This window comes from Elaeis guineensis, chromosome 13 (genome assembly GCF_000442705.2).
Source record: "Elaeis guineensis isolate ETL-2024a chromosome 13, EG11, whole genome shotgun sequence".
Classification (NCBI taxonomy): Eukaryota; Viridiplantae; Streptophyta; class Magnoliopsida; order Arecales; family Arecaceae; genus Elaeis; species Elaeis guineensis.
In genome coordinates, this window is record NC_026005.2 from 15,746,210 (window position 1) to 15,813,363 (window position 67,154).

At 35.8% G+C, this 67,154-nt stretch overlaps 2 protein-coding genes and 1 pseudogene across 2 annotated transcripts; 2 read left to right on the forward strand and 1 right to left on the reverse strand.

Annotated features, from left to right (window-relative positions):
* The first annotated feature begins 21,958 nt into the window (after positions 1-21,958).
* Positions 21,959-25,770, forward strand: LOC105056408 (CASP-like protein 4D1). Its single transcript, XM_010938597.4, has 3 exons — positions 21,959-22,199; positions 22,391-22,508; positions 25,364-25,770. Exons 1-3 carry the CDS (start codon positions 22,036-22,038, stop codon positions 25,595-25,597), a joined length of 516 nt encoding a protein of 171 aa, XP_010936899.1. The 5' UTR covers positions 21,959-22,035; the 3' UTR covers positions 25,598-25,770.
* Positions 25,771-37,101: 11,331 nt separating this feature from the next.
* On the reverse strand, positions 37,102-40,170 carry LOC105056371 (protein indeterminate-domain 14). Its single transcript, XM_010938540.4, has 3 exons — positions 39,697-40,170; positions 39,145-39,544; positions 37,102-38,084 (listed from the first exon to the last, which is right to left on the reverse strand). Exons 1-3 carry the CDS (start codon positions 39,815-39,817, stop codon positions 37,331-37,333), a joined length of 1,275 nt encoding a protein of 424 aa, XP_010936842.1. The 5' UTR covers positions 39,818-40,170; the 3' UTR covers positions 37,102-37,330.
* Positions 40,171-56,289: 16,119 nt separating this feature from the next.
* Positions 56,290-57,209, forward strand: LOC140853270 (uncharacterized; annotated as a pseudogene).
* The last annotated feature ends 9,945 nt before the right edge of the window (positions 57,210-67,154 follow it).

Here is a 67,154-nt window from a genome sequence, read left to right on the forward strand (position 1 = left end):
TCCTTTCAGTCTTCAGCAACGTCGGGCTCCCCCCTCCTATCTCCTGCAAGTGCTCTTCTTTCCACTAGTTCTCCTCCATGGCTCCATCGTGCCTGTTCTCCCCCAAACCGTTGCTTCTTTGGGCCTCGACTAGTCGACTATCGCTCCTGAGCCCCCAGCTCCCTCCGATCGTTGCTCCCAAACCCCCATCTCCCTCCGATCGTCATTCTCTCAGGCTTAGACCGTCGCTTCCAAGCCCCTATCTCCCCCCAACCACCGTCGCTCCCATGCTCCACTACCCAGTCTCCCTCGAGTTTCTCGACCTCTCTCAAAGAGTCCGACAACCTCTTCGACAGTGTCGGCGAGGCCTGCGGTTGGTCTCGTCATCCACACCAGTCTCGATCGCAGCCTCTACCATCTGGCTCTTCACCATCCACGCTGGCATGCCCATGCCCTTGACCGACGTCATTTTCACTGCAATCGATGGTGCCACCCAGGCCAAGCTCGAGTTCCAAAAGCCAGGAGGTTGTCGTCGTCCATCGTCGGAGGCCTAGCAGGCATCGTCGATGGGTTAGGAATGATTTTTTTTTAAAGAGGGAATAAGGAGTGATATTGGCAGTGGGCTGGCCCAATCTATTCGGGCCGGGCTCGGGCCTGGGTCTTTTAAAAATTTTTGGGCCTAAGCCCGGCCCGAAGCCCGATAAAAAATTTTGGACTAGGCTTGGGCTAGGATTTGGCTCGATCCGACCTGACCCACTTAGCCCTATAGGTGAGTCACCTGTCCAGTGATGATGTACTCTTACATCTCACCTATATGCCGTACCAGTGTTACCACATTCCTTGGTTAAGAGGACAACCAACCTATATGACACAACGACCTCTATTTGATAGACATCATCATCCTATAATGATGTATCATTTGATCGCGAACATGTTTAAGAACTGTACGATAAATTCTCTCTTTAGCGATTACTAACATAGTTCTAAAGACTTCATCACAATACAAGAGTTCTACAAGTAAGATGCAACTTTATGATGAATAATGTTAAAATATTTTTTATTTATCAATGAATAATTCATATGTAAAAAAAAATTCAATCATCACATGATTGATTTTAGGATACAATTTTCAATAACTCTCACTTGGACTAAAGTTAATCGGGACAGTATCTTATACCCATCTTCCATTTAAATGCTGAATAAATTATAACAAAAGTTAATTAGATTAATCAAATTAATCTAACATACATATGATCTAATCATCAAATCAACCTACTATAGGATCTACGACATGATATATTGTATGTAAAATCTAAAAAATATTGAAGATAAAATCAGCATGCATGTCTGTGAGCAGTAGATCATATCTACTTCTAATTTAAGTTTAGAACTTGATATCTGAGCATGAATCGACGATCATCACTGCTGAGAGATATAGTAGAGATGATCCTTACTGGTTGCTTACAGCCATGTAGGCATCCGACCTCTACGAAAAAATCACTTGAAGCCCCAATCTGATCGATTTTCTCGGGAGTGCTAGCTCGCGTGAAGATCTTCTTCTTGACTGATCTGGATTTTTTCTTCAAATTTCTGAAATCTTTATAGAGATTGAAGATAGACTTCTAGAAGAGATTAAGAGGTGAAAAAAAATAGAGAAAAAAATAATTTTTTCTCTTATTTTTCTCTGTTCCCAAACCCAAAGGTATAAAACCTTAGAAAATAGATTTTGCGCACACCCCACGAAGAAGAACTCTCCTCTTCTTTTTCACGCCATAAACCCATACCCAACTTTTTTCAACATGAAGGACTCTCTCTCAGGTCTCTTAAATGCATAAGAATGAAATAAAACTCCTTTTATTTCAATGTGTAAGGAGGTGGGGTCAAGAGTCTTAGAGATCATGGACTCTTGATGTGTTATCACCCCTACTAAAAAATTTATATCAAAACATGCCAAAAATATATGGGACACCCCTTCTCATATTTTTTCACAGTAAAACAGTTCTCTAACTAATCTTTCATGAAAAACATCCTCAAAATATCGCACATATAACGAGAAAAAAATAAGTTGGCATGGAGAGATTGATTTGGATAAGAACAGACTCTCTTGATAAGAAATATTTTAAAATATAATTTTAAAATCTTTCTTTTATTAAAACTAAATTAGATTTAAATATAAGATAGAAAGGGAGAAGAACTCTTTGGCGTAAAAAAATTTCACGCAAAAACTATTTGTGCGTGGAGATAGATGGCATGCAAAGTGGGTTGGCGCAAGGAAAAAGAGTCTAATCTTATATGGACTCTTTATTTTCTTATTTGAATCTAAATCAAATCACATCTGGTTTAATCCAAATAAAATAGATGAAATCTAATCTAATTAGATTCATAAATTTTTAATTAAATTTTAATTAAATTAAAAATTGATTGAATCAAGATCCTGATCAAATCAGAGATAATTCTCTCTTAGCGATTAGGTCATCTCATAACCTAATCAGATCAAACATAATTGAATTCAATTCAATTAGATTTTATTTATTCCTCTTCACTCGATCAAATTGAGCCAATCAGCAATCTAATTGCTAATTAATCCTCCATTACTTCACTAACACTTAGTGAATAAATTTATTATAACTTTTGCATAAGATTAATCATTAATTGAATTGATGATTAAACCCTTGAATGATTCTCAATTATTGATCAACCACATGATCAGTCAGAAATTTTTTTTGAGTGTGACCCTATAGGTTCGAACCTAAGTCGGTAGCACAGGAATAACTTTATGAACCAATCGATGTAACCATCTAGTAATGGTGACCCGATGTCCAGATAGGTCGAATGAAGATGAAGCAACATTCAAGAACCTATTGGCATATGATTATCGTATAATTTATTTTTTTAACCCTAATGCTCAAGGACGACTAAGGGTTTAACTATCAATTCTAGATAAGTCATCTACATTATATTCCAACCTTTCAAATCCATCTCATGGATTATTCGAGCTCAAGTTTTACTAAATTAAAATACATTGATATATTAACTCCTACTAATTTGGAGTGGTCAATCCTATCTTGACTCACACACCGACTTGATAAGTACTTGACTTGTTGCCCAGCTATGCAACCCAAGAGGGGGGATGAATTAGATTTTTGAAAAATTTAAACTTAACTTACAACTATGAAGAATATTTAACAATGAGCAAGATAAGTATGGAGAGTGTAATTTATGCAAGGTGTAGAAGTTGGATGCAAGAATGCAAGAGGATAAAGAAATTTAAAAGGAGAGCAAGTAAGCACAACATAAACAAGAAGATTTATAGTGGTTTGGTGCCAACCTTGCACCTACATCCACTCTCCAAGCTCCTACTTGAGAATTCAAATCCACTAAACTGTATTCAACCCGAATACAACGTCGGAACCTCCGACTCTAACTATTCCATGCTAGAACACTTATTTTTTAGGTACAAGCCAATCCAATACAATCTGATTCAAGATTCGGATTAATCTTTCCATATTTTGAAACCCTTCCAAAATAAACTATCAACTCAAAATAGAGTATAGCAGTTAATTACACAAAAAAATAGATGTAGCTTCTTTAATGAGCAAATAAAGCTTTAAATACACTTTACACAAAGAGAAGCAAGCTTTTCTAATTTCTCTCAAGGTGGTTGAAGACTTGAATGAGCTCTTTAGGGGTTGGTGAACTTGAAATAAAAGCTTCTTTAACTTCAAGAGGGCTCTTGCTTAGGGTTGAAGTGAATACTTGAAGAACCTTTTCAAAATCTTTTTCTTATCTTGATTCTCTCATTTAAGTGCCTTTTATAACTTCAAATAATGGTGGAGAGTAATCTGGACTGAAATAGAGCCGCTAGAGCATATTAAATGGGTATTAAATACAGCCAAAATGAGTTAAAAACTAGCCGTTGCGGAACTTTTTCGTTGCAGGGGTCGACTCATAGGGTCGACTCATGCTCATGAGTCGACTCATGGGGTCACAGGGGTCGACTCATGGGGTCAGCTCATATGGCATAGAACAGAAATTGACAGTTCTGTATTTTTGGCTTGCACAGCAACAGAGGTCGACTCATAGGATCGACTCATCTACAGGAGTCGACTCATGGGATCGACTCAATTGGGTGTGCCAGCTAAAAATAATGTGCCGTTCAGCCCCTTTTGCCATGAGTCGACTCATGGGGTTGACTCAAATTTATAAATATGATTTTCTTTCAAAATACACATCCAAAAATATTAAAATTATCTCCAATAGATTATAAATCTTGTGTTCTTGCTCTTGAGGCTTTTGACTTAAAACTTGGTTAAATTATGATTTTGCCCCTGAAATACAATGAATCTTTTTTCAAGTCAAAATTATTAGTAACCCCCTCAAATGCTTTGTAATCATCAAAATCAATTCAAGGAGCAACATGACTGCACCTAGAAACCGTCCATCACCGAATTATAAACTCAAATAGTCTGACACCAAAGTATAGTGAGTTGTTTGCAAGTCACCATGGTGATCTCAGATCGGAGGGACACTTATACCCATACCCTTCGTGAGCTACCTTTAATAGCAAAGTGCTCTATAGTTGGTCACGTTCAGTGATGATGTACTCCTACATCTCACCTGCGTGCCATACCAGTGTCTCCACACCATTTGATTATGAGGACAACCAATGCATATGGCACAACGACCTACACTTGATATCGCTATCGTCCAAGTAATAGCGTATCATTTGGTCGCAAACTAATTTAAAGATTACGCGATAAATCATCAAAATAATCCTAAGGACTTCATCATAGCATAGGAGTTCATTAGAAGATGTAATCTTGTAATGAATAAGGCTAAATAATTTTTATTATTTATCAATTCATATACAATTATATTTAGTACAATCGTCAAATGATTAGCTTTAGGACATATTTTTCAACAACTCTCACTTGGACTAAAGTCAATCAGTATAAAATCATATATCCATCTTTGATTTATCATCTCAAAATTTTCAGATACCGAGGCTTTAGTAAATGGATTGGTCACGTTCTTCTTTCAATCGATCTTCTAAAGTTCGACGTCATCTTAACAGATTTTTCAAATAAGATGATAGCGATGCAAAATGCTTAGTAAGCTGATGGGACTTCGGCTCCAAAGCATGAGCTATGGCTCGATACTGTACCATACAGCAAAATCATCATTGAAGGGTGCCACTCCTAGCTTGTCAGTGAATCTATACAATCACATAGCTTCTTTGCAAGCATCGAATGTTGCAATACATTCTGCCTCATAATTTGAATTTGGCTATATTGCTCTGCTTGAAATCTTTCCAGCAGATTGCTCTATTATTTAAGATAAGGATGTATACCGATACGTTCTTGCTATTACTACATCCAACTAAAAACTGAAGTCATACTCTACAAGTTTTAAGTCAGATTCTCCGTAACCGAACCACCGATCCTTAGTATTTCTCAAATACTTAAGGATGACCTTCCAGTGATTCTCATCCAGATCTTGTAGATATCCACTCACTATCCTAGTAAATATATCATATCCGATCTCATATATAGTGTATATGATAGAATAAATTTTACTCATAAACACTCTATGTACGTTGGACTAGGATAACCTAAGCAGTCTCTTAGATCTATCTCTACAGATCTTCATCTCTAGGGTAAGAAGTGCCTTTTTCAAGTCCCTTATAGAGAATAATGATAACAGCGAAACTTTTATTCCTGTAACGTAAAGAAGGTCATTCTCGATTAAAAAAATTTTATTCATATGCAAAATAAGAAATACACTCATAGAAATATTAACCCATTTGTATTTGCAGGATTCTTCTTCGTTCTCTACGAAGCCATACGTTTTGATCATTTATCAAAATGCACATTCTAATTCCAAAATACTTAGCATTCCTTTAGAAGAAAATATCTCATTATGATCAACACTATAATGTTAACGATATCCTTAGACAACCAGATGAACTTTGTAGGTCTCCACCTTCTCATCTGCACTCTCTGATCTTATTGAAGATCCACTTATATCCTATGGATTTTATCCCTTCGAGTGGATCAACGAGTGTCCATACACCATTGACTTCATGAACTTAATTTCGAACTTTATGGCTCCAAGCTACTAATCAGAGTTAGACCTCTACATGACATCCATGTAGATGATCAGATCCTTATTGTTCTCATCGAGTTAAACAGAATCACGTTCTGAACCTAGATACTGAAGTATTTATCCGACGAATGCAGTACTCTACCGGATCTCCTTAATGGTGCCTCTACAACAGATTTTAGATTTGATCTAATTAAATCTGATTCTATGGGTTCACCAGATTGTGTCAGTTCTTCTATTTGTCGAACTTCATAAGTTCTTCTATTTGTCGAACTTCATAAGTTCTACATTAAAAGTATCAGTACCTTCATCAAGGTACTCTTTTTCTAAAAAAAATATCGAATAACTCTTATTTTTTAGTATGGTAGAAGTTATATCTCCTAGATTCTTTAGAATATCCTATAAAATAATATATATAGGATCATGATCCAAGCTAATCAATTTGCAAATACTCGACATAAACTGAACACTCCCAAATCCTAAAGTAAGAAAGTATCGACTTACGCCTAGCCCATATCTCATATGGAGTCATTGCAACTGATTAATTCAGAATCTAGCTCAGAACATAACAAGAGTCTTAAAAGTATAATCCTAAAAAGAGACTGACAGACTTGCAAATCTCATTATGAATCGAACTAAGTCTAACAAAGTTGATTTTAATAAGAGAAAATTCTATTATCTTCTAGATATGTCAAAAACTCATCAGAAAAATATTCTCTTCCTTGATCTGATCCAAGAGTTTTAGTGCTCTTCTTAGTTTGTTTCTCTATCTGATTATGAAATTATTTGAATATTTTAAATAATTTAAATTTTTGATAAATATGTTCGATCCAATACATCAGTATGTATCAGACTCAGAATATCATTGGTTCATTTATCTTTTCCAACAAAAGATGACTTGATCATCTTACTAAGGAGATAAGATTGAGGTTAACAATGATTCATAATCATTAAATTTGAGAATTATCCTATTGATCCTATTCTTGCTTAATGACCGAGCCTAAACTGTCAAAGATAGACTTTTAGGACATAATCTACTTTAAGAGTTTGATTATTATGTACTATACACTAACAGACTGTGATTATTCGTAAATACCATTTCTCAGTTGTCCACATGATTTTGACATCATTCATAATGATATCACAAAAATCATTAGACAATAGTGATAATCACTAAAATGATATTGATAGAATTGAAAATAAGCTCAACAATTCTTAAAATTAAGATTGGAACATGACTTCTATCTCTAATATTCAGGAACCTCTTGCTATTTTCAATCTTTTTACTAATCTGAAGTCGTTGCAATAATTTGCATGGACTTTCGATATTCAATATCAAGATAGTAGTGTCATAGATAGAGAAATCACAAGGTGTTATCATATAATTACCTTGTCCAGTAATCTTTTGCTGATTTCTCTTCCTTAGTCTGTTCGGATCAAAGAACTCTGCTAGACTAGGTTAACTTTGGACTCTTTTGTCAGTTCAGGCTCCTTAGCCCAAGCACGACTATTTTGCATCTTTTTTTTTCTTTTATTTTTTTAAAAAAAGATTGTTGCCCCATTCAAGACACATCTTCAGAGGTACAAAATAACTTCAACATTTGAAAGATTTTTTCCCACTTAGTATCATCGAATTTACAACTAAATTCATATTCTTTACTACTCTCAAAAAATATGACATGGTGATATGATCATTTGGCCACTTCTGATAAGTGTCTTTGATCGCATCATATCTGTTGAATGTGAAAACTTCAAGTATTGGATCCATAATGATATATAGGATCCATTCGTACTCTAAAATTATTTACAACTTTCGATACCATCTATCGAAGTTGGGTCCTATAAATAAGTCATTATCAAACAGTGAATGGAGCAACAGACATCTAGCCATAATTGAAAAAAAAATATATGATCTTTATATTTATGAATTAAGAAGCCTAAAGATTTGGACTTTAGTCTAAAAGTTTTCTCACTATTTTAGTCGAATTGACAGTCTCTGCCTCTAATTCGAAGAATTATCCTAATTCTTAAGTGGATACTAGAATCCACACAGACTGCATACAAGCTATAGAATGGCTCGATCAACCCATATGCATCTATGGGTAGATTTTTAATCAATTATTTTTTTAAATAATTTTTAGTAATTAATTTTATCCTAAATTTTATTTTAGTAGGTGATGGGCCTCCATTAAAAGTTTTAGTTAGGTCAAACTATTAATATGAACCTATTTAGTATTTCTAACTAATGAATGATCAGGTCCGAGGATGGATCGATCAATCTAACTATCATCAGATAGTACAACAGAGTCATCATATGATAAATGATAACTCCATCATTCAGAGAGAATACCAAACGGATGGCACTTGTAATGTCAATCAGAAATAATGAACCCATTATCATTCACCTTAATGGGAGGCTATGATCTAGTTATCTCCATAACTAGCTCATTTTAGGGATCTAATAATTTAGAAGATTTAATTTATGAGTCAAGAGAAGAGAAGAGATCAACCAGTAAATCATAATCCTCCCACTAACTTTATCAAGTCATTGAATTGGATTAAGGTCATACTAGTTGAACTGGCACTTAGATCAATCACACTAATCAACCTTAATGACATAGGCAACTCGAATCACTTAACGGTCTAATCAAGACAAAATCTACCAAATTGGCCAGGTAAGTGAAATCGATAGGAGGGTCTGCTAAGCTTGCCTTAGACACCATCGAAATGGTCAGATAAGTCACTTCCAAGTAAAAATCATTGATTAAAATGTCAAACTTATCTTAGACACCATTGGTTAATTAGTTTTGATTTGACCAACCTAATGATTTGGGTTTAACGACTGAGCCACAATCAAGATCTATTTGATCTAATCAAAGATATGAACTTGACCATCTACAACTATTGTATTAGAGAAACTTTGGTTAATCTAATTTAACATTTGATTAGACTTAATCAATTTCTCTACATGGTCAATTAATTCTTTGATTCTAACTTTAGGTCAAACCCAATTAAAAAGACTTGATTTAAGCTAATCCATGCCCCCATGTTTTATGCAATATCATTAGATCTTAAATTATAATTTTAGATCTAATCGATTCTACACTTAATTCTCAATTAAGTTTCAGCATTAACATGGATTTAGATTTAGGTTTGAAATAATTTCAACCTTTTTATTTTGTAAATAATTTATAATAAATTTTATGCAAAGATTTTCTGTTCTGAGCTGGGTCGACTCAATCAACATTGAGCCAGCTATACAAAGAAACTGAGTCAACTCAGTTCAAAACTGTGTCAGCTCAGTAATTGTGTGAGCATGATTTAAGAAGTTTCAGATCTGAAAATTCTTAAAAATTCTTGCATACCACTAAAATAAAATCAATTATAATACTTTTAGATCATATCTAAAATTTTTATGATTGAAAATTTTATTTTTTTATGATTAAAATAATTTTAATCATATAGATTAGATGCTTTATTTTTTATACAACTTTGTATCACATACAATAAATCTAGAATTTCAAGATTTAAGATTTTACAGAAAAATAAGTTCTTCCTTTCACGTTCTTCTTCATGGGATTTAATCACATGGCACCCCTACACGCCATAAGAGCACCCCATTGAATGAAAAGAGAGAATCTTTAAACCTTTCTTACTCCTATGACCAAACAGTCTGGTGATCAATCCAATCTAAGTACTTGCTAATCGGATCATCTAATCTAATCACATATCATATATGCATGAATTTAGATCTAATCTAAATTACATCAGATCTGATTATAATTTTAAATCATATCTAAATCAAATTATAAATATCACATATATGATATAAAATCAGATTTTATCAGGGATCAGTATAAATTAGGACAACCTTTTCACTGTAAGGGATAAACCTTACAGTAGGACAACCTTATATCAGTTGTATGATCCATCATTAATTAAATTTAAATTTAAGATATCATATATCAGATCTAAATTAAATTAAATTTTAGATTTAATATGCACATAAATTATGTCATAATGAATCTATGCTCTGATATCACTGTTGGAAAACATAGGCAAATTTATGCATGTATTTTGAAATTTTTTTGAATAAATTATAATGAAAGTCAATTAGATTAATCAAATTAATCTAATGTGCATATGATTTAATCATCAAATCAACCTACTATAGGATCTATGACATGATATGTTGCATATAAAATCTAAAAAATACTGAAGATAAAATCAGCATGCATGCATGTGAGATCTACTTCTAATCTGAGTTCAGAACTCGATAACTAAGTACGGATCGATGATCACCACTACTGAGAGATATGGTAGAGAGGATTTTTACTGGTTGCTTGTAGCCGTACATGCATCCGACCTATGAAAAATCCACTCGAAGCTCCAATTTGATCGATCTTCTCGGGAGTGCTAGCTTGTGTGAAGACCTTCTTCTTAACTGATCTGGATCTCTTCTTCAAATCTCTGAAACCTTTTCAGAGGTTAAAGATGGACTTCTGGAGGAGATTAAGAGGTAAAAGAAAGATAGAGAGAAAAATAATTTTTTCTCTTATTTTTCTTTCTTCCCAAACCCAAAGGTATAAAATCCTAGAAAATAGATTTTGCGCACACCCCAAGAAGAAAGACTCTCCTCTTCTTTTTCATGCCATCAACCCATGCCTGACTCCTTTCAATGTGAAGGTCTCTCTCTCATATCTCTTACATGCATAAGAATGAATAAATCTCTTTTTATTTCAACATGTAAGGAGGTGGGGTGAAGAGTTCTAAAGATCATGGACTCTTGATGTGTTGTCATCCTTACTCAAAAATTTACATCAAAATATTTTTAAAAAATATGGGATGCCTCTTCCCATATTTTTTTATAGTAAATCAGTTCTCCAACTAATCTTTCAAAAAAAATCTTCTTAAAATGTCAAACATATAAGGAGAAATAAATAAGTTGGCATGGAGAGGTTGATTTGGATAAGAGCAGACTCTCTTGATAAGAAATATTTTAAAATTTAATTTTAAAATCTTTTTTTTATCAAAATTAAATTAGATTTGAATTTAAAATAGAGAGGGAGAAGAACTCTTTAGTGTGAAAAAATCTCATGTAAAAATTATTTGTGGGTGGAGATAGATGGCATGCAAAGTGGGTTGGCGCAAGGGAGAAGAGTCCAATTCTATATGGATTCTTTATTTCCTTATTTGAATCCAAACCAAATCACATCTGATTTAGCCCAAATAAAATAGAAAAAATTTAATCTAATTATATTCATAAATTTTAAATCAAATTTTAATTAAATTAAAAATTGATTGAACTAAAATTCTGATCAAATCAGAGATAATTCTCTCTTAGCGATTATGTCATCTCATAACCTAATCAGATCAAACCTAATTGAATCCAATTCAATTAGATTTTATTTAATCCTCTTCACTCAATCAAATTGAACTAATTAATAATCTAATTGTTAATTAATTTTTTATTAATTCATTAATACTTAGTGAATAAATTTATTACAACTTTTGTATAAGATTAATCATCGATCGAATTGATGATTAAGCCCTTGAACGATTCTCAATTGTTGATCAACTACATGATCAGTCAGAAACTTCTTTTGAGTGTGATCCCATAGGTTCTAACCTAAGTCGATAGTACAAAAATAATTTTCTGAACCAATCGATGTAACCATCTAGCAATGGTGACCCAACGTCCGGATAGGTCGAATGAAGGTGAAGCAACATTCAAGAACCTTTTGACGTATGGTTACCGTATAATTCATTCTTTTGACCCTAATGCTCAAGGATGATCAAAGATTTAACTGTCAATCCTAGATAAGTCATCCACATTATATTCTAACCTTTCAAATCCATCTCATGGATTATTCGAGCTTAGGTTTTGCTAAATTGAAATACATTGATACATTAACTCCTACTAATTCAGAGAGGTCAATCCCATCTTGACTCACACACTGACTTGACAAGTATTTGACTGCATCTAGAAATATTTTATTACTGAATTATAAATTTAGATAGTCTGACATCAAAGTACAGTGAGTTGCTTGCAAGTCACCGTGGTGATCTCAGATCGGAGGACACTTATATCCATACCCTTCGTGAGCTATCCTTGACAGCAGAGTACTCCGCAGTTGGTCACATTCAGTGATGATATACTCCTACATCTCACCTGTATGCCATACCAGTATCTTCACACTATTTGATTACGAAGACAATCAATGCATATGGCACACAATGACCTATACTTGATATCGCTATCGTCCTAATAATAGCATAACGTTTGGTCACGAACCAATTTAAGGATTATGTGATAAATCCTCCTTTATCGATCAAAGTAATCTTAAGGACTTCATCATAGCATAGAAGTTCATTAAAAGATGTAACCTTATGATGAATAAGGTCAAATAACTTTTATTATTTATCAATTTATATACAATTATATTTAGCGCAATCGTCAAACGATTGATTTTAGGACATATTTCTCAATATTAAAGTAATTGAACTCTTTGATCTCAAGAGTTTTAATGAAGAGGTCGACTAAGTTCTCCTTTCTGTAGATCTTCTGAAGCTCAACATCACCTAGGTCCACGTTCTCTCGTATCAGGTAATAGTGGTGCAGAATATACTTGGTGCGCTGATGTGACTTTGGTTCTTTCACTTGAGCTATGGCACTAGAGCTATTACAATACAGTAGAACAGGGCTATCAATAGAAGGTGTAACTTTCAGCTCGGTGATTAATTTTTTCAACCACACCACCTCCTTTGCAGCATCGGATGCAGCAATATATTCCACTTCGCAAACTGAATCGGTCACAATGTGTTGCTTGAAACTCTTCCAGCAAATAGCTCCTCCATTCAAGGTAAATACATAGCCCGACATACTTCTACTATCATCACAATTTGACTAAAAATTGAAATCAATATATCTCATAAATTTCAGGTCAGTGTCTCCATAGATTAGCCACTAGTTTTTAGTATTTTTCAAATACTTAAGGATTATCTTCACAACCTATCAATGATTTTTCTCTAAATCAGACTGGTACCTACTTATTACCCTTAGTGAATAAGTTATATCCGACTTCGTACATGTCATGACGTACATGATAGATCCCACTATCGAAATATATGATATTCTACTCATATGCTCTCTCTCCTGAGGGGTTATCGGACAATCCTTCTTGGAGAAAGTAATTCTATGACCTATCAAAAGATAGCCTTTCTTAAAATTCTCTATATTGAACCACTTCAATATGGTATCAATGTACGTAGATTGGATCAGTCCAAGCAACCTTCTAAATCTATCCCTATAGATCTTCTCTAGGATATAGGATGCTTCTCTCAAGTCCTTCATGAAGAACTGTGATGATAACTATAGCTTCACACTCTGCAAAGTCAAGATGTCATTTTCAATTAACAGTATATCATGTACATACAGTACAAGAAAGATGACTACAGAATCGGTAGCCCACTTATAGACATAAGGCTCTTCTTCATTTCTAATGAAATCATACGTTTTGATCACCTTATCAAAATGCATGTTCCAACTCCTAGACGCCTACTTAAGTCTATAAATGGATTTATTTAGCTTGCACACCTTAGACTCGTCTGTGTATATGAACCCTTCAGACTGCATCATATACACCTCTTCTTCTAACTTTCTATTAAGAAAAATAGTTTTGATATCCATTTATCAGATCTCATAATCTAAGTGTGCAGCGATAGCAAGCATAATCCAGATGAACTTGAGCATTGCCACAGGAGAGAACATCTCATTATAGTTAATACCATAATGCTGACGGTAATCTTTGGCAACTAGACGAGCTTTATAGGTCTTTATCTTCCTGTTTGCTCCTCTTTTTCTCTTGAAAATCTACTTACACCCTATTGATCCATCCTTTCGGATGGATCAACTAGTGTCCATACACTATTGATCTCCATGGACTCTATTTCAGATTTCATAGCATCAAGCTATTTCTGAGAGTTGGACCTTTGCATGGCTTCTATAGAGATGATCGAATCCTCATCAAGTTCGATGGGGTCATCATCCTCCACTAAGAAATCGTAGTATCTATCTAACTGATGCGGTACTCTATGAGATCTCTTCAGTGGTTTGGCTCTGAATTTGATCTCCAATCAAATCCAATTCTGTGTGTATCGATCCTTTCACCTTTTGAACTTCATCAAGTTCAATTTTACAGGAATTAGCTTCTTCCCTAAGAAACTTCTTTTTCAAAAAGACTGTCCTACTGCTGACAAATACCTTTTGCTCTACAGTGAGGTAGAAGTAGTATCCTTTAGTTTTCTTTGGATATCCTATGAATAAGCATTTATTGAACTTAAGTTCAAGCTTATCTATTTTAAATGCTTGACATAAGCTGGACACCCCCAGACCCTAAGGTATGAGAGTACCAACATACGCTCAGTCCATATCTCATACAGAGTTTCATCGACAGACTCACTCAGCACCTTATTTAATATATAGCAGGCAGTTTCTAGAGCATATCTCCAGAAAAAGATTGGCAGTCTTGCAAAGTCCATCATGGATCAGATCATATCTAACAAGGTTCGATTCCTTCTTTCAGACATCCCATTTTGTTGTGGCATTCCAGGAGGGGCTCATTGTGAGAGAATCCTATTCTCTTCTAAGTATATCAGAAAGTCACTAGTGAGGTATTCATCTTCTCGGTCTGACTGAAGGGTCTTAATACTCTTCCCAGTCTATTTCTCTACTTCAGTATAGAATCGTTTGAATATTTCAAATGATTCTGATTTATACTTCATAAGATAGACATATCCATACCTCGATAGATCATCTGCAAATGTAATGTAGTAGTGTACTCTTTTGGCACTTATATTCATAGGTCTGCATACATCAGTATGTATTAGACCTAAGATACCGTTGGCTCTTTCATCTTTTTCCTTAAAAAGTGACTTAGTTATCTTACTAAGCAGACAAAATTCGTAGGTTGGTAATGATTCATAATCATCTATATCAAGGATACGTTTCTTGATTAACTTGTCGATCTTATTCTTGCTCACATGATCAAACCTACAATGCTAAAGGTAGGATTCACTGATATTATCTATTTTCGGATATTTACTGGATGTGCACATTACACCAACAGACTATGATATTATGTATATATCATGTCTTAATTGTCCATGCATAATTGCAGTATCATTCATAATGATATCACAAAAATTATCTTTTATTATAAACTTGAAATCAAATTTGGCCAAAAGACCTACAGAGATGACATTCATCATAAAAGAGAGATAGTAATGACAATCATCAAACATGACATTACTGGACTCAAAGACAAGCTGCAAAGTTCTCAAGGTCAGAACTGGAACAAAACTTCCATCTCCAACATTCAAGAATCGCTCGTCCTCTCAAAACTTCCTACTTACCTACAATCTCTGTAATGAATTACATATGTTATTTGAACTTTCTATATCTAATATCCAGGTAGTAGTATCACAAATAGAAAAATTATAAGGAGTTATCATATAAGTACCTTATGAAGCGATCGTTTGCTTCTTTCTCTTATTCTTAGGTCTGTTTGAATCAAGGATGGCTATGTAAGCAGGATAATTTCTTTTTTAATGATCTAACTTTTTATAAAAGAAGCCTGGCTCTTGTCGACTTTCGATGTTTTGCTCTGCTTAGAATCGACGGCATGAAATTTTTGCACCTTCTTCTTCTTTCCTCTCCTAAAGGATCGATGACCTGTAGATGTACCTCCCACAATATGCATCGGCTCCTTTTGGAGCTAGTGATCCTTCTCAAAAGTCTACAGTAATCTTAGCAAACTATGATAGTTCACTGTAGGCTTCATTATTCTATTATGACTAAGAAAGGATAGGTAGAATTTTGGTAGCGAGTTGAGGATAGTATCCTTGCTTAACTATTCATGCAAAGAAAAGTTAAATTTGCCCAAACGTTCAATCTACTCAATCATGTACAGTACATGATCGGTGACTGAAGCCCTCTCTCGCATACAAATATTGAACACTATGCAAGAGGTTTTGTGTCTCTTCATATCCTTAGGGGTGCCGAAGGACTCGTTCAATATTTGAATGATCTGTTCAGACAGCGCATCCTCGAACTTATGGCTAAGTTCATCATTCATAGCTGTTCTCATCACACAACGCATAGTCGTGCGGTCATTGAGCCACTTTATGTAAGTGTCTCTCACAGCATGAGGAGCATTGACAGTAGGTTCTTCAGGTGCCTCATCCGTAAAGACGTACAAAATTCTTTCGTGCTCTAAGACGATCTTCAATTTTCGATACCAGCTATCAAAGTTAGATCCGATGAGCTTATCGCTGCCAACAGCATATGGAGGGATAATGTGTTGGCCATAATTGAAAGAAAAAATAAAAGTCTATTATTATATGAATTATTTTTTAATTCTAAAGATATGGACTTTAGTCTAAAGATTCTTTCACTATTTTATACGAATTGATAGCCTCTACCTCTAACTCGAAGAATTACATTAATTCCTTAGCAGGTACTAAAATTCACAGACTGCATTCAGATCTGAGTATGGCTTGGCCAACTTTAGTGCATCCATGGATAGGCTCATAACCAATTATTTCTCCAAACAACTTTTAGCAATTTAGTTTTGCCTTAGGCATTCCTTCAGCGGACGTGTGATCCCTCCACTGAAAATCTTGGTTAGGTCCAACCATTAACATGACAATACTAAATATATCCAACAAACGAATGTTTAGATCTGAGTGTGGCTCGATCAATCTGAGCATTGATCTGAAGGTACAATAAGATGATCATATGATGAATGATAATTTCAATATCTAATAAACATCAGGTGTGTGGTGCCTCCAATGTCTATTTGGAATATTAGATTTATTATCATGTATCTTAATGGGAGGCTATGCACAAATTATCGCCATAACTATATCATTTTATGGACCTAATAATTTAGAAGATTTGATTTCATTGACCTTAGAATAAGAGAAGAAGTTAACCTGTAAGTTGTAAATCCTCCCACTAGCTTTACCAAGTCATGTGGAAGATTAGATACAAGCTGATTAAAAGACACCTAAATCAGTCACACTGATTAACTTTGATGGTATGGGTCAGCACGAATCACCTAGTGATCTAATAAAAATATAATCTACCATGTTGGTCAGGTAAGTGAGATCAGTGGGAGGGATATGCCATTAACTTATCGTAGGCATATCTAGGTGAGTAGCTCCTAATTAAAAATCACTTGATCGAATATGCCAAACTTACCTTAGATACTAATTGATTAATTAATTTTGATTTGATCCATCAAAAGATTTGGATTTAACCACAGAGCTATGATCATGGTCCATTTATTAGGGTTAAAAAATATGGACTTGATCAAACTTTAACTATTGAGGTTGATCTAGAAAAAATTTGACCTAATCTAATTCAACACTTAATTAGATTTAACCAATTTCTCTACTTGATCCATATGTATTTCTAACCCTAGGTCTAACTAATTAAAAGGATCTGATTCATGCTAATCCATAGCCCATCGATTTGTGTGGTGTCTTAATGATCTTCAATTCTCAAATCTAAATCATTCAAACTTAATTCAAAATTAAGTATGTGAAACCTATATTTCAATCTGTAGAACTATTCTAACAAAATTTTAAGTGAAGCATACCATATGTTTTAACTCATGAAAATAAATTTTTATAATGTGTTTAATAATAAACATGCATAGGTTTGATCTAAACTTTATACATACATCACATGCATCATGACAACCTTTAAATCAATACCGATTATATCTAATGTAATATGCTATTCAGATTCTAAAATAATTTTATACCTGAATTTATCTTATTGTAATGAATCATAAATTATTTTAGATCTAATCTAAATATATTTATGATTAAAATAATTTATAAGAATCTATTCATTTTTTTTCTTCATAAAACTGGATCACAATGATACCCCTATACGTCATAAGAGAACCCATCGAATGGGTAAGAGAGGAAGATTAATCCCTTCGATCTCTTATAATCAGATGGTCTGATGATCTCATTAATTCGAGTACTAGACTACTAAGATCTGAAATCTAATTTCATTTGTAATCACATCAATATATAATTTTAATAAAATAATTTATGTCATGAACATATCCTTGATCTTATCAATCATATTCTTCATCTAATTTAATTAGATTTGATACATCATATACATCATATCAGATCTAAAATACATCTTATGCTGATTATAAAATATTAATTTTAGATCTAATATTATATAGAAAATTAATTACATGCAAACATGAACGTATAAGGATTAAATTTCTAATTAAATTTGTTTTGGTGTAGTACTGAATTTCATTAGAATTTAGATCTAAAAATCTATCAAAATAGATTCAATTCAGATCTGAAATAAATTTTACTTCATAATCAAAATAATAATATTAAACTTTTATAAAAATAAATTTAAAATATATTTTAAATCAGATTATTATTTCAACAAAAATTCAGTAGCTATAAAATTTTGTTATAACAAACTTATAACAATCTTAATCAACTATTGATTAGGTTCATCTAATCCAATCAAAATCAGATCAAAAATTTTATTTAAATAGATTTAAATTAGATTTAATATCTAGCATAAAATTTTAATTATATATCCTATGTAAATAATATAAAAAAATTCAGTTATACATCCATGTATCAAAGCCTGACTCTAACACCATTTGAAGGGAAAGAAACTTGTTTCTCGTGGATAACCAAAGTTGCATCTAAAAATTTTCTATCAATCTATCTAAATAAAGATCAAATTTTTATCTAGATTATAACAGAATTGAAGATTAAATCTTCAGAATCTGGATTCAAGCCTTCGCGTAGGTCTGAATCTGTAGGCACTCTACTTCGCACGCACGTCAGGCAACATAGGAAAGCAGGATGAATCTTTAGATTGATGCAACTTCACAAGGCTACCAAAAGAGGAAAGAGAGGTGCTGGTGTGACCCTTCACACCAGCAAAAGGGATGCCCAAGGAGGGCCGACACTAAGAGGAAGAGGGGACAGCAAGGAGGAGAGCACGCCAAGGGTAGATGGCCACAAGCTCTTCAAGCCTCTCTCTCTCTCTCTTTCTCTCAATCTAATTTCTATGTTACGCATCCATAGGTAGAGACCTTCTCTATTTATAGATGATTCTCATGATCTAATAAATATAAAACTCCTAATTCAAATAAGCTTTGAATTAGTCTATAACTTATCAAAGAAAGACTCCTATATGAGAAAGGATTGGCACCACATATGGCTCCCACTTTGCACCCATGCCCACACCCATGTGGGGCAGCCCACAACTAGCACTATACCAAGTGCTGGTCGACCAAGGAGTGAGAGAGTCCCATTGAAAATAGGACTCCAAAGATCTCATCCAAAAAGGGATCAATTCGAATCTAATTCGAAGCTGATTCGAAATAATTTCGAAAAGCTGTTAATCATAAACTATTTAGGACTTTAGAATCAAGTCTAACTTAAAATTTTGAATTCAATTAAGTCTAATTAATTCAGATCTAATCTAAAATCAATTAGCACTTAAATCTAATCTCTCATTGGCTCCTTAGATCATAGATCAAAAACTGTTCATCCCCAAAATTGAACCTAAACCTCATGTGTAGTGCTAGCTAAACATAGTCAACTCTTCAATCCCATTTGACTCATAACTTAATTCTCAAATAAGTTAGTTTTTATATTCAATCAAGTTAAGCACTTTTAAATTGGATATATAAATATTGGTCAATACTTTCCTGCGTCATCTGACTTGTGTGCGTGACTCCATAGATTCGAACACTAAGCCGGTAGCATAGAAACTAATTTCTGTACTAATTGAAGATACCATCTAGCAATGATTTTCAACATTCAGATAGATCGAATAATCATAAAAAAATATTTCAGAACTTATGTATATAATTACCATATAATTCATCCCTTTGACCCTGAATACTCTAGGATGAGCTAGGTTTAACTATCAACCCAGAGTGTTTCATCCACATTGCATTTCAACCTTTCAAATTCATCTCATAGATTATCCTAGTTAAAACTTTACTAAATTGAAATACAGCGATTCATCATCTTCTATAATCCGAAGGGGTCAATCCCATGTTGATCCACACACAAACTTTGCAAGTACTTGATTGTATCTAGTAGCCTTCCGTCACTGTATTAGAAATTCAGATAGTCTGGCACCAAAGCGCAGTGAGTTGCTTGCAAGTCACTATTGTAATCTCAGGTCTAAGAAATACTTATGTCCATATGTTTCGGGAGCAGCTCTTAACAGCAGAACGCTCAGTATGTGAGTCATCTATTCAGTGATAATATGCTCCTACATCTTACCTATATACCATACCAGTGTCACCACACTTCTTGGTTAAGAGGACAACCAACCCATATAGCACACAATGATCTGCACTTGATAAACGTCATCGTCCTGTAATGACGTATCATTTGATCGCAAATATATTTAAGAACTATATGATAAATCATCTCTTTATCGATTACTAACATAGTTCTAAAGACTTTATCACAACACAAGAGCTTTATAAGGAAGATACAACTTTGTGATAAATAATGTTAAAATAACTTTTATTTATCAATGAATAATTCATATACAAAGAGAAATTCAATCGTCACATGATTGGTTTTAGGATGCAATTCCAAACATCACCTTCATCCCAAAGAAAGTTCTGACAAATGCTATCAATTTTCTTAATAATAGTAGTAGGCATTTGGGCCACCGACATCTAGTAAGTTGGGATCACCCTTAGAACCAAATTGATAAGGGTTAGGCCTCTGGCCGTAGATAGAATCTTTTTTTTTCCAATCAAAAAGCTTTCTAATAAAAAATTTTATTGATTTTTAGATAACATCTTGAAATGGAGTGGTATTCCTAAATATTGAATTGAATTGGAAACTCAGACTTTTGACAACCCAAGATTGCTACACAACCCAGTGATTCCTTCGGATTTAAATCCAAACCTACTAGTTATGATTTGAAGAATCTGATCTTCAGACCCGAGATTAATTCGAATGCATATAGGATGAATTTTGTAGCGTTCGGTTGAGATTTTGCTGCATGGCAAAAAATCAAAGTGTCAGCTCTATACTTGATAGAGTACAAGCTGCTCGGAAGATGTTTGGGCCCAATAAAATCCAAGAGATTCTCAGTATTTGCCTAATCCAACATACGATGAGGATATCAGTGATTAAAATGAACAAGAAAAGAGAGAATGGATTTTCTTGTTTAAGTCCTTTCTTGCTTAATAACTATCTTCTTGGGCTTCTGTTAAGGGGAGAGTGAACCTTTTTTTCCGGTTCTCGCTCCAATATAATCCAAATCTGTTCATTTTCAACTACTACTTTTTTTTGTTATTATTATTATTTAAATTTTTAGTGTCACTGTTATTATATTATGAGAGAGAGAAATAATTTTGAAAAATATGGATCCTCTGCAGTGCACCATAACCATACAATGCAGCGCGTTGGGCATGCATCATATAATAGACAGCCAGCAAACAATGCACGCACTGGCATGGTTCATGGGTATATATGTATTGTTTGCCGGCGTCCACCGTGCCATGGACCACAGAGGAGCCGATTTCAACTTTTTAACTCTTTGAAATTATCGCTGATAACAAGTCCTCTGACGAATTAAGGTGACGTTTGACCTCGTAGCTTTGGTGCAAAGAATAAAGCCAAAGCAGGCCTGAAAACCAACCAATCGCCCAAACCAGAGCAAACCATCCACAAAGAAATTATCAAAGAACGTTAAGATCCATGATCGTATAGCTTTAAGAAATCCTATATATATGCCTCGGCAAACTACATATACTTAACCAGACCGTCATTAGTTTTCTAAGCAGTCCACCTACATGGGCGTAGTATAAAAGCAACAGCGAGATAGAGATCATTCCCAAGTTATCTAAAATGGCGTCTTCGGTGGCGATTACAGTTCTAATCAACAGGCTCTTTGTGTTCATTTTTCTCTTTGTTTCCCTCATGGTCCTTGCCACTAACAAGGTGACTACGTCCTACTTAACCGTTGATGACAACCCCTCTAAAGTTACCTTCAAAAATTCTTATGCTTATAGGTAATGTGCCTGATTGCCATTCTTTCTCTATTATTTTGAAAAGCAAATAAATTCATGGATGATGGGTGAGAGAATGTTTTTAGGTGATCCGTTTGCATTGCGTTCCATGGATGAACACCTTCTCAGCCACAATAACATTCTTCGTCTTGTGTTTTCTCTTCTTTTTATAATTTTTCTCAATCCTGATTCAGATTTCTTCTTTCGGTGGCGGTCATTGGATGTGCATACACGCTCCTGCAAATTCCGTTTGCAGCTCTGAGCATAAGCAATCGCACTGAGATTTCGCAGTTTGTTATCTTCCCTGATCTGGTATAACCTACCTTCATATAGTCTTTACATGTTTTCATAGATTTTCTTCCAGACTTGGATTAATAATTAATAGTTCTATTATAATTAGTACAAGTTTTTATCCATGTTCTCTATGAGAAAATTTAATATAAGTTTGTTATGGTATCGAGAAGGCTTCTTTAGTCCCACATCGGTTATGAGTCAGAGAGAATATGGCTTATATTGATTGGAACATTCTCTCCCAACATGAGTCACCTTTTAAAGGACAAAACCATGAGGCTCTAAATGATCAAGGCCCATTGAAGTCAAAAACCCATTGAAGCCTAAGGCCCACTGAACCCTGAAAATGATCATGAGTCAAAGGGGACAATACCTCACGTATGCGGAGGCGGAGGCATAAACCAACCATCTGAACCATTCGACCCCTTGATCTATGACCACAATATTGGCTTCCCTTATGAGTCAAGAGGGAATATGGTTTATATGGATTGGAAGAGAATATAGAGAAGGCTTCTTTAGTCCCACATCGATTATGAGTCAAGAGGGAATATGGCTTATATAGATTGAAACATTCTCTCCCAATGTGAAGCACTTTTTAAAGAGCTAAATCGTTAGGCTCTAAATGATCATAAGGCTCTAAATGATCAAGGCCCATTGAAGTCAAAGGCCCACTGAAGCCTAAAAATGGTCATGAGTCAAAGTGGACAATACCTCACGTATGCGAAGACGGAGGAATAAGCCAACCATATAAGCTATTCGATCCCTTGACCTATGACCATAACAAAGTTTTTATTCCATGCTGTCTATGAGGAAACTTAAGATCTTTGACATTGGATTTTAACTACGAGAATCTACCATTAAAAGATTGAACATAAAATTTTTTGGTCACTAAGCAAAAAGTTAAGATCATCGAAAAGCTAGACAGAAGGTGAAATCTACCAAATGCATAATAGATGTACGATTAAACATACACCTACATGGACCTATTCTGCAGTGTTTCACAATCTACATCCATCATAGGTCAGATCCACTTTGAAACAATTTGTAACAACTTGGGATTGCAGCCAAATTGCTAGCTGGAAAGTATCATTTCGATTCATTGTTCTTGTTTAATTACTAGAGAACTATCCAATATGGTACTAAATACATACCTTTATAGATCTTTGTAGTTTACAAAGACATAAAGGTTGACGCATCATAAAGCTAGGCCATGCATGAAGAGACATCAGACCTATACTGCTTTCATTGGAAACAACCTAGCCTACCATATAATGGCACTCTTATCATCCATAACATGCAATGAGTAATTCTTTGCACACCGCATGCGGTATAGAAAAAATATACCGTCCTACTTAATTGGGCCACGTAATCACTGCTTTCCAACACGTATTTAATACCTGCAATTTTATCTTTTCATTTATAATTTTGAATGATGAAAATACTCTTCTTCTTCCAAAAAAATTATGATATCTTATGGCCATATTATGATAACCTACGGTCAAATTATGACTTCCTGTTCATAATTTGACCACAGGATGTCATAAGGAATGGAAGAGTATTTTTATCATTTAAAAATTTTATAAATTTTTAATGATAAAAATATCCTTCTCTCTCTATGATTTTTTTAAAAAATTATGACTTCCTGTACAAAGAAAGTCATAAGTTAACCATAGGATATCATAATATAGCCATAAGATGCCATAATTTTAAATGAAAAAGTAGAACTATAGACATTACATATGCATTGAAAAGTGATGACTACGTACTCTAAAACGATTGAGTGGTGCACTTCACATCGCTTTTATTGACCACACATGATGCACAAAAACTTTCTCAACATGCAATTCATGCAGCAGTATTTGAACAAGCCCAAACAAGGAAAGATGGGCCGCTCTGGCCCACTCTGTGCTCTCCTGTGTCAGGCCAGGCTTAAATTAGGCCTTCCATTTTGATGTCTGAGTTAAGCTTTAAAGCCACCAAATTGGTTTTGTGAATTTCTTCGTGCACCACGGACAGTGTAGAAAATCTAACATGGAATGTACCACATTATTCGATTGATCCACATAGCCATCATTTTTCAATACGTATTTAATGTCTGTAGTTTCTTTTTTCGTTTAAAAATTTTGAATGACAAAAATACTTCTGTTCTTTGAAAAAAATTATGATATTCTGTGATCTATTATGACATCTTATGTAATATTATGCTATCATGTGGAAAAAAATTATGACATCCTGTGACATATAATGACTTTCTGCATATAGAAAGTCATAATTTAGTCCAAGATATCATAATATGAAAAGGATATTTTTATCCAATCATTTTTCAATGTGTATTTAATGCTTGCAGCTTTATTTTTTCATTTAAAAATTTTAAATAATGAAAATATCTTTATACTTTAGAAAAAATTATAATATCCCATGCATATTATAACATCCTCTGTCGTATTATGATATCCCATAGAAAAAAATTATGACTTCCCATATGTAGGATGTCATAATATGGATATAAGATATCAAAATTTTTTTCAAAGAGCAGGATCATTTTCGTCATTCAAAATTTCAAATGAAAAAGTAAAACTACAAACATTAAATGCGTATTAAAAAATGATCGTTATGTGGACCAATCGACGAAGACAATGCACTCCACGTCAGATTTTCCACAGTGCCTGCAGTGCACCAAGAATTTCTCATTGGTTTTTGAATCCATCTTCACGTGGAAGCCTAGATTTAAATGCATCTTAGAATCAGGATTTCGGATGAAACAATACCACAAAAAAAAAAAAGCCTATATAACCATTATTTCTCCCCATACTACCGCAACGTGGATGGTTTTATTAAAACTTGGTGACTAATTAAATCTATGCATGGATGAGCAGGTTTTTACACCATTATTTGCGATGGCAGTCGGGGCCGGATTTGGGCTCACAGTCGATGTTAAGCACTTTCTAGATAAATTATTCGCAAGCGCGGATCTGCAAGATGATCCAGAACTAAAAGACGTTGATAAGTTCTTTGATCATGTATATGTCTCTGCGGGCTTCCTTCTCCTGGCTACCGTATTCATGGTAGTTATGACTATCCTTTCAGTACATGCTGTCTCAAGGAAATGATGTTCGAATGAGAGTGGTCATTTTCCTATCTAATCCGTAATAAACCTCATCAGTGACTTGTTATCCTGATGGATTCCTCCATCTATAGTGATGTAGCCTTTTAATTTTCTTGCAATACAATTACTTCAGTCATGAGATATTCTTCTTGCTTAATTGCCATTGTATTATGCTTATGGACCTTATTCTTGGGGAGCCGGCCTTGATAATCAATTATTGAGGTAAAGGCTTCACCTGGAAATTTTGAAAGTTGAAGATGGGTATCAATTGGTTCAGTTGGTAAATTGCTGATATTGTTATAGTAAATTGGGTTCAAGTCGCCCGCAGACAATATTTGGATTCGGGTTTTATCTTTCATGCGATAGAATGATAGATCTTCTTTCACAATATCAAGATCTCCACTTGCACAGCTTTCGAAGCACTCCAACCAGTTCCTTCCAATTGCTTGCATAAACCTCGTAGTGGTCATTATGTGATCCAATGATTGATGTTATGAAAGAAGATAGGTCATTCTTTACGCAAAAGATACAATCCGAATCATACCATTTTTACATGTATCATCTTAGTAAACTTGGTGGGGGCAAAAAAAAAAACTCTCATCCACTCTTTTTAATTCAAGACAAAGGACTGAAGCAATTGTAGTAAGGCAATCCATGGCTTGAATACCATTAGGGGATAGATGCCTCGAATGTGTCTAACCAAGACTCGATCCGACCCAAGAATGAGTCAAACCACCCAAGCCCAAGATTGCATATCCGAAAGACAATTTCTGTTGGGGCTTGGTTGATTCCATTTGTATCCCTATTTGTTTGTCCTAGAAACTTGTAATGGAAGTTGTGCTTTTTACCGAGAATGTGGGTTGTTTGTGGGTCCATGGTCAGTTCAGCATCGTTCATGAAGGTTCAAGGTTTGGTCTGGCAGTTTCATAATCAACCGAACCAGGTGTGGCCACAAATTCCCGGAGCTGCATTGGTCTGATCTCTTGTCATGTGGCAAGAAAATTATTCATATGCACAAAAGTTAACAATACTTATAAACATCAATAATTTTACTCAAAAAAAAATATCATTAATTTTAGATACTTTTAAAAAATACCGTAATTTTTCTCTAAACTTTGTCGATGCTTTTTGGTAGCGTTGGTGGGTGAAGATCTCTGAACACCATTTTTCCTATAGTGGAAGCATTTGCTCTGGGGCTAGAGATGCTGGTAATATATATTCGGGAAGAACATAGGCAGGATTTTGACCAGGTTTACCTCAATAACCAACCTGAAACAGTATAAATGAGGCCTAGCTGGTCTGCCCGTTGAAATTTGTTTGGTCATTTTTGGCCGAATAAATTTATGGCCTGAATCTGCGTTGGGAGGAACAAATAGCAATTTTTTTAGGTAATGTTTGAATATCCTTTTTTAATTCTGCAATAAGAATATGAATTTTCAGAGAATAGCTATTCATCCTTTTTATTCCAGATTTCTATTTCGTTGGAAATCTGCAATTCCATCGGGAATAAAATGTAATTAATACTCTGTTATTCCATATACCTAAAATAAGGTACAATTAATGTTCATTAAAGATTTAGAATAAGCTATTCCATCGTCCACCATAGAATAGCTAAATCAGAGTAGATGGGAATAAGGGAGGATTGACCGAAATTATTAAACCAGGATGGCCTATCATGCCTTTTTTATTTGTTTGAGAGAATAAGGCAGAATAAGCCCTTATTCCATCCAGAAGTGAGGCATCCAAACACTACTTTAAGAAAGAATAGGCAGCAGCCTCATCACTTTTATCAAGTAATTAATGAAAGTACAAAAGCTTTTTTGAAATTTCATCTTTGTTATTGTTTAGCTGAATAAACAATAAATGGGTTTTATTCAGTGTCAAAAAGAAAAAAAAATCATATATTGCTGAATAAATGGGTTTTATTCTTTTTTTTTTTGATAAAGTGGTTCATTCAAACAAGTATTGTATGAATACAATCCACAAAATCAAAAAACAAAACATCCCAAAGTCGCTTAGGGATAACCTCCAACTCAATCCAGATAGTTTCTCCAATGTGCTTAGCTATATAAGCTGCCACCCAGTCAATCGCAATATTCACCTCATAGAAGATGTACCTAATCATTGAGTAGTGCACCCTTGAGACATCATACAAAAGGGGGTGAGTGGCTTTCCTGTGAGTGCACCTTTGGAGCCAAGTCACCACCATGGCTAAGTCTCCCTCTATAAAAATCTGAGTCGCCCCCAAGATCCACCTGGCAAAAATAATCCCCGCTTAGGCTGCACAAAGCTCAGCCTCAGGGACCGAAGGCTCCATCAAGTAATTCCCCTCAGCAGCCACAAATCTGGAGTTTGATCCGCGAATCACAAAACCAGTCCCACCAAGCCTGCCTCTAATTAACACTCCCATCGAAGTTGACCTTCAAATAGAATGGAGGGAGCTCCTAGGAGATAAACACCCGACAGATCGCTACACGAGCAAGGTGGGAGCTCCAGGTCTCCGACAGTCTAGACGTCACATCAATGAGCCCTGCCGTCATAATGGAGGCTCTTTCAAAGATAAGCTTCACCAAATATCATCTGGAGTCAAACACTAAGCTGTTCTTGGCCCGCCAAAATATGGAGAGCAACACGAACCCCAGCATCTTAGCCATATCACCTCCAGTACTACGTTGTAAGAGCTCCAGAAGGGCCTAAGTGGGGTCTTCCGCTCAAGCGATGCCCTGGTAGAACCTCGTCAGGGACCAAATAGCTACCGCCCTCGAGCACTGGAAGAGAATGTGCTCAACGATCTCCTCCTGGAAGTCACAGCAAGGGCGCACTACTTAAAGATCCATGCCCCAAGCTCGCAAGAGGGATCTCGTTAGAAGCCGGCCTCACGCCACCTTACAGAGGAAAAGGCTCACCCTCGGATGCACTCCCAACCTCCAGATCCATCTAAGATCTTTGTGTCTGATGGGCTCCCTCTGATAAATCTTGTAGAGGTCCCCCGTCACAACTCTTGAGATGCAGAAGTGTCTCCAAACTCTGATGTCTGGACTTCTGAATATGGGGGTCGCAAGGGACATCACCTACTCCCCCAGCTGCTCATCAAACAACAAGAAATGACTGCTAGGTCCCACCCTCCACCATCAGCACGAAGGAGATCCATAACTCTCATTGATTCAGTAAGCCACTATAAAAAAATAGATTATTAGCCATCGCTAATAGTCATTTTGCCATTGCTAATGATAATAGTGATGGTACACCATCGTTAAAAATTCGATAGAAATATTCCCAACACTAATTACCATTATTAGCGATAGTAAAATCGCAGTCGCTAATAACAATAATTAGCGACGATATTAGTGACAGAAGACCATCACTAATAATTTTATTTTTTTAATTAAAGTGTTAAAAAATTATTAACGATGCCATAGTTGTCGCTACGGTCATCACTAATAAATTTTAATTTTTTTAAAAAATTTATGATTAAATATTTTAAAATTTATTTTAATTACATTAACAAGCAATAATATTTTTTAAAATTTATTATAAATAAAATAATAATTATTTAATATAATCATAAATATAAAATTAATTATATTATATTAAAAATATAAATTTTATAATTTTATAAATTTATATTGCTTTATAACTATCAAAATTATATACATATAAAAAAAATCATATAAGACCCTCCTCATCCTCTTTCTGCTCCTGTACATCCTCTCCGACGGTTGGTGGATAAGAGTCAGATGTCCCAACATCCTATCATGAAGAAAAATAAAATATTATTAATAAATTTTGATATGAAAATATATATATATCGATACGAAGATGTATATTTTGATATACTATTTCGATTCTCAAATAGATTATTCTTACATATTTCATTCGATGGTATATAGCTATAGACACCCTCGGTCCATCGTTTGGATGGTTAGATTAAATTTTTACCTCGTATATCTTCTTTCCGAACTCAAATCTAAACATATGAAGCTTCTAAATATAAAAATTTAAAATAAATAAAAAAAATTATTAATAGACTTACCTGCTGTGATGGCTGTAACAATGAGCTCAGCTGATCATGCAAATGCGGATCCTAAAAAATCTTAACGATCATATTACGGACGGCATCTCGGAAGCTCTGAGATCGCTGGCTCCAAAGCCTCTGCACGACCTCCTCCACATGTGCGTCAGCCCATGTCTAGGTCATCGAGCCCTGAGAAGAGTATCAAGCTGCTGGAGGATCGAAGCTGTGATCGAATCTTATGACCCGACTCCTACTCATCCCTCTTGTGGCTCTGTAAATGTGCTACAATATATCCTAAACAAGAAAGTATTATCTGCAGTAAAAATAAGTAATACCAACATAACATATAGAGCCAATGAGGTCATAGCAAAAAAGAGACTAGAGCAATCTATGAAGCCATTCTCTTCAATATCCATTAAGTTTATATCATTATCAGAAAAAATAAGTAGACAATGATAAATATATAGCAACAAAAATCCATCGACACCCATCAATTTTAACACATCATATAGGAATAAGAAAAATAGGCTATAGCAATCTGTGGAGCTATTTTCTTCAATATTTATTAAGTCTGGATTATCATCAAAAAAAATAAGAAGGCAACTATAAGAATATAACAAGAAAAATCTATCGACATCCATCAGCTTGAACATATCATATGAGAAAATAAAAAAAAGAGGTCATAGCATACCTCGTGCCAAATGTATCACTTGTTTAACATATCTCATGCCAGATGTATCATAATCATGGACAATCTTTGTCTTTATTAGATAGCTCACCCGACAGACCACACCAAAGAGAATTAGCAGCATCTATAATTGTGACAATTAAATTATTAGGTACTTATATCCACTGTGCCAAAAAAAAACTTATCAATAAGTAAAAAATATAAGGGGCTATTCTATTATTTCCAGTATTACTTAACACAAAATACTCCAAAGACACTTAACTTTAATTATGATATTGCCTCCTAGACCAAGTTTCAAAATACCATATAACAGGAATAATAAAAATTAAGTTATTATATACCTACAGTACCAACTCTTATACTTTTTCAATGTAAAATGGGAACTATCCATAAAATGAGCAAAAGATTCATAAAATATGTGACACTAGAAAAATTAAACACCTAACAAAATCAACATAAAGCTTATAGTAGGTACCAAATAAATTAACATTGCCTTTATGATATTAATATATTTAAGTGCATAAATAATAAGTACCATTTCAAGTAGAATAGTTCGTTGTTAAAGGAACTTTGCCTCAGTTTCAAAGATGTTTAATTTTTTCAAAGCAATTAAAAATTGCTTGAAGGTCCTTAGCATTATCCTAGGTCTTTGCACAATATAATCTAACTAAAAAGAAGAATCTGTACAAACATTAATGACTCAAAAGGATGATACTTCTATATAAAACAATAGTGACTCATCGGGCCAACCTAGCCTGATAGCATACCACCAATAAAAAAAAATTTTATCATCCATCTCCTCTACACCAGCTTCACATCTTTGAATGCAAATTCTCTCAAAGTAATACACAACCTCATAGAAGGTTAAGGAAGCACAGTTCACCTTTACATGGAGATAGAATTTCTGATCTTAGCCCAACTTCTACATGGCTATCAAACAAACAAATCATATCAAGCTATCAAGCTAAGAAAATTATATCAGATATCTTGATTTAAATTGAAATCATAGAAAGAACAAAATAATCAAGAAAATGGTGAATTTTCTTGGTAAAGTCAAGTGCCTATACCTTTACAAATATGTTCCATAGTAACAGCTTTCAAATAAGTAGGCACAGAAGGATATAAACCCCAACCCCGATGCAGAAACAAAAACAAAAATGAAAAGAAGAAGAGGATTTTCGAGGGGGAGGCTGTTGCGGGTGAGTGGGCCAAGGGGAGAAGGGGCGGCATGGTGAGGCAGGTAGGCGGCACCGAGGAGGGGGAAGGGGAGGTGGTGGTGGTGCTGTGCTTAAGGCCGTGAGAGGGGGGAGGGGATGGGGGAATGCGGTCGTCGAGGAGGGGATGAGGGGCGGCACGGTGCAGCAGGTAGGGCGGTGTAGTGGGTAGGGCCGAGGGAGGGGGGAGGGGGTGCCGGTAAGGGGAGGGGCCGGGGGATAATAGCGAGGCAGCGAGGGGTTCGATCCGACAAAGAGAGCTACGGGGGGAGAAGAGGGAGGTGGTGGGGGATCTGATCCAGCAAGGAGAGGGTGGGGAATGAGAAGAGAGGCCAAGCGGCAGGATGTCAGCTCCGAGAGGTAGACGGAAAGAAGGGGGAGCTCGGGGAAGCGGGGGAACGCCGGATGCGAGGTGGCTCCGATAGCATGGGGGTTAGGGGAGAGTTTGGGGGCTCCGATGGTCGGGTAGGACTGGGGGGAGGTGGGTCGAAGGCTCGAAAAGGCGGTCGGGGCTTGGAGAGGTGGGAGGCAGTCGAGGGGCTCAAGATCCGATGGATGGGGGCTCGAAGATGCGGCGGGAGGGTTGGGGAAGTGGGATCCGATGGCCAAGGGCTCGAAGAGGCAATCAGTGGCTCAGGGCAGCAGGATCCGACGGTAGGAAAAAAAGGGGGACCGAAGGTGGGGGAAAGAGGGGAGGCGGTGGGATGAGCGAAAATGTAAAGTGAAGAACTGACAGAGTGTTTTTAAGATTAGTATCAGCGATGGTAAAATACCGTCGCTCATAAGAACTTTCTATCGCTAATAATCCTATAATCAAATTAAAAAAATAAAATTATTTTCTATTAACGACGCAACTTGCTGTCACTAAAAGTCAAAAATATCATCATTACTTTTTTTTTTGCGATGGCAAATATGTTGGTTGCCATTTTCTGTTGGTAAAAAATATTATTGGTGATGACAAATTTGCCATCGCTAATAGCTGTCGGTAAAAATTATTTTTCTTGTAGTGATCTCCACACTGATAAATATTGGCCACCGACTGAATGGTAGATTTCTAATCCAAACATCATGAAGGATATCTGTGGAGTGTTCATCTCCCACTGGCCATCTAGTCTAAGGGACAACATCAAAAGCATGAGCACAAATCTTATGCCATATAAAGAAAATAGTACGTCTAGGATGGACCTCACCCCTAGCAGGCCACGTGCCATACCTAGCCATCATGATCGATCTCCATAGAGAGTCTGGACTGAGTAGAAGCCGTGCAGTATGCCTCACGATCAGGGCCTCCCTCCTAGTGGCTAACGACTGAATGCCCAGACTGCCATCCCTTAAAGGCCGGCACACCATCTCCCAAGCAAGCAAATAGACACCCCCTCCCAGTCAAGATCCACACAGAAAGCTTTGAAAGAACTGCTCCAGTTTCACTATCTGGCCTCTAGGGAGAACTGTGTGTGAAAGTAGGTATATAAGAACGGAGCTGAGAACAAACCTCACCAAGGTAACCCACCCCATCATGGATAAAGCACAGCCTTGCCAACCCTCAAGCCACTCCCAGATCATTCGCTTAATATCCACACACTCCATCCTTCTCAACCTGCACCCAGTGATAGGGATGTCTAAGTACTGCAAGGTCTCGTTGTACTACCTAATCCCAAGAATATCCTTTATCGACTACTGGGCCGGCATCCTCGAACTAAACACAGCCACTGATTTAAGGAGGTTGACCTTCTGGTCCGAAACTGCATAGTAATCCTCCAAAATCCGATCAACAAACAATCATTTACGAAGAGGAGGTGTGAGATTGGCTGGGCATCAAGTGCCGGCATGTAAGGGTCTAAGGCTGACCCATAGACCGCAACACGAATAGATTGCGAGAGGATGTCAGCACAAATAATGAAAAGATACGGGGACAAGAGACAACCTTGGCGTAGCCCAACCATGGAGTAAAAGTTTGAAGGTGTCTTGTTGATCAAGATGGCAAAGGAAGGACTCTGAATATAGGCCAAGGTCCAATTGATCCATATGGGATGGAAGCCCAAGTCTATCAAAGCCCTCTCGAGGAAGTCCCAACTCATACGATCATAAGTTCACTCCATATCAAGCTTGATTACCATCAGACCATGATGGAAGGTGGCATGCCAAAAATCATGCATGAACTCCTAGTCGATAAAAACATTATCAAAAATGCTACGCCCACCGACGAACGCCCCCTGCTCCAAACATATCAATGGAGGAAGAATAGGGTTCAACCTGCACACCATTAGTTTAGCACATATTTTATATATGGTAGTATATAAACTGATCGATCTGAAGTGACTGGATTCTGAAGCATCCTGTCTCTTCAAAACCAGGACGATGAAAGTCTGCTTCCACCTCTCCGACATCTAGCCAGTCACAAAGACCTCCTGCATCGCCGCAACCACGTCAAGCTGGAGAAGTAGCCAATATCTCCTGAAGAAGAGTGGAGGAAAACCATCGAAGCTCGGGGTTTTGTCCTCAGCCATGATCCAAAGAGCCCTTCGAATCTTCTCCCCAGTAACATCAACCACCAGATACCTATTCTCCTCCACCGTAACTGCCACCCCCATAGAGGGAAAGGTACTTTGTCTAGCTCCCTCCTAGTGGCACCATCCAGTGGGCTCTGAAGAATTAAACAACCTCCTATCTGATCTCCTCCTTTGAGGTCCTCTATTGTCCCACTATGCCCTGATCATCCTAATCCGGTTCTTGTGTCGCAGGATAATGGTGGACTAGTGACAAAATCTCATGTTTCGATCACCCTCCCTAATCCACTGCACCCTCGACTTCTGCCTCCAAAAGATCTCCTGTTGCCAAAGCAGGGTGTGTTGGGTGGATAGTAAGCCCTTCAGGTCAGTCAGCTCAGCCCCCCCTCACGATCCTCCCGCTCCTAAAGCTCTGAGATAGAGGTCTCCACCGTCTCAAATCTCTTGAATATATCACCCACCTCAATCCTGTTTCATCTCAGCAGACGCCTCCTTGTCAGCTCCAACCTCCTGGTCACATGGTACATAGCATCATCACGGACCGGCAGTCTCCAGACTTCTCTGACAATCTCCCATGATCTAGGGTAAGAAAATCAAAACTTCTCGATCTAAAAGGGACTCCCATGGGAAGTAGAGGTGTCAATGACCAACAACAGTGGACAATGGTCAAAAGCAATCTTCGGCAAGTGATTAACAAGATGGACAGGATAGTGGTGGATCCAGTTGGCCATAGTAAACACCCTATCCATCCTCTCCCATATTCGAGCAGCACTAAGCTGGTTGTTACACTAGGTGAACCTTTACCTCACAAAGCCCAGATCCATAAGACCAATAGACTGAATGAACTCTCTGGACTCCCTAAAGCCCATATCATCTACAAAAGGCCTGCCCCCTCTTTATCCTCGGGACCAGTAGTATAATTAAAATCACTAGCCACAACCGTAGGAATCCCTTGGTCCATGAGGGTAGCCACCTCTTGCCAAATGATCATTCTTTCTCTATACTCAATACTAGCATACACACTGGACAAGAGCCAAGTAGATCCATTTATTTCAGTGATAACAATACTAACTTACTGATTACAGCAGTGAAATATATCCACAGTAGTAACCTCAGTACGCCACACAACAATAATCCCTCCAGATAAACCCTAGGAGCCTACAGCATAGAACCCCCAGTTAGCTGAGAAGTGACGACGAGCACAAACCATACTAGATCCTGACAATCTAGTCTCCGTCAAGACACTAATTTTAGAATTGTGTTGCTAAGCAAGTCTTCGAAAGGTGGAGCGAAAGGATAGTTTCTCCACTCCGCATACATTCCAGATGAGAATCTTCATCGGTGAGAGTGGTAAGAGGAGGGCAAACCCAATGCGGACTCCTCCGGCATCACTCCATCATCTCGACTTCTCCCACGGCCAATCTTGTTGCCTTGCTGAATTTCCACAGTCATCAGGGTCTTTTTGCGCTGGCCCACAACCTCCTTGTGGCCCACAGTCCCCCCATCATCCAATTCCCCTTTTCCACCGTTGTCTTCCTGCTGATCAACCCGCTGCATCACCACTGGAGAGGGGTTTTTGACAGTGGAAGGCTAGTCCGGTCCCTTTTCTCCCGCCGGTCCAGCCACCTGCTCACCCTTGATTACTCTACAGTAGTTGTTCCAATTTTTTCCACTGTAATAGCACTACCTTCCATTACACAGTCGCTTCCAACAGTTATCCGTAACCCCTTCTACATCAACTTTCGTGTTTCAATCTTGCAAGATTGCCACCAAGAGACTCCAAAGAGTTCCTGATGATCGCCAAAAGACTCCAAGGAGCAAGCTAACAACTCTGTAGTAATTATTGTGCTCACCACCCAAGTGGCCATAAACTTGTCCTGTTCCTCTGAACCCAACGCATCCGCACCATACCACGAGAGAAAGACAGGCAGCTAATTTACTGCAGTGAAAAAGAACAGGAGGCCATCTAAAAGACAACAACACGCCAGCCGAGGATAAGCGAGCCAAAACAAAAGCGAAAAACGAAAAAAGAACCCAGCTTAATCTCTGGCGATGCCCATGTTTATATATGGCAAATAAACTGCTCCCAACCCTTGCCACTGTCTGCTCATGTCTCAGATATTTATACATATCAGTGTCCATCAGAAACAGAGAGAGAGAGAGAGAGTGCGTGAGAAAGAGATGTCTTTGTCTTTTATATAAGTTAGCACTGAAAACCATGCAACTTGATGCAGTGTCCATGTTATCTGTGAGCATTTCATTGACTTGCATATGGAGAGAGATCCATCCTACCTTATAGATGAGAAAAGAGTTACAGCAATGAAAGGTACCATAGCTACAGCTACACAGGAACTCTGATCCCCCCCCCCCCCCCCCCTCTCTCTCTCTCTCTCTCTCTGTGTGAGTGTGTGTGTGGGGACTAGTGGTGCCATCATGCCGTCACTGTGTACTAGGGCAGTAACACACTCAATTGGATTTGGTTCAGTGTTCATATCACTGTTCTCTCTATTCCTGCGCTCCCATCCGTCCTCTTGAGCAGCATTCAAAAGGGAGAGTGCCTCCAAGAGAAAATCCTACTCTTTCAAACGTAGGAAGATAGTGACTTTTGATAAAGTGGATAGAGAACATAAGCCAGCTGTAAGCCTCATTATTTTAATCTCCTTCCCCTCTGAAAAATAATCATTTCGTAACGACGTGAATGGACTCATGTATAACCGGTCTACTAGGAGACTTTCTTGCACACAAAAGCCCATTTAGATACGCACAAGCATACAGAAAATTTTTGACAGAAAAAGAAGGGAACGGATACTCTGCTGGTGCGGTGCATGCACGCATATATATAAAATATTAAAAAAATAAAAATATTTAAATTTTAAAAATATTTAAATAATTTAGATAAATATTACATAATGATCCATCTTTTGATGAATATCTTACATGTCCCGCATCCAACGGTACTATTTGAGTACAGCAGATGATCACTTTCTGGAAAAAAAAAAAAGTTTGCGTGCATCTTTTAAGTATTTTTCTTAAACAACGAACAGCCCATCACAATATCCAGCAAAGAAAAGATCAAACCCATCATTATCACTATCATCACCTCTTCCCTTTCTTCGAATATTCTTCCAAACAATTAACAAAAAAAATTGGAACAAAACAGGCACAAGATTGCTTGTTACTAGAACGCTCCCCCCTCCCCTTCTCATGTTTAACTTGTGAACATTTGAAACATCATAAAAGGTAATTACGTCACTCTCAGTATGGTAAAACAACAAGAAAAGGATAAAAAGAAATCTAGATTGAGGATTAAGAGCTATATGTCTAAGATCTTAACGGCGTGGCGCTGGTTATTGTTGTCATCCCCGTCGCCCTCAGTTACAACCGATGACACAAAGCTCATTGCTGCGAGTGAGTTCTCGTCGGTGGGCACAATGGATTTAGCCCGGAAATGCTGCCGGCAAGCATGGCAGGTAATGTGGAGAAGCATCGAGTTGATTCGCTTCATGGCATGGTCTCTCACGACAAAAGCATTCTCAAGCTCGGCCAATGCCTGCTGTCGAATCCTCTTAGCGTTGGCGAATTCCTCCTCGGCCAACTCCACCTGCCTCTTGGCTTGCAGCCTTGCCTCATCGGCCAATGCCTTCTCGGTCATTGCAAGCCGGAGCTGCTCCTGAGCCTTGTCGCCGCTTCTTGATGCAGGTCCTATCGATAGCCGTAGTTTGGTGGCATGGGCCTCGTCGGAGTCTGGGGAGAGGGTGGAGGAGATGGTGGCGGCGGTGGTGGTGGTGGTTGGGTGGGCGTTGGCTGTGGGGAGGAGTTGAAGCTCGAGGTTGTGGAGGTGGCGGTGGTCGGGTGGCGGAGGAGGTTGGAAGGTGGTGGTGGTGGTGGTCGAAGCCGGCGTTCGCACGGGGGGCCAAGTGGGTGCCCCACTGCTGAAATTGGTGTCGCTGGAAGGGCTCGGGCTCGACGTAGTCCGGGAAAGGCATGCGGGAGCTGGGGTTTGCTGTTGGTCGGCACGAGCTCGGCCGGCATTGCAGGCATCTTGGTGCTCTATGAAGCTCTCCACCCTGCAGTGATGAAAAGAGGAAAAAGGTTACAATAGTGTCCCGCTGTTTCTGGCTTGATGCTAATGATCACGTACTATTATGGTTACTGGTCTTTCGGAAAAGAAAGGATTGGACTAAAGAAGAGGAGAAATGGAGATGATCATGGAGGGAGGGTTTTCAAAATTTAACCTTTGGAAAACAGGCACTCGGTGGAATTCTTTTTTGAGCAAAGACACTCAATAGGATTCCGGACTTGAAAACAAGGGAGAAAGCAACCAATAAGCACTAGTATTGGGAAATGTGTACCAGTTCAAATGGGTATCAGATCGAGATCTACATTGGTGCCTTATAGTCCTGATCAAAGACCTCAAAAAGGTAGAGAGGCTTTGCCAAGTTTTAATTTTTTGAAAAACAAACTCATAACTATTAGAAAACCACCTCAACTAACTCTCGTCTTTCTTATCAAAAAAAAAAAAAAAGAGAGAAAAACCTCTCATCTTTGGTTTTGCGATTTCATGTTTAACTCTGATAATCATCAACAAGTTGACAATAAACAGAACCTACAGCCTACCACTCCCCCAACGCCACAACCAAATAATAATAATAATAATAATAATAATAATAATAATAATAATAATAATAATAATAATAATAACATAATTAATTGATTAATGGCAATCAACAAAAGCATATGAGAGCATACACTGACAAATAATGAAACCAACAAAATTAGTATGTGTTGGGAATTGTGTAGTTATAATTTTATCTACATTGGTGCTTTCTAATTAATCGCAGAAAAGGAAAAAAAAAAAAAAAAAAACAAAAGCGAGAAATGAAAACAAGCTTGGGTATGTCAGGTCACAACCAACAATTAGCAAGCCAAATCACAAAATCCACCTTGGGATTTGTATATTGCTTATTTAATTAGCTGCAAAGATTTATCTAGAAATCAAATTAATATACAAAAAACAAGTTAGAAAAAAAAAAAGAGAGGACAAAATAATAATAATCAAAATCTTTGTGATTTTATGGAGGAAATCAAATCAGTAAACCTCAGAGAAGCCGAAACTGATGCACTCACCGGGAGAAGACACGGCCGCAGTCGCAGGAGTGGCCGCGGGTGCCGCAGGTCTTGAGATGGGCCTTGTAGTCGGACTGGACGGCGTAGGCCTTGGAGCAGCGGGCGCAAACCCACTGCTTGTGGTTGCTGTGCTTGCGCCGGAAGTGCTTCTTGATGCCGACGAGGTCTCCCAGGGCGTGGCACGGGTCGTGGTGCAGGCAGCTCGGCTCCGGACACACGAACACTCGCTTCCGCACCTCCGCCGCCTCTCGTTTCAGCAGCTTCCACGGCACCTTGTGCCGCCGCCGGTGCATCTGGAGGTTCTGGTCTCTCTGGAACCCCTGGTTGCAGATCTCGCACACGTAGCGGTCCGACTCCAGCAGCGTCCTGGGCGACAGTGATATCACCTCTGCATCAGGGTCTAGCCAAACATAAAATTAGCCCGTGGAATCAAAATCGTTAACAGACCGAAACAAATAATTCCAAGTAATTCCATTTGTTGTTGCTGGATGTGTGTATGATGCCTTAATTTTTATCTTTTTCATTATGTGATGGTATGTAGAGGAGTAGTACCTGGAGTTCCAGCTGGTCTTCTCTTCCTCTTACTGTTGGTGGCATTCTCCAAGCAAGGGGATGAGGAGATGTTATTGTCGCCTGGCGTGGCAGGGGCTGCCGGGGATGGGGAGCCTAACATTTGGTGGTTGCTAAGTTATAAAGCTATAATTTGGTGTTTAGATTCTTAGCATAGGATACAAAGGTTATATATGTGTGATAAAAGGGTTTGAGAAGGTATGGGAGATGGTGCAGGAGATCAAGAGATAGGAAAGAGATGGGGTTGGATAAATAGGGGGAGATAGAGAGCTAGAGGAGGGGGAAGAAAAGGTCTCACTGTCTTCTGTACTGTGTTGGACTATTGTTTTAGTTTTTTGAGGAGGAGGTGAGTCTGTCTCATACTCAATGGAAGGCAGCTTTCTAACAGCTTTAAGTCTAACAGCTTTCTTGGGGAGTTCATGGATGGAAGGGGATGGGTTGGGGGGGTGCTCTTTTGTAAGGATGTATGAACCTGTAATTCTATTAATAAATAAAACGTCTCCTATCCTGCAAGAAAGGGAGAGAGCTCTGACCCAATCACATTACTTGAAACTTGAGCCCACCACAGAGAGGGTGTTGGGTTAGGGCAGAGAAAGAACCTCCCCACCGAGAAACAAAAGCCCTCGTTATATCATCACTCTTCCCATCAGTAATTTGCATGCATTAATGTTGCCTTCCTCTCTGTCTCACTGACACACATACACATACATACATCAGCTACGACTACTTATGGTTCTATGCAACAATATGGTACATTTGTACGTGGAGCACTGCTTTCCTTCTCTCACTCTCTTTTCCATCTCCAGAACTACTGCTGCTAGGACTGTAGTGTCATATTGCATTTATACATATATTCGTATGTATTACTCTTCTCTTTGTCTCATTCTCTCTCTTAAGTTCCATTACTATTCTGCAAAGCACAGGGTAGGTGCATCACAATTTAAATCTTTAACTTACTGTTGAACATGAGCCAACCAACAAGTCTTGAATTAATTGGTTGTCACACCCCTGAGAAGTTCTTTGTTTGAACTGAAAGGTGTCATCTACAAGATGCTTTTCGATCAAAAGTAAAAAAAAAAAAAAAAAATTATATGTAGCAAGCTTGCCGTGCGTCCTGAGACTGGCATATGGCTGTTGTTCAAGTGTGAAGCATTTATCCTCGTATATGTGTGCATTCATGTACTATTCCTACCCTTTACACGTGTAAGTTGTTTGTCTTTCCAAGGGACTGAGTCTAAGGTCGCCTTTGAAAAGATCCATACGTGAGCCTAGTGATTAACGTACTCCCTCGCATCCCCTGTATAATTATTAAGCAAGAACGTTTACTTTATAAATGATGTAACCTTCCAAAAGAGATTGCGTCCAATCGCTCCAGCTTCTTCACCAATATACCCTTGTCAACCGAGTCCATTGCCGGAGCCACTCACTAAATATATATATATATATAAATAAGTCGGCCAATTGAATCGATGGAGTATAAGTCAAGTTTTGTACATTAAATCTCACAGCTTTTAGCTAATTGATGACATGTGGATGAGTTGATGTAATCCGTTAGCTCACCATCACCGGGGGTGATCTTAACCGGAATGTGTGTGGTAGCTCTTTTATTCAAAAAGAAGGGTGGGTTGGACCCATGAGGAGGCTCAACCCATGATTCCTCCACTTCTATGCCACTTTTGCCCATTAACTTAAATCCAAAAGGGGACATCTTTCTACAAAATCTCTCATGCTTTGTAGATAATAACAATAAGCAGAATTGGAACCTTTTGCCGGCACTACTTGTTCTTCAAAATGCGATCTCATGAGTGGTTGAAATCGACGATACATGCCGACCATGAGGGCATGATTAGTTGTAGGAACAATCGAATCGAAATTAGATAAGTATTTATATCTTCCCTTGTAGCTAATTAAGTGAGCTAGTGCTTTGAGAGTTTGGATTAACAGAGGTGTTGAACATGGTCAATGGCTAGAAAATGTTTGCCACATCAATGAACATTTTCAAAATAAATTTTCCACACAATTGAGAGGCTAAATTATCTACAAGACAGGTTTTTGGAGGCGATAGACATGCATTGTCTAAGGAAGACTAATGTCAAAATCTAGCAAGCTGTTAGAGTAAAAGATAAACATGTTTGCCAAACAATTTTTACTTTAAAAAACATCGATGGTAAATGTTTCTCGCACTGCTTACATATATTAATCCAGTAAATAATTACTTCTCTTGTAATTATCGACATGAAAGGGAAATGATTGTGAGCTCTTCCAAGGACCTACAACCTCTTCCTCTCCAAAGGAAGAAATTTCCTGGGATTAGGGTACACCATTGTCCTTGGCTTTGTTTGCAAGCCAATATGAAGTCATATTCCCTTCCCCTAAGGTAGATGGGCTTCCTTCATGTAGATAATCATGCAAAGGAAGAAATTTAGTGCACACATAGTTCTTTATATATATTAAGTGCACACATATTTCCATTAGTTTGTGTGTACCGATCCTAGGAGGATAAGCTTTGGCATCATATTTGTCCCCCTAAACAAGCAAAAGCAAACCCTAGCTTACCTTGATTTAATATTCTAGGAAAAGTTGCTCCTTTTGTGTGCGAACTTGAGCGAACTTGTTTTTTAGGGAAGTAGAGGAGTGGTGGGATGATGGAAAGAAGATTCTTCACACATGCAAGACTACAAAGAGAGAATCGCTGGCAATCATCCATCCCAAGTGCCTTCAATCCCAACTCTAATTATAACATGGTAAACTAAGTTTAGTTCAATATTTAATTTGCTATCTACCCCACTAGATTATATTTCTTCCTTCCTGTCTCACAAAAAAGAATATTTTTCTCATTCCTTTCTCTCTACTTTTTGGCTATTCACTTGGAAGTCTGTATGTGTGACAAATGACTAAAACTAAAATAGATCTTTATCTAATTAATCTCGGGCAATGATTTATATTGTGTCGCCAGATCATGTTGGTTACTTTGGTAAGGAAGATGCGTCAGCTCCTGATGGACTTGAAAAATAGCCAACTCCTTTCAGTGGAGAAAGCTCAAAATGTGGAGGCCAACAGGAGTGTCACATAAAGCATTCTGAGCTTAGAGCTGGACCACAGACAGACTGTTTAAATTGTCTTGCAAATTAGATAAAGTTACCAGGAGCAATGGTTGGTGATCTTCATATAAGCATCAACTTAAGGTGCATATGGAAAGGTAAACTATAGAAAAACACAGAGCTATCAAACAAACAGTTAAAGATGACAAAAGTATCAGCAAAATGTGCCAACTTTAGAGAGGAAGCTAGTGAGAACTTACTGCATCTCCTCTCAGCTTCTTTTTATTTCTTTGGTAACTATTGGATCATGTACAATGGCAGGTTCCAGATTTCCCTACATGTGCCTAGCTCTTTCTTTACACCGTTCTATTAATCTACAGTGTCTTCGGTGACTCTTTGGTTTTGCATGAAACCACGAAACATATTTGTAGCTAAACAAGCCCAAAGCTCTCAATTGGTAATTGAGGGCCCTACTGGAGTATGGGAGAAAAGTACAGCGGAGATACGTTCAGTTTTTTCTTTTTAGATGCATTTGCTTTGTGTCTATATCCAGGCAGTCTTACTTCCTTGTCATTTCTGAGTTATTAAAATCGTTTATCCTGAAGGAATAGTACATTTGAGGCAATCAAACAAGGGGAAAATTCCATGGATCTGATCTTAGAGTGGGTGGTAGTGTGTGATTTTTCTTCTTGGTATGTAGCATGTTTAGCTCGACCTAAATAGCATGGGCTCGATGAGCATGACCTACGTAGCACTGAAGCATGTTAACCGTATCCATTAGGATAAGATATGACTTTTGAATTGGCAAGTTAGGACTTCGGAGCCAAATGGCCTTTTGAGTGGGGTTCTCCATCTGTTTTAAATGACAGCAAAGAGGGCCCCGTTTGAATTGGATCACATTCCCCACCGTGCATGTTAATAGAAGCCTAATGTACCAGCTCACTAATTGAGCTATAAACGAGAAGCTAGCCTTGTAATTAGAAGTTGTGGGTTAGACAAATCGAGGTATGTATCTCGATCTTAATTTTTGGACAGCAGAATTTATGAAATAGTCCAGGCTATAGCAATTAAAGTATTGTTCATATCTGAGAATCTCTCCTTGTCAAGCTGCACACATCTTGTAGTTCATGTGAAGAAGCCACACATGGTCGAACTACATTTGTATGCCACATGTCTTGGAATACAACAAGCTTTCTCCCTTATGTTTCAGAGACTGGAAAGGAAAAGGAATAAAAATAATAAATACAGAGCAATTAACAAGTAGTTTTGGAGATTCAGAAGGCCAGTATATGGTAAGCAGAAACAATAAGGAATCATTTATATGCTATCCTTTTTCCTCAACAAATGCATATGTTGCGAGCCCATGCCCACATCTAAGATCCTTCAGTAGCATTTTCTTGTGCCTCCCTAGACACACAGACAGACATTCACACTAGCATGCAGTGCTGGAAGCATTTTAACTTGTGCCTATCTTGATACAGAGACACATGACACGTACACCATCCTTCACTGCTGCTTGGTATTCTCCTTGTGTCTCTCCCAGAAGAGGCACAGAGGGTCCCCAAATGAAAAGACTAAAGGAAAGCAAATAGGAAAGTTCAAGAGGTAAGGAAAGGTAGAAAGGAGACATGGGGGTTGGATAGATGCCTTTGGTTTCCAAAAACGACAGCCAGTACACCTCACTTCCTCACTTCCTTATGCAACCTAGAGGACCATTATTACACAAATATTTATACAAACATCGACATGAGTAAAAGATACATCAGAGAGAGGAGAATGCATTTACTTACTTGTTTTATGAGTGACCGGTGACCACCAGCCAGTTAGCTCAAGCTCCTCTGGAGTCACATAGAGAGGAGCAAAGTTTTCTGCTAAAGCAACATGCTTTCGTAGGGGAAGGTTAGTCTTCATGCTATCTCCATGTTTTTGATTGCCCTTTGAATCAAAACTGGAATCTGCTAGTGCCAAATTAACGTGAGGGCACACCATCCCACATAACAAAGATACTATATGCCCATCTCAAGGAGCATTGGCCCCATCAGTGGTTCCATCATGGCCTCAGTACCAACCAAGGTCTATTGATAATAATGACAAAGCTCAAGGTACAATACACTCATTTAAGGTGATATTTACATTTTTTTTTATTTTGCTTTTGTTGAGGACACAGGGTGGAAAGAGGCAGAAAGAAAGATTTTTTTTTTTAATATATATATATATATATATATATATATATAAAAGAAGCAATGGCCTCTGGTTAATGTGGCTCCAGTCTGTCCTGGTGTAGTATGGTCCTCAACTGACAAGATTTGATGATGGGTTTATAATTTGCTCAAATCCAATTCATTTACTCAATAGGATGAGTCTGTACTGACTTTTTTATTATCTTCTTTTTTCTCTTTGAGAAACAACAGGTGTGATTCTCTACAGAGGTTCCATGCCTTGAAATTGATTTTGATAGGCCCAGCATGCATTCCAAGCAAAAATTTGGTAGGATTAGAGGGGTCAAGTCAGTTCTATTCAGGTATTGTCTACATTTGCAAGAACAATCCACATTCCTCTAAAAAACAACATGATTTCAAAAGGGTCTGTTACCAGCCGGGCTAGATTTCTTTTGGCATTGGTCCCATCTCCTGAGCATTTGATTAAGGCAATGGGACTCCAGTCAGTTACCCCAGTTTTTATTTGACCTGGCCTTTATATAAAGACTGCTTAAAAGAGGAGAGCAGACTAATAAAGCGTAAGTGCAGAACACATATAAAGGCTGCTTAAAAGACTAGAGGAATGGTTAAAGTTTAGTCCCACATTAATCATCACAAACAACTCCTTCAAGTATGGGTCAAACCAACCCTTGACGCAGTTTTGACTTTGTTTTCACCCTGCCACAAGACAAAGGAAAGCGTATGTGTTTTTTTGTTTCTTTTCACTTTTCATCTTTACCCACTCACCCCCACCCACCTCTCTCGTCCTGAGGCAGTGAAAGTTACCAAGGAAACCTGTATGAATAAATATGTACTGATTAAAAGATCCTTGTCTTTAAAATTGTTTTACTTCCAAAAATACCTTGGCCCACTTGTAAATAACCTTATTATCAATAAAGCATAGGGTGGTACCACTGCATCCCATTCCATCAAAAGAACAAAAAAAAATTGGAACACCTTTTTTTTTTTTTTTTTTCCTTTTTTCTTTTTTCTATTTAAGCTTCTTTCAGAAAGGAAGATAGCCTACCTCAAAACAAAGAAAAGAAAAAAAAAAGGAAGATAGATTTACCACCAATGGCACCACCTCTAGCAAGAGGGAAAGAGAGCTCGATCCTAGGGATCGGCCTTTTCTAAGATTATTTTTTGTTGAGACTTGATCATTTACCAAAAAAATTCAGTCATTCTTTGCTTTTATTTCCTTTGTTGCTTCTATAAATAATTTAAAAGATAAAAGAGTTTCCTATATGAATTTACTCAATCTAATTCAATCTTTTTTTGAAGTTTTGTGAACAAAACAAAGAACAAAAGCAATATTAAATAGGCCCTTAATCTACATCCATTATAAAAGGAAAGAGAGCTCAAATGAACTTGTATATAAACAAAGATAAATTTAGAATTACTATTGGACAGCAAGGTTGAACATTAATTGTAGCATATCAAAAAAATTGATATATGGTACATAAAACATTTTATTCAATTGTTGGTTCAAATAACTCTAGAAATAGCTAATAATTTCGAGTTCATTGTAGTGATCTCCTTCCACCACCAAAGTGACAAAAAGCAAGTTTGCATCATGTATCTTGTTTTGTGCTTAATAAATTAATATTAATAGGTATTAGAATACGATGTTTTGTTCAAATTTGCTTTTTTTATTAGTGTTTGTTTAATGTAAATCTTAAAATATGAGGGTTGTATACTCGTAAAATACAAGGCTAATAAGGAAATATGAATTATGTTAGTGGAAAGTGAGGGGAAAAGAGCAAACACATCTGAAGTCTTATGCACACGTGCCGGCCCGAGGCCGACATTAGTGAGTGGGTGGGCAGCCACCCCACACCGCACAATAAAAAGAAAAAAAAAAAATATCTTCTTTCGCTCATCCAACTTTTTACCACGTGTAAGGGCTATGACATTAGATTCTCTGCTACCCTACACACGTAAGCCACCTATCCTCACACGTAGGGGTTGTAAACGGCAGCCCAGACGCCGTCAAAGAGATTTCTTCCACTTTGCAGCTCTCCAACCGTGGCTGCCTGGGTTACCGACCATATTCGCAGTCGCCTCCGCCGGTTATACAAATCCTCGGAGGGCAAAAAAAAAAAAAAAATCATGCCCTAAATTCATCATCTACAACGACCAAATTATATGATCTATAAAATATATAAAAATTTCAAATAAATTAAAATTTATTTAAGATAATAAATGATCAAATATATCAATTAAATAAATTTATCACAAATCAAGAAATAACTTGTTCAATTACAATTATTCAAATATCTACAGCATCAAAAATTAAACCAACTAATGATCTAGCAACTCTAGTACTCGAATCATTGGTCCAACCCATCCGAACTAAACATCCTACATCTTTAAAAAAAATGCAATATAGGATATGAACTTTTCAGTAAAAATTCTAACACATCCACACCAATATAGAAATAATGAATAAGATGTTATCACAAAATTTTTATTTAAATAACCTTCATGCCAAAAAAAAAATACTGCAGCCATTCATAGCCGTATATCACTTAATGTAGTATATCATATCATATCATATAATAATCTCAACATACCAAACATCAAATCCGATAATATTTAGGTGTTTGGCTCTAGACTACCATAATCACGTTTCAAGTATGGTAGGGCAACAAAAATAGCTAGTCCCATGTACTACCACAACGACTCATGATAGAGTAATAAAGTAGCCAGTCCTATAGACTACCACAATCATGTTTTAAGTTCGTGGCAGAGCATCAAGAAAGTAGCTAGTCCAAAAAATCATAAGTGCTAAACTCTAAACTACCATAACCATGTTTTAAGTCCGTGGTAGAGTATTAATAAAGTGGCTGGTCCAAAAAATCATAAGTACCCAATCTTGAACTACTATGGCCACGTTTCAAGTCCGTGGCAAGACACCAACAAAGTAGCTAGTCCAAAGCACCACACTTCATATTCAATCACACAATTCAGTTGCATTCTTGTTGAGTATTATACTTCAAGATTATACTCTTTTACAAAATTTGATGCATATGATTATTAAAATCCATTCAAGTCAAGATCAACGATATGTAATACATGGTATCAAACAAGTCATAAATATATACTTAACAATTAAGTATATAACATGTCACTATCAAAAACATATAGATCGAAATCACTAATGCACAAAATAATTTTTTTATATAAATAGGTAATCAATATTCATAAATTCTTATCTCTACTGATATCAAATTGAACTTATTAGGTTTACAATCTTGGTATCAAAAATCTTGCTCGATAGTCTCCAGTTCAAAAGTTTGTTCTCCTATAGAATCCAATTTAATATTTAAAATAACATTTATAAGATAAAATTCATGTGCTTAGAATCCTCAATTGAAATTTTACCAAGGGTCAACCCACCAATCCCATAATCCTATTTCGACTAACATCATAACCCAACAATTGAGAGACAAGAGAGAAAAAGATAGAAAAAAATAAACTAAAGATGAAAGAAAAAGGAGGGAAGAGAGAGAAGGTAAGCCCCTCTCTTCTTCTCTTTCTTCTTCCAAAACAAGAGATGCCCATCCCTTTCCTTCTTCTCCTGACCATGGCGGTGGAAAACCGAGACCAGCCACCTATTGCGGCTTTTGGTGGTAGCATGGTAATGACCCTGACATAGTAATGGTCAGTGGCGATCGATAGAGCATAAGGACAAACATAGAATGCCCTTTTCTCAATCAAACTGATGGCTTGGAGACCAAATTCAAGCAACGACGATGAGGAGGATGCCAGGAATGAATAAAGAAGGAAGGGAAGGGGATTACCTCGGCTCGACGATGTTAAAAAGAAGGAAAGTGATGATCTTTTTCGATAAAAATGAAGAAAAATTTGAAGAAAAGACTTGAGAGACCAATAGCGATTTCTCGAGGAGTCAAGGATGAAACTTAACAAAAGGGAGCAAGCCTTCTTATAGATGGGATCTCCTAGAATTTTCTGACCTAATTCAACCTAATTTGAGCCTCTATCCTTTAATCTCATTGGACTCGAGAAAGGAAGAAGACTCTGATCGGGAGTCTCCTTCCTCCCTTCCACTCATGTGCCAAGCACATGATATTACAGCCTCGTTGACATACAACTCTCTTGTTCTCCTTCTATAAGAGAAATCATACCTACTCTGTGCACTGTACGGTGATGGATGATCAAAATTACAGCCATTTATTTTTATAGTGGTGCACTAAGATGACTACTTGATGAATGGAATCTATAGAAACAAATGACTGTGCTTAGTATGACACATCGCTATATAGTGCACGTGATTTATAATATATTGACCTCTTCCAATAATGCAATCGGCTCTCTAAAGGTCACTATTATGGTCCGTTACATATATGAATACAACTAAGTACATCCCACAAAAAATATATATCTGATTTTCGCTGCAATTCATTAGTTGTTCTATAAGGCCCGTTCTTTCGAAGGTAAAAAACTTATTCAATAATCTATATTTTTTTGGATAAATATTTCTCAGGCAATATTTAGATGAAAAAAATAATTTATCCATATTCTTTTGCATTACTAGTTTTATGGATAAGTTGCTAAGATTTATTTATATTTTTCATAATACTCCTTATTATATAAATATTATATATAATTATATAGGATAATATATTATATTATAATATATTTTTTATGTATTATAATATATACTAAATATAAATATTCATAAATATAGATAATATATATATTATATATTATAATATAATAAATCATATTATATATAATAAAATAAATATATATTACAATTTTAATATATATTAAAATAATATATTATTATATTATACTATATTTTATTATAATATTAATATAAGATATTAGTATTATATTTTAATAATAAAATAAGATATTATACTATAACATTATATTATTATCATAATATATTTTTTTAAAATAATAAAATATTATTATCAGATAATAATATTATATTATATTATATATAACATTGTATTATATTACTATATTATTATTATAAAATTAGAAATATATTAAGAATGAAATAAAAAAATATTTTTTGATTGATGGAAAAATGACTTACCTCCTAGAGGGTAAGACTTTCTCCCACTTCATGGGTAAATGGTATCCATAGAAAAATAATTTACTTATCTAGAAAAGTATATGCATATAGATAAGTTAGTCAATGAAAAAATTGATTAATTTTTTAATAATATTTATCCATCAAAGAATGGGCCCATACTGTTAGCCAAGGCCAAAATGCTAAATTCACTCCCGGCAATATCTTGAGGTTTGGGGGAGAGGGAGGGACAAAATAAAAGTTAATAAACCTTTCCAATTAATATATTATACAAAGGCTTGCGCACCTTTTAATTTCACCAATCAATCAAGACTTTCATTTCAATTGAGATCTGATCTCTCCAATATGATATATATACAAATCTTAATCACTCTTTACAACTTTGTGTGTGTGTGTATTGGTCCAAGAATATCAGCTAAGATCTTGGTAAATCTCTAATCTTTCCAAATTTTCTGACTTACCACACCTACCTAGATAAACTGATATGTCAAGATTTGTAAACTGTATAATCAACTAGGCTTTATCTATAGAACTATAAAAAAAAATATTATATACTCACTATACACAATATGGTAAAGATATTTATAACCTTTATCTATTAGCATATTATAGCCAAGATTTTAGTATTCCTGATATCTCTATTTTGCATACCATTTTTGCAAATTTAGCTTGATTAGACTAGTTTAGAAAACAAAATGTTGGTTGTTATAGAAATATTATAAAATATTTTGCTCAAAAAATTAACCTAATAAATGGTTTTTTTTACAACTATTGTGATGGCCCTATCATGGTGTAGCTCGATTGGACTGCATGCGATGAAAAATAAAAAACTTCTAAAACGAGTCTTCTTCCTCCTCTCCAATTTCTCCAATAAGAAATGGAGTCCTGGGGCTACCAAAACTCTTGGGCTCCTCTATAAAGCCACCTCCCCTCCCTCCAAGGCACTTCCCCACCACACTGCTCTACTTTTTTTTTAATTCCCCCTTTCTCCCTATTTTTGTCGGTTTTCTTTCACTGTGGTTGCAAGGAATCGAGGCTGAAGAACACTATCGAAGCCTAAGAAAAGACCCTGCCTTCCTCCCCTTTTCTTTTTTTTTTCCTACATCCTTCAACCACCATTGTCGATGAAGAAATCGAGGAAATTGACACTACAAGAAAACAAGGCATTAGAGACTGAATATTTATGATAGAAACATTCTATCACAAAGTGTGATAGATTTGTTAAGGATCTATGATGGAAAAGCAAAATATTTTTTTTGGACCTTTAGTGATAGATTTGTGACAGATACTTTCATCGCAACACAATCCATCATAAATTCATTACAAAATTCTGATGGATTTGTGATGAAAAAAGATAAAAATTTTTGATTACTTTTAATGATGAAGTTGTGACAGATATGTCTGACACAAAAAAAAAAAAAAAAAAAAAATCCATCACAAATTTGTGATGGATTTGTGATAGAAAAGAAATATAGATTTTTCATTACTTTTAGTGATGGATTTGTGACGGATATATCCAACACAAAAATTTCGTAATAAATTGGTCACAAATTTACAATAAATTTATAATGAAAAAAATATAAATTGTTGATTACTTTCAATAACAAATTTGTAATACATATATCCAACACAAAAGATTTGTCACAAATTCATGATAGATTTGTGATAAAAAAATATAGATTTTTGATTACTTTCATGAATAGATTTGTGATGGATATATCTGATACAAAAAATCAAACATTGTGATAGATATATCCAATATGAAAGATCCATCACAGATCCGTTATAAATTTGTGACGGATTTGTGATGGAAAAATATAGATTTTTTATTAGTTTTAAGAATGGATTTGCAACGGATATATCTGATATAAAAATTCTATCATAAATTTATGACAGATTTGTGATGAAAAAAAGATACAGATAAAAGCTTTCAGTGATAGATTTATAACAAAAAAATAAATCATAATTCTATAATTCTCTTCAAGACTAAAGACCTATTTGGATATCTTTTTAAATTTAGAATAAAAATCATGATAGGATATAAGATTAATTTGATCCTATAAGATTATATGTCAAATATTTTATTTATAAAAAAAATTATGTAAATAATCTTATCCTATGTTTGGATGATAAATTAAGATTTCTCCCTCTCTCTTCTTAATTTCTTTTCACCCTTCCCTCTCTATCCCTTATTTTTTTAAAAAATAATAAGCTTACCATTATCAAAATATCATATTAATCATTAAAATTATAAAATAATTTATATCAAGTAAAGTAAATATATCATTGTGTATTTTCAAATTTTAAAATTAAAACTCATTCTGATTTGGAAGGATTTAAAATTTGGCCATAGGAATTTGGAATTTGCATCTCAAATACTTGCTACTCGAAGTCGATTATATATATATTATTAATTTTTATAAAAATTTTGATCATGGATCCGACTTAATTCAATCTGATCTAATCTGACCTGACCGAACAACTTTTATCCAATCAACCTAATTCAATCAAATCTGATCTGACCCGAGATAGATACTAGATAGATATGGATATGACATTTTTGATTATTTGTATGATAGGTATAGATAATGGTCAACCTGACCCATACTCAATGCTATCCCTGACTCATTTTTTAGCATTATCCTATAAGATTTGAGGAGAGTTTAAAATTTATTTAGATTTGCAATTTGTCCAATAGATACCTCCTATTGAAACTTAATTTTATAGATTTACATACATAATAAATTTATTAAAAATATATATCTAAAATATATATATTAATTTTTTAATATTTTTGATAATTTATTGAATTTTTATAATAAATAAGTATATATATAATTATTTTTTATAAAAATATAAAAATAATAGGATAGTATGAGGATTTGAATCCCAAATTCTTGGATGGCCCAATCACTATCTTTACTAATAAGACACAATTATCTATACTTAAGTCATATTAAAATTATAAAACCATTTATATCGAGAAAAGCTAGTATATCTTTATATATTTTTTAAAATTTAAAATTAAAACATAATTCGATTTGGGATGAATTTGAAATTTGTGCCTATGATTTGGATTTTATCCGTCAGACACTCACGACTCAAATCCAATTATATATATTTTATTAATTTTTATAAAAAATTTTACCATATATTCAACTAGATGTAATCTGATCCATTCCAGCCCAACCCCTCTTATATGTCGACCCAATTCGATTTGACCCAACCCAATCTGATTTGATCCGATCCAAAACAGTCCAATCCAATCCGATCTAAGATGGATACTAGATAGGTATGGATATAAAATTTTTAATTAATTATAAAATAAATATAGATATTGGTCTATCCGACCCATACTCAATGCTATTCCTAACTTGTTTAGCAGTACCTATAAGATTTGGAAAGAGTTTAAAATTTAAAACAAAAATCTATTTAGATTTAAAATTTATAATAAATTTTTATGATAAATATATAATCAATTTTTATAAATTTTTATGATAAATATATATAATCAATGTTTATAAATTTTTATAATAAATATATATAATCAATTTTTATAAAAATGTATAAATAAAAAGATGGTGGAAGGATTTCAACTCTTAATCATTGGATACCTAATCACTATATCAACCAACAAGACACAACTTTCTATGTAGTACTTGATACTACAAAATTTTTTAAACCTTGTGTTTGTGTACATATACATCACAAAGCCCTAATATAATCGTTTCCTATTCCTTCCATCCTTCCAGCCACCCAAAGCCTCCCACTCGATTGACACCGTAAGGATGAAAAAATAGAAGAAAAATTATAGAAAAATAGAGAAAAAAATAATCGAAATGAAGTAAGATGGAAGAAATCGAAAGGTAAATCATTTCCTCTCCCATTCCCCTCATTCTCTCTTTATTTCATTCTTTTTGGAAATTATTTGTGCCGATGGAGACCACCTGACGGAGATTGAAGGGCGAGTGGAATGCCGTCGATGGGTTTGGGGGGCTAGGAGAGGCCGTCGGTGGGGTGGAGGGAAAGAAGGAGGCGAAGGATGTGGAAGGTAGAGGGGGAAAGGGGCGGAAGATGGGGAGGACACAGAAGATGGGGAGGGCGGCGTCATGTGAGGGGCAAGGCGGCGGCGGTTTGTTGGAGGGTGGGGGAGGCCATCGGGTGGGTGGAGAAAAGGAGGAGGTGGAGGAGGGCAAGGCGGAAGGCAGTAGCAGCATGAGAGGGGGAGGACAGTGGCGGGGCTAATGGGTTGGGGGAGGTTGCCAGCCAAGAGGAAGGGGGAAGGTGAAGGTGGCGGTGGATTGGGGGAGGGGGAAGGGACGATAGCAGCATGGGAGGGAGAGGACGGCGGCGAGCTGGGGGTGGGTTGTAGCATGGAAGGTGTAGCGGAAGAGGTAGCAACGTGCCTCTATTTTTATCTTTATTTGATGTATTTTACCAGACCTCTATTTAACAATTGTAAATTAATTATACTCATGAACTTGTATAATTTATCTTGGATATTCATCATTTTTTTATTTTTTATTTTTTATATAAATAAATACTAATAATATTAATTATAATATATTAATATAGATTGATATTAATGCAAAACTCATGTCTACTGATCGTAGTTGAATGTATCATCGGCTTAACAATGATGGATATGTTAGTGATGAATTTAAAGTGAGGGTGAAATAATTCTTTGATTTTGCATTTTCACAATCCAGATTTATCTATAGAGACAAAATTAGGTATCCGTGCTCAAAGCGCACAAATTTGCTCTTCTATAATCGAGATGATGTTACTATCCATCTATATAAAAAAGGGTTCATAGGGGGATACACCATATGGGATGCTCATGGAGAACCTTATGTAGAGCAATCATCAAGTAGTAATAATGATGCATCTCTAATGGACAATGCAAATTTATATAAAAGTATGGTGATGAATGCATTAGGCCCTAAGTTTGATGGCATAGTGGTGGGTTTGATGAAAGGAGCTTTGAATATAAACAGCCAAATGCAGAAGCTGCAAAGTTCTATAATTTGCTAAATGATGTTGATGAGCCACTATGGGAGGATTGCAAGAAGCATACAAAATTATTCGTTATGTCACAGTTATTAAATTACAAATCAAAGTTTAACATGAGTGAGAGTTGCTATGATCGTATTCTTTCTATAATGAAGAATATATTGCCAGAAGATGAAGAATTGGCATGCAATTTTTATAGGATGAAGAAATGGTGGTGAAACTTGGGCTTGGTTATGAAAAGATAGATGTTTATGTTAATAGTTGTATGTTGTACTATAAAAAAAATGTGAAGAAGATGTCATGTTCTATGTGTGGTCATCCTCGGTAAAAATCAAGAACATCAAGTTCTCGTAGGCAGAAAGATAAATCGTATAAGATATTGCATTACTTACCATTGACGCTGAGGTTTCAACAACTTCATATGTCACCAAAACTTCCAACCACATAACATGACATGCTTCTAATTGTTGTAGAAATGGATATATGGTGCATCCTACTGATAATGAGGCATGGAACCACTTCAGTCACACTCACCTATCATTTGCATCAGATCCGCAAAATGTACGAATTGATTTATGTACAGGTGGATTCAATCCTTTTGGATAATTTGGTACTCCATTCTTATGTTGGTCGATAATTGTTATCGTAAATAATTTACCTTCTAGGATGTGCATGAAGAATCTATATATATTTTTAACTATGGTCATTCCAAGCCCAAAGAATCCGAGCAAGCACCTAGATGTGTTCTTAAGGCCCTTAATAGATAAGTTGAAATTGTTATAGAGCATTGGGGTTAATAGTTATGATGCATCTAGAAAACAAAACTTCCAGATGAGAGCGGCACTTATGTAGACAATCAATGATTTTCTGACTTATGCTATATTGTCTGATGGAGTATTCATGAGATGTTGGCTTATCTTTATTGTATGAAGCATACTAAGTTATTTGTACTTGAGAGTGGAAAGAAGACATCATATTTTGATTATCACCGTCAATTTTTGCCCGAAAACCTCCCTATAGAAAACAAAGGGATAAATTCAAAAAAGGAGTCATTATAAAGGACTTACCACCTCCTCAATTGTTTGGTGATGAAATGTTGACTCGAGTGTCTACCCAACCTGATATTACATTTGGAACAAAATGTGACAATCAAAAGATAGCTGGATTTGGTAAAGAACATAACTGGATGAAGAAAAGTATCTTTTATGAGTTGCTCTATTGGCACACTAACCTAATTCATCATAATCTTGATATAATGCACATCGAAAAGAATATGTTTGAAAACATCTTCTACACAGTGATGGATGTTAAAGATAAAACTAAAGATAACCTAAAAGCTAGAGAGGACTTGAGAAAGTATTGCAAGCATCCGAAGTTGGAATTAGTGTATTCAAATGGAAAGATTATAAAACCCAAGGCTTCTTACACACTAAGCAAGGAACAACAAAAATATGTATGTCTCTAGCTTAAAGAGCTGAAACACCCTGATGGCTATGCTTCAAATATATTTTGATGTGTGAACATGGAAGATCTTCAATATTATGGATTTAAGAGTCATGACTATCATGCGTTTATAGAGGTTACTCTCAGTTACATTTCATGATATATTACCCAATTCAGTGTGGGATGCATTAATTGAGATTAGCAATTTCTTCATGGACATATGCTTAATAGTTCTGCGAATAAATCATATGGAGATATTTGAGAAGAACATTGTGAAAACTCTATATAAACTTGAGAAGATATTCCCTCCAAAATTTTTTGATTTTATGGAGCACTTATCGATTCACCTAGCTTATAAGAAAGTTGGTAGGCACGTGCAATATCGTTGGATGTATCCTTTTGAGACGTAAACCTCCCAAACTTTTATAAGCTTTTAGTTGAACTCTAAGCATGCTAAGTTGTTATATGCTAATTTTTTTAATGGTGCCTGTATAAATTTGGTATATGCATGATTTGAAGAAGATGTGGAATAAGGCCCGTGTTGAGGGTTCAACTTGTGAGGCATACATCACACAAAAAGTTTCTACATTCTGCTCATTTTATTTTGAACTTAGCATCCAAACAAAGTTAACTCAAATCCTCCGCAATGATGATGGGAGAGATGTAGAATCCATGGGACATCTTTCTATTTTTTACTATTCTGATCGACCATTTGGTCCTGATAACTCTTGAAGGATGATGTCTAATGACGAGTACAAGACTGCACATATTTATGTTTTGTTAAATACGTAAGAAATTATGCCATTTATTGGATAAGTATTAAAAATTTATATTATGAGTAAGTGATTATATATTTATCCTAATAAGATAACTATAATTAAATTATAGAAAATATGATGAATATCTAACACAGTTGGATCTAAGTATAGGTGATGAGGAGGTAAAGATATTACGTGGATATGAGTTTGCAGATTGATTGAGATAGTTCGAAAGTTCAAAATGCTTTCAAATTTTTTTCTTCTCCTATGGTGATACTATATATGTGGATCATTATTTTCATTAATAGATGATAGAAGAAAGTATTGAGAACTGTATCCCAAAGCCAATCGTCAGCCTATTGATAGTTGCTCATTTTGTAATTGTATATGAATTATTCAATAACAAAAATTATTTGACTTATTCATCACAAAGTTGTGTACATCTTTTTTAATAAATTTTTGTATTATGATGAAGTCCTTAGAACTATTTTAGATTGATAAAAGAGAATTTATCATTTAGTCTTTAAACTTGTTCGAGACCAAATGATACGCTATTATCAAAACGATAGCTATATCAAGGATAGGTCATTGTGTGCCATATGAGTTGGTTATTCTCTTAACCAAAAAGTATGAAGACATTGGTATAGCATACAAGTGAGACATAGGAGTATATCTCGTTGAACGTGATCAATTGTAGAGTACTTTGCTGTCAAGAGTAGCTCATGAAAGGTATGAGTATAAGTGTCCCTTCGATCTGAGATCACCACGGTAACTTACAAGTAACTCATTACGCTTTGGTGTCGGACTATCTGAATTTTTAATTTAATGATGAAAGATTTCTGAGCACAGTTAAGTATTTTATAAGTCAAGAAGGGATTGATCCCTCCAAATTATAGGAGTTAATATATCACTGCATTTTAATTTAGTAAAATTTAGGTACGGATAATCCATGTGATGGATTTGAAAGATTGAAATATAATATGGATGACTATTCCATGATTGACAGTTAAATCCTAGGTCATCTTGAGCATAAAGATCAAAAAGATGAATTATATAGTAACCATACACCAGTGGTTCTTGAATGTTACTTTACAATCATTCGACCTATCTGGATATCGGATCTCATTGCTAGATGGTCACATCGATTAATACAGAAAGTTATTCTTATACTATCGGTTTAGGTTCGAATCTATGAGGTCACATTCAAAAAAAGTTTCTATCTGATCAAGTGGCTAATCGATGATTGAGAATCGTTCAAAGATATAATCGTCAATATGATTGATAGTTAACGTGATGCAAAAGTTATAATGAATTAATTTGTTAAGAGTTAATAAATTATTGGAGGATTGATACACAATTAGATTGCTAATTAGCTCAATTTGATTGAACAATATGGTTTGGTTCAAATCTAATTGAATTGGATTCAATTAGGTTTAACCCAATTAGGTTATGAGATGACCTAATTGCCAAGGATGATTGATTCTTGATTTAATCAGGACTTGAGCTTGATTAAATTCTGATTTGATTAAAATTTAATTTAGTTGGTTTCATATCTAAGTAGATTGGATTCGAGTTATCTAATTGGGTCTAACCTAATTTGATTAGGATGAAGACCTAATGGATAAACCTAGAGTCTAAATCAGATTGGACTCTACCTAGCCGACACCCTTGCTCATGCCCATAAAGTTCTCAAAAGTTCTCAATGCAAATTCTGATTTGCATGAGAAATCTTCATGCATAAAGATGTTTTGTCGCCCCACCTCAATGCCCAAAAGGATGAGATAAAATCTAGTTTATGTTGATTTCAAATTGGATTTGAATTTGACTTCAAATCTGACTCTTATCTAAGTTCGAATTTGATTCAAACTTGATCCTTATCTCCCTATCCATGCTATCTATAAAGAGCCCTAATTTTTGTGTGACAAAGATCAGATTAATTCCATCATGAGTTAGGTTTTTCCTTGGGCATGAGGTCTTGAGGTAGGCGGCCTTCCTAGGCGTGAGAGATTAGAGGAGATCTTCCTCCTCTTGGGTGAGTGAAAACCTAGATCTGATCTAGGATTTTGGATGAAGGAAAAACAAAAGAAAGAAAAGGGTCTTCTTCATTCCATCACCAAATCCTCCTTATCTATCTTCACATTCTGGAGGAGTTCGTAAGATCTGAAGAAGGACGTAAATCAGCCATCAGAAGATCATTGTGCGAGCTAGCACTTCTGGAGCGATCGATCAGCATAGGACTTCGAGTGGACCAACCATCAAAGTTGAACATCCTGTGTAGCTATAAGCAACTAGCGAGACCTCAAGTCTTCATAATACAGACATGGTGATCTGCTACCCATGCTAAGGTATTGAGTTCTAAACTTGATATTAATAAAGATATGATCTATATTGTAGATGTGATCTATGAACGTATTTTTGATATGATCATACATGTATGCAGATTTAGTTTTTAGATCTTATGCATGCATGATATCATGTTATAGATCCTAAGGTAGGATTTTAGATTTGATCTAGAAGTATGTTTATTAGATTAAAGTGTTTAATCTGATCTATTCCGCATAAAATTTTTGAAATTGTATGCTTGAAGCCCTATCGATTTTCCAACAGTGGTATCAAAGCCAAGTTCATTGTAACATGATCATATATGCATATTAGATTTAGTTTTTTTCTTAATTTAGATTAGATCTAAATTTTCTCATATGAGATATAATTAGATTGGATGCCTAGTAGCCTAGTAATCAGATTGAACTTTCTAGGCCGTCCGGTCATAAGAGAGAATAGGATTTAATGATCCTCTCTTCCCATTCTATGGGATCTCTTATGGCATGTAGGGGTGCTATTTGTTCATGAAGATGAACTGTAAAAAAAAATTTACTTTTCTACAAAATTTTAGATCTTGAAATCCTAGAATTATTGTATATGATATAAAATATAATTTATATGAAAAATAAAATTATCTAATCTTTTGATTAAAATTATTTTAATCATGAGAAATAAAATCAAGAATCATAAAAAGTTTAGATATGATCTAAAAGTTAGTTTATGATTGATTTTATTTTGAATTATATAGAATTTTTCAGATCTAAAACTCTTTGAAACTTGCTAGCATGCAGGCTGAGCGACTCAGTTTTGAATTGAGCCGACTCAGTCCTCTGGTTTAGTCGGCCCAATGCTAACTGAGCCGACCCAGTTGCCTCAGACTGAATGGTAATAGTTACTGTTCATTATCAGTTGGTCAACCAAATAGCAAACTTAGTCGACTTACTGAACTGAGCCAGCTCAGTCCAGGCATGAGTTGATCTAATTTCAGAACTAAAAATTTTTGTATAAATTATTTACAAAACTAAAAATTAAAATTGTTTCAAATCTAAACAGTAAATCCATGTAAATCATACACTTAATTGAGAATTAAGGATGAAATTAATTAGATCTAGAATTATGAATTAAAGATCTAATGACATTCACATAAAATATGGGATTATGGGTTAGCTTGATCGGATCCTCTTAATTGGGTTACATCTAAGATTAGAATCAAATAGATTAAATAGAAAAATTGATTAAATCTTACTAAAAATTGAATTAGATTAAATCAGAATTTTTTTAGAGCCAATACAATAGTTATAGTTGGTCATAGTCTATATCTTTGATTAGACCAAGATGGATCTCGATCGTGGCTCAGTGGTTGAGCTCAAGTCTTGAGGCAAATCAAATTGAAACTTATAAATTGATTGATGTCTAAGATAAGTTTGGTAATCTTAATCGGTGGTCATTAATTGAGAGCTATTCGCATAGATTGAGTCTATGACGAGTTAATGGCATATCCCTCTTACCGATCTCACTTATCTGGCCAATGTGGTCAATCAATTTTTGATTCAATTGCTCATTGATTCATGCTAATCCATGCTACATAGGTTGATCAATATGACTAATTTAAGTGCTTGGATCAGGTTCAATCTAGTCTTTTTTTATCTGACTTGGTGAAATTAGTGGAAGGATTATGATTAGTTGGTCAATCTTTTCTTTCTCTTCAAATTATTTAACCAAATCCTCTAAATTATTAGATTTCTAAAAATAAAATAGTTATGATGATAACTAGATCATTGCCTCTCATTAAGTTAGGTGATAATGGGTCCATTAGTTTGATAATCATTGAAGGTCGAAAAGTCTGGTGCTTATCTGCTATCGAAATTATCATTCATAATATAATGGCTCAATCGTATCTCTCGATCGATGGTCAGATTGGCCGATCAAAGTCAGACCTGATCATTTGTTGGTTAGATGGACTGAGTATGGTCATGTTAATGGTTGGATCTAACTAGACCTTTCAGTGGAGGCCAAAGCCTACTGATTAGGTTCCTAGAGTAAAATTAATTACTAGAAGTTATTTGAAGAAATAATTAGTTAAGAACCTATCCATAGATGCACATGGGTTGGTCGATCAAAGTCAGGCTCGTGTGTAGTTTGTGTGAATTCTAGTATCCACTAAAAAATTAATATAATTCTTTGAATTAGAGATAGAGGCTACCGATTCGTAAAAATAGTAGGAAAACCTTTAGACTAAAATCCATATCTTTAGGCTTAATAATTCATATATTGATTAGATTTTTGGTTTTTCTTTTATGCAGTTATAGCCATCATATTGTCGCTCTGATCACTGTTGGACAGTGACAAATTGATGGGAACCAATTTTGATAGTTGATATCGAAAATTGAAGATAGTCTTTGAGCACGAATAGATCTTGTATGTACTGACAAATCTGACATTGGAGGAGCCTGCTCTGAACGCATGCGGTGCGGTATGAGATACTTATTAAAAGTGGATCAATAACTGCACGATGGTGCGTTGCATTATACGGACTACGATGAACGACGAGTTCAGTCATAAGTTCGAAGATACTCAACCAAAAAAAATATTGCAAGTATTGAACGAATCCTTTGACACTCCTAATAATGTTAAGCAACATAAGACTAGTTATGCCATTTTCAATGTCCAGATGAGAGAAGGGGCATCAGTCACTGATCATATATTATACATATCGAACAGATCGAGCATTTGAGCATGCTCGACTTTTTTTTACATGAACAGCTAAAAAAAGATGTGATTCTAAATTTTTTGTCCAAGTCTTATCTCTCTTTTTTCAATCATTATAGAATGATGAAGCCTGTAGTCAATTACCATGGTTTACTGGGGTTGCTGCAGATTTTTGAAAAAGATCACCAGCTCCACAAAGAAACGGTGAATATAGTGGGAAGATCTTTGATGGGGCATCCTTTCTTTAAGAAAAAAAATAAATAAAAATAAGAAGATGCAACGTGCTGGGGGTCAGACCAAAAAATTCAAGTTCGATCAGAGTCAAACAGAATGCTTCTATTGTAAAAGCAGAGTCATTGAAAGAGAAACTATTCTCAATATATAGCTTCCCTTGATCCAAACAGGTGGAATAAGAAGAAGCAAGCGATTGCTGGACAAGATAATTATATGATGACACCTTGTAACTTCTCTATTTGTAATACTATGATCTAGATATTAGATACTGGTAGTCCTATTAATATTTACAATTTATTGCAGGGACTTCAGGTCAGTAAGAGATTTGAGAATGATGAGAGATCCTGAATGTTGGAGATCGAAGATCAATTCTAGTTCTAGCCTTAAAAATTATCAAGCTTGTATTCAATTCTCATATCGTTGTTCTTAATGATTATCACTTTTGTCCTAGTTGCTTTTGAATATAATTTTTGTAAGCCTTTTGGCCAAAGACAATTATGAAATTTCAATAAAGAAAAATTCATCTGATGTCATTTTGAATGGTGTTACTGTGATGAATGGATAATTGAATAATAGCATTTACATTATATCATGATCTAGTGTAATGTACATGTCAAATAAACATTCTAGAGTAGATGATGTCTCGAATGCCTACCTTTGGCATTGTAGGTTAGGTCATATTAATAAGAACAGGATGAACAGGTTAACTCAAGAGAAAATCTTTGAAGTCAATGATTATGAATCATTGCTTACCTATGAATCTTGTCTACTTGAAAATATGACCAAGTCACCTTTTATTGAAAAAGATGAACGAGCCAGCGATGTTCTAGATCTAATACATACTGATGTATATGGACCCATTAACACTAGTGTCAGAGGTGGATATCACTATTTTATTATATTCACAGATAATCTATCTAGATATGGATACGTCTATTTGATAAAATATAAGTTTGAATCATCTAAAATATTCAAACGATTCCGTAATAAGGTAGAAAAATAAATTGAAAAGAGTATTAAAATTTTTTGATCTAACCGAAGAGGTGAATCCCTCTTCAATAATTTTGTGACATATCTAGGAGAGAATGGGATTCTCTCACAATAGATCCCTCCAAGGACACCACAGCATAACAGTATCTCGAAAAGGAGGAATCGAATCCTGTTGGACATGGTTCGATCCATGATGGGCTTTACTAGTCTGCCAATCTCCTTCTGAGAATATGCACTCGAGTTGGCTTGCTATGTACTTAATAGGATTCCGAGTAAATCTATAAGTAAAACTCCATATGAGATATGGACAAGGCGTAAGTCAGTTCTCTCACACCTTAGGGTTTGAGAGTGTCCGACTTATGTCAAGCATTTAATAACAGACAAACTTGAATTTAGATCTAATAAATATTTTTTCATAAGATATCCGAAAGAGATTAAGAGATATTACTTCTACCTTGCTGATGAATAAAAAGTGTTCGTCAGTCTTAAGATAATTTTTTTTGAAAAAAAAGTTCCTTGGTGAAGGAACTAATGCCTCAAAGGTTGAACTTGATGAAGTTCAACAAGTAGAAGAACCGACACAATTTAGTGAACCTACAGAACTAGATTTGATTAGATCAAATTCAGAGCCCGTTATAGATGCACCATTAAGGAGATCTAATAGAGTACCACGTCAGCTGGATAGATACCATAGTTTTTTAGTCCGAGATGATGATCCAATTGAACTTGATAAGAATAATAAGAATTCGATAACCTACATGGATACAATATAGAGATCCGACTTTGATAAATGGCTTAAAATCATGAAGTCTAAAATTGAGTCCATGAAGGTCAACAATGTGTGGATATTAGTTGACCCACCTGAAGAGGTAAAATCCATAGGGTGTAAGTAGATCTTCAAGAAGAAGAGAGGCACAGACGAAAAGATGGAGACTTATAAAGTCTGCTTGGTTGTCAAGAGATATCGTCAATATTATGGTATTGACTATGACGAGATATTTTCTCCTGTGGTAATGTTCAAATCCATTCGGATTATACTTGCGATAGTGGTACATCTGGATTATGAAATCTGACAAATGGATATGAAAATCACTTTTCTAAATGGAGAGCTGGAAGAAAAGGTATATATGATATAACCTGAAGATTTTATATCCACATATGAGTCTAAGGTATGCAAGCTTCAGAAATTCATTTATGGATTGAAGCAGGCATCCAAGAGTTGGAACATATATTTTGATAAGATGATCAGAACGTATAGCTCCATGAGGAATGGAGAAGAATTCTGCATTTACAAACAAACAAATGATTCTGTAGTTATATTTCTTATTTTATATGTAGATGATATTTTTTTAATCGAGAATAATATCTCTGCATTACAGAAAATAAAGATTTGACTGTCGTCTCAGTTCTCCATGAAAGATTTGACAAAAGCATCCTACATCCTAGGGATGAAGATCTATAGAGATAGATCGAAGAGGTTGCTTAGATTATCCCAATCCACGTACATCAATATCGTCTGAAGTGGCTCAACATGGAGAATTTTGTTGCCCAGCTATGCAACCCAAGAGGGGGGGTGAATTGGGTTTTAAAAATTTTAGGCTTAACTAATTACTTGTAAAAATTATATATCAAAAGCTTGATGAATGAGGAGAGAGACTTTAGTTTGAGATTAATTACTTAAAACAAGAATGCAAGGATATAATGGAGAATTAAAGAGAAACAATAAAGCATGCCACAAACAAAATGATTTATAGTGGTTCGGTGCCAACCTTGCACCTACATCCACTCCTCAAGCTCCTACTTGGGAATTCAAATCCACTATACTTTGTATTCAACCCGAATACAACTGTCGGAAACTCCGACACTAGCTATCCCAAGCTAGTCCACTTATTTTCCGGGTACAAGCCGACCCAAATACACTCCGATTTCAGGTTCGGATCAACCTTTCCTTGTTTTGGAAACCCTCCAAAACAAAAATAATTACTCACAAGATAAAATCAGTTTAGAGCACAAATAAGTACAAGAAAAGCTCCTTAAGTGAGCGAATATAACAATAAATACGCTTTACTCAAATGAAGAAGCCCCTCTTGGATTTCCTCAAAGTGGATGAGAGATGAAGTAAATGCTTGAGGAGTTGGTGAGCTTGATTGAAGGCTTCTTGAAGGCTTTAAATGAGCTCTTGAATGAGGTTGAGAAGTTGGCTTGAGAAACTCTCTCTTGAATGCACTTGAATACCCTCTTGAATGCTCTTGCTTTTCTCTTTTCAAATCACTTGAATGCCTCTTGGATATTTTGATCTCTCTCCTTTTTGTTTTCCACCTTTTGAAACCTTTTATAGCCTTAAGAGACAAGGGAAAACAAACTAGGCAGAAAAAAGAGCCGTTAGAGCACAAAAAGCAGCATTAAAAAGCAACCAAATCTGACCAAAAACTAGCCGTTACAGGCAAATCCCGTCATATGAGTCGACTCATGAGTCGACTCATGCCTCAGGGGTCGACTCATGAGTCGACCTCTGTTGCAAAGTCCAGAGATTGGGTTTCTCGATTTTCTTGGTCCAAAACAGCAGAGGTCGACTCACAGGTCGTGCCAAGCCAGAAAACCAGCGTGCCATGGCTAATCTTTGCGTGCCAATCAGCTCATAGTTTCATGAGTTGACTCATGAGTCGACTCATGAACTTCAAACCTTCATAACTCCAAAAATATAAGTCCAAAAACCATGAAACTTTCACCAATAGATTACATATCATTTGTTCTACACGATGATGCTATCAAATCAGAGTTTTGATAAAATTATGATTTTGCCCCTGTAGAGCATAAGGTCTTTTTCACATAAAAATTATTTGTATCCCTTCCAACTATTTTGTAGTCATCAAAATCAATCTAGGAGCAACAATCTCTCCCTTTTTGATGATGACAAAACATTTGAACAAAAGCATTTATATGAATCATGAATTTCAAAAGATTGCGTTTTAGGTGCATATGCTTGAAAAGAGTATGATTCTTTTGGCATGTAATACAGATGGTTATATGCATAAATAGTTTGTCCATTTGCTTAAAGATTGGAAGATATGCTCATTGGATAATTGTTTTGGTGTTAGAGCAGAAAATTTGATTTTATTATCAGAGCAAACTGTATTTTGAAAAATTTTCTCAATTCTCAAAACTAGTCATGTGTGCCAAAGCATATTGAATAGTTGATTTGGAAAGAGTATTAGATTATTTAAGTTTAAGATGTATCAGAGCAAGAGAAATGAAAATCCTGCAATGTATCAGTGTAGGGAAAATAATTTTACAAAGTATCAGAGAAAAATTTTGCAAAGTATCAGAGTAATAAAAAAATAGTTTTTCAATGTATCAGAGTAAAATTGAGTAATGTATCGGAGTAGTAAAAAAAAATTGTCAAAGTATTAGAGCAATGTATTCAATATATCAGAGTGGGTTTGGAATTTGAAAGCCTATCAGAGCATATTCAAAGGTTTACAGCAAATCAGAGTATGAGTAATTTTAAAAGGTACTTATTTAAAAGGTGCTTATTTGCAATATATTTAGCATTTGTACTTAAAGTTGTCAATGTATTAATTTCTCATAATTTGTAGTGTTTGCTTTTATGGATTTTTTTTTGTTTAATTTCTCCCCCTTTTTGACATCATCAAACAAGGTTAAG

Bases quoted from the DNA above. Each gene is read 5' to 3' on its own strand.
- LOC105056408 (XM_010938597.4), top strand. From the start codon at position 22,036: ATGGCGTCTTCGGTGGCGATTACAGTTCTAATCAACAGGCTCTTTGTG. The intron at 22,200-22,390 runs GTAATGTGCCTG...ATCCTGATTCAG, and splicing joins AAAAATTCTTATGCTTATAG to ATTTCTTCTTTCGGTGGCGG. The intron at 22,509-25,363 runs GTATAACCTACC...ATGGATGAGCAG, and splicing joins TTGTTATCTTCCCTGATCTG to GTTTTTACACCATTATTTGC.
- LOC105056371 (XM_010938540.4), bottom strand. From the start codon at position 39,817: ATGTTAGGCTCCCCATCCCCGGCAGCCCCTGCCACGCCAGGCGACAAT. The intron at 39,545-39,696 runs GTACTACTCCTC...ATGTTTGGCTAG, and splicing joins AAGACCAGCTGGAACTCCAG to ACCCTGATGCAGAGGTGATA. The intron at 38,085-39,144 runs GTGAGTGCATCA...TCATCACTGCAG, and splicing joins TGCGGCCGTGTCTTCTCCCG to GGTGGAGAGCTTCATAGAGC.